The sequence below is a fragment of the Caretta caretta genome, chromosome 2 (assembly GCF_965140235.1).
Source record: "Caretta caretta isolate rCarCar2 chromosome 2, rCarCar1.hap1, whole genome shotgun sequence".
NCBI classification, from domain to species: Eukaryota; Metazoa; Chordata; order Testudines; family Cheloniidae; genus Caretta; species Caretta caretta.
The window spans coordinates 262188811-262260083 of record NC_134207.1 but is presented as its reverse complement, the minus strand read 5'-3'; the positions used below and the strand labels follow the sequence as shown (position 1 = coordinate 262260083).

Here is a 71273-nt window from a genome sequence, read left to right as displayed (position 1 = left end):
CTACCGGTGGGCGGGAGGCGCTGGGAGCGGGGTGGGGGAGCTGATGGGGGGCTGCTGACGTATTACTGGGGCTCTGTGGCAATGTGCATTGCTAAATTCTGGCTCCTTCTCAGGCTCAGGTTGGCCACCCCTGAGCTAACCTGTCTCACTGCCTGTGACCCTCAACTGCACTGCTCTTTTTAGCACGCTAGCTGTGATCGAATTACATCTTCCAGCTCCAAGTACAGAGGTACCCACATACACACCCCACCAGAGCCCTGCCCGCCTCCTCCAGCCAGAATTCCTACACTCAGGTGAACTCAATGGAGCTGGATGGGAAACTGTCTTCCCACCTCCGGAAACTTTGCATGATTTCAAAAATCTTTCCTGTTCTGCATCAGGATGAAATTGAGGTCTCATAAATTTTGTTTCACCAAAAAATAGAGAGAGACCCACTCACCTCATAACGGCTAGTAGCCCACTGGCCATGGCCATGAATCAGGGAAACCAGTGAGTTCAACTTGGGTCTCCTACACCCCAGGTGAAAACCCTGACCCCCCCCCCCCCCTCCCCATCCCAGGCTATATGCTTTTGCTTTTGATCATCAAAAGTTTAGTCAAAACCAGTAGGTTCCCGTAAAATTTCGATTTTGACAAACTGGCACTTTCTGACGTAAAACATTGCGATGAAAAAATTCCAACTAGTTCTAAACCTCTTGTCCTCTAGCCCTCCCACCCAGAGACTCCCCCACCAAACTCTCTTCTCTAATTCCCACCCCCACCCTGGCAGATCTCACTAGCCAAATTCAAAACTTATTTTACTCTGGATCCATAAATACTTACGTTAAATCTATTAAGGCCTAATATAAATGTGTGCAAAAAGGAGAAATTTGCATGTGATACTTCAAACATCAGTTTTATAAGAAGGTGGTGTATGAACCAATGAAGGCTGGGAGCCGCTGATCTAAAGCATTTCTTGTCTGGTGAGGATTAGGCAGCACTGCCCTCTCTTGGACTGAATTAGATTCACTCCAGGGTTTGTTAATTTCTCGTACTTTGGTAGTGGCTGGACTTGGGCCAGATCCAAAACCCATTGAAGTCAGTGGCCATCTTTCCATTGACTTCAATAGGCTTTGGACGGGACTCTCACAAATACATTTGTTACTGCTGAATAATAGTATTTCTGGAGTATCCACATGTCCAGCATGGTGGATGAACTCAGAGCATGGTCCAATATTTCAATGTGTTGGAGGACACCACAGACACCGCTCAGCTTAAGCTAATTACGAAACCGGAGAAGGGAGAAGGTAACAGCTAATTTAGACCCCATCATTTTGTATGTGTAGTTGGGATTATGTTTTCCAATGTGCATTACTGTGCATTTATCAACATTGAATTTTATCTGCCATTTTGTTGCCCAGTCACCCAGTTTTGTGAGATCCCTTTGTAACTCTTTTCAGTCTGCTTTGGATTTAACTATCTTGAGTAGCTTTGTATCATCTGCAAATTTTGCCACCTCACTCGTTATCCCTTTTTCCAGATCATTTATGAATATGTTGAACAGCACTGATTCAAGTACAGACCCCCTGGGGTACACTACTATTTACCTCTCTCCGTTCTGAAAACTGACCATTTATTCCTACCCTTTGTTTCCTATCTTTTAACCAGTTACTGATCCATGAGAGGACCTTCCCTCTTATCCTATGACAGCTTACTGTAAGAGCCTTTGGTGACGGACCTTGTCAAAGACTTTCTGAAGATCTATGTACACTCTATCCACTGGATTCCCCCTTGTCCACATGCTTGCTGACTGCCTCAAAGAATTCCAATAAATTGGTGAGGCATGATTTTCCCTTTGTAAAAACCACGTCGACTCTTCCCCAACAAATCGTGTTCATCTATGTGTCAAATAATTCTGTTCTTTACTATCATTTCAACCAATTTGCCCAGTACTGAAGTTAGGCTTACCAGCCTGTAATTGTTGGGATGGCCTCTGGTGTCAGATTTGCCAGTCATCTGGTACAGAAGCTGATTTAAATGGTAGGTTACATACCACAGGCTGCTACTCTGAAAGCATACCACAGTTAGTAGTTCTGTAGATTCACATCTGAGTTCCTTCAGAACACTTGGGTAAATACCGTCTGGTCCTGGTGATTTATTACTGTTTAATTTATGGTTTCAGGGTAGCAGCCGTGTTAGTCTGTATTCGCAAAAAGAAAAGGAGTACTTGTGGCACATTAGAGACTAACAAATTTATTTGAGCGTAAGCTTTCATGAGCATCCGATGAAGTGAGCTGTAGCTCACAAAAGCTTATGCTCAAATAAATTTGTTAGCCTCTAAGGTGCCAGAAGTCCTCCTTTTCTTTTTGTTTAATTTATCAATTTGTTCCCAAACCTCCTCTAATGAGACCTCAATCTGGGACAGTTCCTCAGATTGTCACCTAAAAGAATGGCTCAGATGTCAGAATCTCCCTCACATTCTCAGCCGTGAAGATCTATGCAAAGAATTTGTTTAGTTTCTCTGCAATGGCATTGTCTTCCTTGAGTGCCCCTTTAGCATCTTGATTGTCTAGTGGCCCCACTGGTTGTTTAGCAGGCTTCCTGCTTCTGATATACTTAAAAATTTTTTTGCTCTTACTATGGCTAGGCATCCTGCTATCAGTGTTGCCAATTCTCCTGGTTTCACCAGGAGTCTGTTATTTGGTGTGTTTCTTAAAGCCCCAGCTCCCAGAGTCTGGTGATTACATGAGAATCTCAGCTTTCATTTTTTTAAAAAGGACATTTCCAGTCATCACAGTGGTGGAGAAAAGCTTGAACCATGACCCAAGTATGACCTAAAGGCTCAAAAACCCAAAAGCAAATCAAAAGAACCTCAATGAATTTTTTAAGCCTCATGATTGTTAAACCAATCTTATGATTTTTGGGTGGCTGACTCACGATTATTGATGGTTTGGGGTTGGCAATACTGTGCTTTCAGATCTGCAGGGCACATCTGGGCTCCTGTGTTCTCATCTCCCAGCACGCACAGAGTTCTCGTTGACATCAATGGAAATCTTGCGCGTACTAGCAGAGCACAACACTGAGTCTGAGATCTCCCTATCTTAGGTACTCACCTGAGCCCCATTACTGTAGTACTGAAGCACCCCACAATCTCTAATGTGTTTGTCCTCACAACACCCCTGGCGTATAGGGAAGAACGTATCTCCTTTTTTTTCAGATGGGGAACTGAAGCCTCCAGAAACTAAGGGTCTATGTTCACTGCACAGTTAATCTGGCATCTGGGTCTGAGCATCCAGGTTAGCCTAGCCCAAGTCTGAGCATCCCCACTGCAAGCCCTACCTGCCTGTCCTGTGTCCTGGTTCTTCACTTGCCTGTGTATGTCTGGGGTCTTAGCCCATGATTCTTTGTTCTGGAGTGCTCCGGGATTCTGTCCCCGCCAGCTGTGTCAAGGAGAGCTAGTTTGTCCTTCAGAAGAAATTGTGGGAAGGGGATTGGAGGCCTATTAGCACTCAAGCGATTTGGCCTGTGTCCTTGCTGCAAAGAGGGCAGGTTCCAGCCTGAATTATAGCAAAGCTTGGGCTCCAACCCAAACCTTCAGCCGAGCCAGCTAGTCTGGGCTTAAAGCATCTCCCCACCTGGGTCAGAGTTTTTTCTCAGGGTGGGGGTGGGGGTGGGGGAGGATGTTGGACTAAAACCCAGATTAGCTGGATATTGAAGATATACCCTAGTGATACTCAGACTGAGGTTCCTGAGCGACAGGTAGCTCTTTAATGTGTCTTCAGCGGCTCTTTGCAGATCATGATATTAAAACATCGTGTGATTTAATTATTAACCAGTCTAAATTATTAACCAATCAGGATGCTATTACTATGTTATTAACCAATTGTAGTTGAGAAAATAATAACACTTGGTCGGTCATTTTGGTGTGAGAATAATGTTTAAATGTGAATATATAATACTATAGGACATGAAACAATGAATTCACACTTCTGTGGCTCTTTTGGGTAATGCTGATCGCTAATTTGGCTCCTGAACCCCTGAGGTCTGAGTATCACTGCCCTCAGGTTACATAGGAAGTCCATGGCAAAGCAGGGAGCTGGCCTGAATCTCCAGAGTAACAACCTAACCACTGCACCATCCTTCCTCTCATCCACTGTGTTCATATGAGTGCAGAGCTTTATTAGCAGGAATCGTTAGTACTTGCATTACAGTAGAACCTACAGGCCCACTTTTACCCTCACTTTGTCTAACAACAGTTCTGAGGCACAAGCCCATGCTCTGCCCCCCCCCATGCTAAAAGTAAACATCTATTTCATACTTTTAGAGATCCCAGATGAATGGTAATTCAGCCATAAATTGGCTGTGTTTAAGAAGATAACTATGTAAAGTATCACTGAGCCGTATGACTAGTTATGAATGCATAGCCAAAGAAATGCTAAAGGGTTAAAATGGACAAGTCCATGAGTAAAGTGAATGAGTGGGTAGGTGCCTTTCTGTTTAAAATGGACCCTCTCATTTGTAAAATTGTTGTTACATGAAGACACTTAATGATAGGAAAAAAAGGTGAGTTTGACTCTCAACCAAGAAAACAAATGTTTGCTGATAGGCTCTGAGGAGTAAGACCCAGCACACATTGTCTAATAGTTGGCATTGTACCCCTAAAAACAAAGTTTTGCAAGCACAAGCTTGTCAAATACCGTGTAATGGAATGCTAAGTTGTGTTATTCTGTTCAGACACTAGATGGCACTGTGGGTAAAATAGCTTAATTAACAAACTCAGCCATACTTAGGAGAGCATTAAATGTCTTGTCAGATGTCACTGGGAAAGTTATGATTTGCTGAATATAATTATCCTACTTGAGTGCAGGTATCATTGTTGTATCTGAAGTTATGAATATTGACTATGTATCTGTATTTCAAATGTGGTTACACCTGGGTGACACCCACTAGGCAAAAGCCTTCCAGACTAGACAGCTGGTTGTAAAGGGCCCATTCAGGGTAACAGGCCATTAGGGGAAACAACAGGCCTTGGGAGAAGCTTATTGCCCACCTGGGGAGCCTTCCTGAGAAGGCTCCAGACAGCCTATGGACAATGGTTGCTATGACTCAGCAAGTCTATGTGACCAGACCACATGACTCTGGACTCCATTTGGGGTACCTGTATTCTTCCACAGTGCTGGACTGGCAACTGTGTTTGAAGCAAAGGGTTCCAGCCATATGTTAAAGCTGTATAAGGTGGGGTGTGACATCATATAGGGGCTTCACTTCCCACAAAAGAGAACTACGGGAAACACCTGAGGAACAAAGACTGAACTGGGGGAAGTGCTGGTCCCAGGCTAAAAGGATTTCTAGCCTGTGTATGGAAACTTATGAACTGCTTGTGTCATCAGCCAGGGTGAGAATTTGCTAATTCATATCCAATCTTTCTAGTATTTTAGGCTTAGTTTGTGGTTTTGTTTATTTACTAAGTAATCTGCTTTGATCTGTTTGCTATCACTTATAATCCCTTAAAATCTATCTTTTGTAGTTCATAAACTTGTTTTTTGCTTCATCTAAACCAGTGTACCTTTAAGTGAAGTGTCTGGGGAAAAATCTCAACTTGGTTAATACACGCTTGTTGCATATCCTTCCCACATTGAGGGGAGGGCGAACACATTAATAAGCTTATTTTTTGTACAGATCCCTGGGCAGTGTAAAATAGTATAAGTCTGGGTTTATACTCCAGAGAGGGATACGAGCCTGGCGAGCTGGAAAATTGGCTATTGTTTCCTGTATGTCTCTGAGTGGCTTAGGTAAGCACTCAGATAACTTTGTTTGTGTGTGTGGCGCCATCTGCAGTCCTGTTGGGTGATAACAGGGCCTGGAAAGGGTGAATCTCCAACAGAGCAGGGTGAGCAGAGCCAACCCAAGTGGGTGAGTAGAGGGGTGCAGCGGTTCCAACGGCTCCCAGACTGCACCCCGGGGTGACAATCTGTCACACTCATGCGTTTGGTTTTCTGTGCACCCAAGATTTTGATATTGACAACATATAACTGCACTGAAGAAGCTGTCAGGAGAAGCTGGAGATTGTGGTAGCAGTAGGGGGTGTTTGTTGTGTTCATTTAGATGGAATAAGTGGGCCCAAGCAATTAAAGGTGTTAACATTACCCTGTGACTTTTCAACTTTAAACCAGGTTCTGGGTTTCTAGGACCATGGCAAACATACCATTCAGGTTTTTAACCTATTACTAAAGATTCAGAAAAAGAAAGAAAAACAGTTAAAGCATTTGAAATGCAAAGTATTAAGTCAGTAAGTAACAACATCCTTTGTTTCCTTTCCCTTTAGCTGCATAGTCTTTAGAAGGGAAAAACCCTGGTTTGAAAGTTTTTAGAAAGATGGTATTAAAGATGGCAATAACTTTCCTTTTGGGGGGAAAGAGCAAAACATTAGCTGAAATGGGCTGGAGCTGCTGCTGTTAAAATTTGATTCCGTTTCCTAAAAGACAAAACAGAACAAATACACAAGAGGGGAAAGAAAAGAACCACACAGAGAGGAAACGCAGCTTTTGCTTCTGGCATTGGCTTTTACTTGCAATGTTATTACTGAAAAACCACAGGCTCCGTACCCAGGCTTATCAACCGCTCTGGGTAGATCTACACAGCCCTCAGTAGCGAGCCTCCCAGCCCGGGCTGACAGGCTTGGGCTGGTGGGGTTTGCGCGAGTGTTCTGAAAAGAGCTGGGTAGACAGCGCTTTGAAGCTGCAGTTCGGCTGGAGCTTGGGGTCCCCTCTCCCCCGGCTTCAAAGCGGAGTTCCAGTCTGAGCCGCAACTTCAAAGTGTTGTCTCCACAACTATTTTGAGAGAGCTAGCACAAGCCCCGCACGCTGGAGTCTGCCGAGTCAGGCTGGGAGGCTTGCTCCAAAATGCTGTGTAGACATATCTTCTGAGACCTAGCAAACTTGTACCAGTGCTGGGCTGCTTAGAGCTCTGCTTTTAACGGCCTCATGGGTCATAGGCTTACAGCAGTCTTGCGCAACATATTGGCTGGCAAAGCCAGACTTTTATTATAAACCAGGAGACAAAAGGAGAGGGACAGAGAAGAAATGATAAGGTGGGGCAGGAAAAGGACACAGAATGCGGGGGGGATGAGGTGGATTTTGACAAAGTCCCAGATCCCAGGTGGTGTTTGGGATTCCAGTGATGCTGTCACCTGGGTCCCCCTCTCTGGTACAATCTACTCAGGACACCTCTCAGGATCAGGACAATGAAGCCCAGAGTGTGAAGGTGGATCCCATGGTCCTAGGAGATGGTGGGGATGACAGTCATCATGGTGCTTCCCTTCTTTCAGTCAGCAGTTGTTGCGTTCCTGTTCACCTCTGCCCAAAGGCTTTTCCTTTAAGGACCTTGTGATGGGGTGTGCACCGCATACCAGCAACGGTAGGGTTAACAATAGCCTGAGAGGCCAATTAGGTTTTGAGAGGGCATGCAGGGCTAATTAAGCATGAAGCCCTGCTGGGGAAGGGCTGTGATAGCACTATAAAGGCAGAAAGCTGAAAGCAGAAGGAGCTAATTGGGACAGACGGGAGTAAACACTGAAATAGCATGGATCCCAGTGCACACTGGGAGAGCAGGAAACAAGGGGTAGACAAACTAGAAAAAATTTGTATGAAATTTTAAAAAATGACAGGGCTCCCTCCAAGAGAGTGACCCAGCCATCCTGATAGTATCATGATCGTCTCGCTAGTAGGGGCTTTGTTTTATATAGACAACTACACCACACCATCCACACACACCCCACCCCCCAAAAAAGTGTTCCAATTTTTCACACTTGCTATCTGGTCACCCTACTCTTAATAAATAGGAGTTTAAAAACCTAATTAAAATGAATTAAGGGAGGTGGGGGAAGATTTCATAAAGTAAACCCTAGAATCAAAAATGCTGACATACTGCAAGAACCGGAGATACCGAGTGAAGGAGCTCTACTCCGAATGCTTACCGGACACTGAGACTTAACAGGTTTCAGAGTAGCAGCCATGTTAGTCTGTGTCCGGAAAAAGAACAGGAGGACTTGTGGCACCTTAGAGACTATCAAATTTATTTGAGCATAAGCTTTTGTGAGCTTCAGCTCACTTCATCAGATGCATTCAGTGGAAAATACAGTAGGGGGATTTCATATACACAGAGAACATGAAACAATGGGTGTTACCATGCACACTGTAACAAGAGTGATCAGGTAAGATGAGCTATTACCAGCAGGAGAGAAAAAAAAACCTTTTGTAGTGATAATCAAGGTGGGCCATTTCCAGCTGTTGACAAGAACGTGTGAGGAAGAGTAGGGGGGAAAAATAAACATGGGGAAATAGTTTTACTTTGTGTAATGACCCATCCACTCCCAGTCTTTATTCAAGCCTAAGTTAATTGTATCCAGTTTGCAAATTAATTCCAATTCAGCAGTCTCTCCTTGGAGTCTGTTTTTGAAGTTTTTTTGTTGTAATATTGCCACTTTTTGGTCTGTAATCGAGTGACCAGAGAGATTGAAGTGTTCTCCGACTGGTTTTTGAATGTTATAATTCTTGACGTCTGATTTGTCTCCATTTATTCTTTTATGTAGAGACTGTCCGGTTTGACCAATGTACATGGCAGAGGGGCATTGCTGGCACATGATGGCATATATCACATTGGTAGATGTGCAGGTGAACGAGCCTCTGATAGTGTGGCTGATGTGATTAGGCCCTATGATGGTGTCCCCTGAATAGATATGTGGACACAGTTGGCAACGGGCTTTGTTGCAAGGATAGGTTCCTGGGTTAGTGGTTCTGTTGTGTGGTTGCTGGTGAGTATTTGTTTCAGGTTGGGGGGCTGTCTGTAAGCAAGGACTGGCCTGTCTCCCAAGATTTGTGAGAGTGATGGGTCATCCTTCAGGATAGGTTGTAGATCCTTGATGATGTGTTGGAGAGGTTTTAGTTGGGGGCTGAAGGTGACGGCAAATGGGCCTCAGGGAATTCACTGACAAAACTCCTATTGACTTCAGTAGGGTCAGGATTTCAGCCGTGGTCTTTTTTTCCTGGTCCGAATGACATGACATGGTCCGAGACTGCAAAAAGGTACACCCCTGTCACATCAGAGGTCACTCACCAATCACTCCTGTTGCTACTATTAGAGTGCCATGTATTGCCCCCCAAAACTGAAAAAACTGCTTATGTCAGATTCACAGGCCCAAGCTCGGTGTGGTGGTGTTTCTGGTTAGTTAAGCTTCATGTCTCAGTTTAGAATATACTGTCTGTATGAAAAAAGAAAAGGAGTACTTGTGGCACCTTAGAGACTAACCAATGTATTTGAGCATAAGCTTTCGTGAGCTACAGCTCACTTCATCGGATGCATACTGTGGAAACTGCAGAAGACATTATATACAGAGACCGTGAAACAATACCTCCTCCCACCCCACTCTCCTGCTGGTAATAGCTTATCTAAAGTGATCACTCTCCTTACAATAAGAAAAGGAGTACTTGTGGCAGGTTTTCTCACCCTCCGCCCCCCCCCCCCCCCAGATTTGTGCTGGAAATAGCCCAACTTGATTATCATACTCATTGTAAGGAGAGTGATCACTTTAGATAAGCTATTACCAGCAGGAGAGTGGGGTGGGAGGAGGTATTGTTTCACGGTCTCTGTGTATATAATGTCTTCTGCAGTTTCCACAGTATGCATCCGATGAAGTGAGCTGTAGCTCACGAAAGCTTATGCTCAAATAAATTGGTTAGTCTCTAAGGTGCCACAAGTACTCCTTTTCTTTTTGCGAATACAGACTAACACGGCTGTTACTCTGAAACCTGTCTGTATGAAGATGCTCTGCAGTCAAATCTCTTAAAACTGAAATGTGAATTGCATCCATCTTCATGTTTAATGCCCACGGGCTGGATGATCTGTTGATCTCAAACTTTTGAACCACTAAATATTGTCGCAAGGCACCTCTCTTCTCTCGCCAGCCTTAGCGCTTCCTCCTCTGGAGGGCCTGGGGTAATCAGCCCCACTCAGGGAGGGTTTGCTTTCCCCCTTCTGTGCTCCCTTGGTCATATTTTCAGGGTAGGCCTGAGGGGTGATCCTCCACCAAACAAAAAGGAAACAGTCTCATAAACAAAAACCCAGGAGGGTACCTTTCGCTGCCCCCCTCGCTGGGACAAGGTGACATACTGCTGTTGCCCTGGGGCATCAGTCCTTCCCCTAGCAGGCACTCAGGTTTGGCTGTCTCTCCTATGGAAAGGGCACAGTCTCTCACCCTGGAGCTGCTTATTTCCCCTGCTGCCACTAGCCTGACAGCAACTGTGTCTTTTCTTTCTTTCTTTCTTTCTTATGTTCCCAGAGGAGGAGTTTTTAAAGGCCTTAGGCAACCCTTAATTGGATTCAGGTGTCCCTCGTTGGCCTGAGGTAACCCCTTCTCAGCTTGTAGGAAAAAGGGCCTTTAACATTCTATGGCTAATATATCGGCCTTCCGGGAGCCTCTGGCAGCCATCTGGCCTGACTTTGTCACAATACCTATATAAACAGACCCCAGTTAGTTAGCAGTTGCAGACATGTACGTCTGATGGTACACGTGTTGGCAGTTTCATTCTGTCCAGTCCATTAAAATTAAATAAACTTTTTATGTAACTGAATTTTTCCCATGGAACACACATAGCTTGGAGCTGCAGCTAATTAAGTACCAGTTTGATAATCTGGCTAAAAGTAGCCTTCACTATAATTCATTATGAGATTTTAACTTACTTTGCATGCTGATAATTGTGTAGACTTTTTCTTTTGCACTTTGTGGTAACTTAATGGCTTTGACTATTAATTTGAGTAACTAGATTATTGGCAATAAGAAGCAAGTTTAGAGAGCTAACAGGTTGCTGATTTTGTTTTCTTGTTAAATACATGTTGCAGGTGACTGCGGGGCTTTGAAAAGGCAGTTGAGAATCTGATAAATGGTGAATTGGCAGATTGCAGGAATCATAACTGTACATCACCTGGAAACAACAAGTCTTTACGATGTTTATAAAAACCAAAAATGTTTGATCATTTAAGCGATAAGAAAGGCAGCTTCTACTTGAACAGTGGCATAGAGTAATTAAAAAAATAAAAGCTGAAAAATACACGAAGGCTGATTAAACAGGTCGCTGAAGTTTCTGATGTGACATTTATGCCTGTTTCTAGATGTCAGACTTGTTTCTTTAGACATGGACACCAAAGTGCCTTCTGCACCCTGATAGATACATGAACAATGGGATGGATGGACAGCATACGTTTTCTTATTTGAAAAGGAAACACGCATTGAGAGGATTGAGTGGTAGACATTCACAAAACCCAAGGCCACAACCCATGGTGTGTTTGATATTCATTACGTGTTCATTAGAAAAAGGTTTGGGGGGGGGGGTTATGTCCTCAGGTTATGACCAACCAATGAGAGTTTGTTCTGATGATGTAATACTTCTGTCTAGTGTTTCACTCCTGTCTGATCGCTGGACAATCCACACGGGAGTTTTAGGAGCGGAGACCAGCTCACGCAATTCAGTTCTGCACTTATTTAAACTCAGTTCCTATTTCTAACTTGCCCTTGGACTCTAAATTATTATTGTTCCAACCATGATGATGGCAAACCAAAAGGCTGTTTTGAATGTAAGTCTCCAAACATGAAATGGCCAATAAGATGAGTCGCTGAAAGGAAAAGGACATTGAATGGTTTCAGGCTTTTTTGGAAAAGTCATCTTTAGTTAACGATCTATAGAATTTCCTCTCATCTTGAAGGGACCCCAAATGCTTCCAAATCTATATGCAGGATTTAGCACCACTGAAATTGCGTGAATTGGGAAGTGAAGCATCGCAACCAACCTGGCACATAACAGAGTGTGCAAAACCAGGGTGGGGAAATTTTGCCCAAGGAAACAGAGGCAAATGTTCCTCTTAAGCTACATTTTTAGGCACTTAGGTCCAGATCCTCAAAGATATTTAGGTACCTAACTTCCATTGAAATCAGGGAAACTTAGGAGCCTATTTACCTTTGAAAATCTGAGGTTTAAATGTCTATGTGACTTAGTTTCCCTTGCCTTTTTAAAATTAAAACCAATCTTTTAAACAGATTACTTTCTGGTAATCTTTAACAGCCTGCAGCAATTATATAAATGCTGCCCCATAGCTAAACAATGGCATTTACAACACATGTGATTTGCAGAATCATGAAGACTCAGTCCAAGTATATGGGAGAATATTCATTTTACAGGGAACAAGGATAGGCTACAGCCATGTCAGCCCTTTCATCTCAGTCTGTCTTATCTCTATCGTGCATTATTTTATTATCTTTGTACTCATCTGAGATAAAGCCAGTGAGGCAGCCAAAAATAAGTAAGTCCAGCTAGCAGCAAAGTTCACCAAAGCTAAAGGAACACTTTCAGATTAAAAATATTACCTCTAAAACCTTACTTGAGTTATTAGCAATTATTAAAACTGAAAACTTTTCCAAAATTTACTTCTCACCATGTATGCGGTTTACTTTATTCATTTCATTCACCTTGGACAACAGAAATACATGGGTCAGTTTCAGTCATTTTCACTTCCTGGTTCAAGTGCTGCTCCCCTCTTCATTGTTGCTCACTCTCCTGCTGTTTGGTATTTGGTATAAAGCTCCAGCTGCTGGAGTCATGTTAGTTCATGAGACTCTCAGCTTTCTTTCTTTTTTTTCTTTAGCAAATTTTTAGCCCTCGGGGTTTTAGCCTTGAAAAGTGTGACTCAGCTGTAAGCTGAAGGCTCAAACCAGATAGTGAAGAAAAGGAATCCACATTTATTATATTTTTTAAATCTCATAGTTTTTATACCCATCTTGTGACTTTGGGGGCATGATTCATAATTTTTGAACGTGTGGGGATGGCAATACTGGATATTACGGGATTGGGCATCTAGACAGACAGAAATGCGCTCGCACGTGGGTTGTAAACACTGCAGCGGAATGTTCCACTTCTTACAAAAATCTGGTCTGGGTTAAATTTTATCTCTAATTTAACAAACTTGTGTTTCTGTCAGGGTTTTACCAACTTACTCTTTTGCTAAAAGAAAACCAAATCTAATTTGGGGCCTAAACTAACATGACAGTGTACTGTACTATCATAACCTTTAATGTGTTTAGTAACAATGATTGGCTGGCGCAGGGGAATGGGAAAGTGATATGAGACTTTCACTGTTAAACTGCGGGTTTTACATCTTGATAAGATTAGCTGTGAAGTGAAGAAAAAGTGATCCTAGGGTGCCAGCTGTTCAATGCCTTTGTGTGAAACGAGACTGTGGTCTTAATCCATTGCCTAGCTGATATGTGTCCACATTATAAAACCTCCATCGTAACTGACATTAATTGCAGCCTCAGCAGAGACCAAGGACTGGGTGGATCTGAGGACTGAACTATCTCCTTCGCCTTAGATATGACCCCCTGAGGGTAGAGTTAAGGCAATGCGGCGGAAGCTTGCATCACTATGGACTTTGCTGTACCTCTTATGAGGATCAAGAGACTCCAGAGCTGATGTTCTAGCACCTTTCACCAGCATTCAATGCAGTTGAATCACTAAAAGTATATAGGTTTCAGAGTAACAGCCGTGTTAGTCTGTATTCGCAAAAAGAAAAGGAGTACTTGTGGCACCTTAGAGACTAACCAATTTATTTGAGCATGAGCTTTCGTGAGCTACAGCTCACTTCATCGGATGCATACCGTGGAAACTGCAGCAGACTTTATATATACACAGAGAATATGAAACAATACCTCCTCCCACCCCACTGTCCTGCACAGTGGGGTGGGAGGAGGTATTGTTTCATATTCTCTGTGTGTATATAAAGTCTGCTGCAGTTTCCACGGTATGCATCCGATGAAGTGAGCTGTAGCTCACGAAAGCTCATGCTCAAATAAATTGGTTAGTCTCTAAGGTGCCACAAGTACTCCTTTTCTTTTTTTAAAAGTATATACTAGGCTGTCAGCCTCACGTTCTACATACAGTCCCGCATATGGGAAATGAAAACCATTTTGCTTCTCTGGTAATGAGCAGAAAATAAATACAAAGCTAGCAAAAGCCCAGAGGGCCTGCATTTGTATATTAAAAAAAAAAAAAATTGAATGAAACAAATAAGTCAACAAACCAAAAATAATAACAGTTTTTCCTGTCCTGCTCTGGCTTTTGTATATTTCTGATGGAAATCGGCCTGCTTTTTAATTATTTCCAGCTGCGAAAATATTTCCAGTCAGCTCCTCTGGGATTGGCTCTGGGATCTGGGAGCCAAAAAGAATACATTGATGTTTGAATTCATGTAACCCCTAATGACTACTCCTCATTTTGCGGTAACAATCAGAGCCTGATCCTGCTGTTAATCACACAAGCAGTTCTATTGAGATCAATAGGCCTGTTTTCGTCAGTGAGGGAACTGACCTGGGTAAGGGGGCCAAGTCTGGCCCATCGGTGCACAGTATTTCTATAGGCTCTTTCACACACTCACTTGCAATTCACCTGCATGCTTGATTGTTTAACTGAGCTGTGTACAGCTCAATAACCAAACCACACCTAGGTTATATCAAGAGCCTCTTTTCCATAAAGAACATAAAACTTGCTACTCTGGGTTAGTTCACTGGGCCATAAAATCTAGTCCCCTGCCTTTGGTAGGGCTAATACCTAAAGCTCTCAGGGACTGCAGTTTGGGCACCTTCCAGACTTATCTCCCTAATATCTATCCCCTTGTTATCTAACTGCCAAATAAATGTATGATGTATAAGGATCTGGAGGGACTATGTTTTCTGTCTCCATTTCTCTGTGCTGCAGGGGTGTGTGCTTGATATATTCAGGGCTTTGTTTATTCTCTTAGTCAGCTTAAAGGCAGTGTTGCAGGGGAGAAGTTTCCTGAGGTGTGTCTTGCACTTTGATCTGAGCACAATCAGATTTGGGATGATACTGACCTGCAGCACGAGATGATTGAAATCTGGCTTTCTCCAGCTGTAGCATTTCTGTGCAGCATATTTATCCTGGCGGGTCAGGTGGTCTATCAAGGAGTTCCCACACCATTAAGACCCTGATATGTCATGTACCTGGCCAACTGTATAATGTTGTACACAGGGGTAAAATGTTCCTCCTGACTCCTGTGATGAGGCGTTTATGACCTGGAACCAGAAATCAGATAAGCCTGATTTTAACCTGCAGAACTACAAAATTATCCAGCCACAATGTGTGCCTCTCTGCTTCTTTAGCAGTACAATCCAGTCTCACATCACCTTGGGTGAAGAGGTATTTCCTTTTATTTGTTTTAATGTTAACACCCATTGATTCTGAGCGACCCCTCGTGTACTAGGATACAGTATGAGAAAAAAGGTTGGTCAATTTTCACTTGCCCCTTCATAAGCTTCAATATTTTAATCAAATTCCATTAATTCTTCCACTTTCCAGCCTCGGGCCCAGATCCTCCAAGGTACCAACACCTTGGAGAATCTGGGCCTAAATGATTATAGTTACAAGTATTTCGAAACCTCAGCCTCAGGTCTCCTGTCCCTGGGCTCAGGGCTGTTGGGAGAACGGAAATTACAGCAATCCTGGGTCTGCTCTCGCTTCTGCGGTGGGTGAAGCTGTAATTTAGGGTCCTGAGAAGCAGAGAACAGCCATAGTGCAGTTCTGTCTGGCTATGCCCCTGATACGCTTCTGGGCCCATTGCCTGTATGCCAGGGACTGGAAGCAAAGACAGAATGGAGCCTTTGTCCTAGCTCTATGCTAGCTGGAGAGGTTGCTCGCACAGCAGGTAGTCTCAGGGGGCTGTTACCATCCTCTTCAAGGCCCCTTCACATTGCCAGACAGGCATAACAGAGCCTTAGTTTGAGAATCAGGACCCTTGTTTTTTATCTCATGTACTGTTCCATGTTTTGCATGAGTTTGGTCTCACCTGATATACCAGGGTCCTCGGTGCCAGACAGGTTTCAGAGTAACAGCCGTGTTAGTCTGTATTCGCAAAAAGAAAAGGAGGACTTGTGGCACCTTAGAGACTAACCAATTTATTTGAGCATGAGCTTTCGTGAGCTACAGCTCACTTCATCGGATGCATACCGTGGAAACTGCAGAAGACATTATATACACAGAGACCATGAAACAATACCTCCTCCCACCCCACTGTCCTGCTGGTAATAGCTTATCTAAAGTGATCATCAAGTTGGGCCATTTCCAGCACAAATCCAGGTTTTCTCACCCTCCACCCCCCCACACACAAACTCACTCTCCTGCTCGTAATAGGTAATAGCCCATCCAAAGTGACAACTCTCTTCACAATGTGTATGATAATCAAGGTGGGCCATTTCCTGCACAAATCCAGGTTCTCTCACCCCCTCACCCCCCTCCAAAAACCACACACACAAACTCACTCTCCTGCTCGTAATAGCCCATCCAAAGTGACCACTCTCCCTACAATGTGCATGATAATCAAGGTGGGCCATTTCCAGCACAAATCAAGGTTTTCTCACCCCCCCCACCCCCATACACACACAAACTCACTCTCCTGCTGGTAATAGCTCATCCAAAGTGACCACTCTCCCTACAATGTGCATGGTAATCAAGGTGGGCCATTTCCAGCACAAATCCAGGCTTTCTCACCCCCCCTCCCTTCCCGGGGACACACACACACACACAAACTCACTCTCCTGCTGGCAATAGCTCATCCAAACTGACCACTCTCCAAGTTTAAATCCAAGTTTAACCAGAACGTCTGGGGGAGGGGGTTTGTAGGAAAAAACAAGGGGAAATAGGCTACCTTGCATAATGACTTAGCCACTCCCAGTCTCTATTTAAGCCTAAATTAATAGTATCCAATTTGCAAATGAATTCCAATTCAGCAGTTTCTCGCTGGAGTCTGGATTTGAAGTTTTTTTGTTTTAAGATAGCGACCTTCATGTCTGTGATTGCGTGACCAGAGAGACTGAAGTGTTCTCCGACTGGTTTATGAATGTTATAATTCTTGACATCTGATTTGTGTCCATTTATTCTTTTACGTAGAGACTGTCCAGTTTGACCAATGTACATGGCAGAGGGGCATTGCTGGCACATGATGGCATATATCACATTGGTGGATGTGCAGGTATACGAGCCTCTGATAGTGTGGCTGATGTGATTAGGCCCTGTGATGGTGTCCCCTGAATAGATATGTGGGCACAGTTGGCAACGGGCTTTGTTGCAAGGATAAGTTCCTGGGTTAGTGGTTCTGTTGTGTGGTATGTGGTTGTTGGTGAGTATTTGCTTCAGGTTGCGGGGCTGTCTGTAGGCAAGGACTGGCCTGTCTCTCACAAATCTTTGTGTGTGTGTGTGTGTGTGTCCCGGGGAAGGGAGGGGGGGTGAGAGAGCCTGGATTTGTGCTGGAAATGGCCCACCTTGATTACCATGCACATTGTAGGGAGAGTGGTCACTTTGGATGAGCTATTACCAGCAGGAGAGTGAGTTTGTGTGTGTGGTTTTTGGAGGGGGGTGAGGGAATGAGAGAACCTGGATTTGTGCAGGAAATGGCCCACCTTGATTATCATACACATTGTGAAGAGAGTTGTCACTTTGGATGGGCTATTACGAGCAGGAGAGTGAGTTTGTGTGTGTGGGGGGGGGGGGGGGGCGGAGGGTGAGAAAACCTGGATTTGTGCTGGAAATGGCCCAACCTGATGATCACTTTAGATAAGCTATTACCAGCAGGACAGTGGGGTGGGAGGAGGTATTGTTTCATGGTCTCTGTGTGTATATAATGTCTTCTGCAGTTTCCACGGTATGCATCCGATGAAGTGAGCTGTAGCTCACGAAAGCTCATGCTCAAATAAATTGGTTAGTCTCTAAGGTGCCAAAAGTACTCCTTTTCTTTTGTGTGTATGGGGGTGGGGGGGATGTGAGAAAACCTGGATTTGTGCTGGAAATGGCCCACCTTAATTATGCACATTGTAGGGAGAATGGTCACTTTGGATGAGCTATTACCAGCAGGATAGTGCGTTTGTGTGTGTGGTTTTTGGGAGGGGGGTGAGGGGGTGAGAGAACCTGGATTTGTGCAGGAAAGGTGCCACAAGTACTCCTTTTCTTTTTGCGAATACAGACTAACACGGCTGTTACTCTGAAACCTTTTCTTTTTGTCAGACAGTACATTCAGTGCTGTTCGATGAGGCATAGCGAGCAATGAAGCTTTTAGCTGTTGCCTGGGTGGACACACTGTACCGAAAGGAGCAGGAGGTTTCAGACTTGCCCCACGTAAATGCAGCATGCAAGTCGTCATCTAATGCGGGCAGCATTGTATTCCAGTTGTGACACTGTTTGCTGTAGGAAAGAGTAGTACGGTGATATGAATCAGTTTGGCAGAGAAGTTGCTATAGCTGTTTGCCAGGGGACTTCAGGTTTGGGTACTTGCCAGCTGATAAGCCACACAAGACTGGCTTCTCAGAAAAAAGGGAAGAAAAATCCTCCAGTGATTGGACATCGGCAGCAGCCCCAGCTCACGCAGATGAACTGGGTTTTGGGTGGAATGTTCTTGTTTGCAAAGGGACCAGAAGATTTTTATAGCAACACTCTCATCAGTGAGGCTGTGGGAAGAAACTTGCCGTTGCATCCCTTGATATATGACGTATCATTCTGTATAGGACTTGTGGGGAAAAAGAGAAGTTGCAACATCTCTGAATGTTCGGCCATTTCCAGTCCAGACATTTAGAGGGACCATCTACACCAGTGGTGCCCAACCTTTTTACACAGGAAGGCCACATAAACCTAAGTGCAACCTTCTGTAGGCCAAACAGATTCTACATATTTTAATAAGATTTCAAGTCATCAGTATTGATTTATATTTTAAGTTCAGCTGGTTTTGTATGTATTTAGATAAGTTGTTTCTATGTACAGTACTGTCTATTTACACACTTGTGTAAACTGAAATGATGTAAATGTAAGGGGACTGTTGCTCCCTTACTAACATTCAGTGGGGGTGTTTTGGTTGGCTAGCTCCCAGTACTAAAAGGGGAAGGGTCTATGGGAAACCAGGACCCGGAGACTGATAGTCCCCAGGAACAATGGGGAGAGGTCAATGCTCCAGGTCAGCCTGAATGACCTGGCTGGCAGGCTAATCACGGAGTCAGGAGGCCAGGGAGGTCCCGTCCTCGTCCTCCGTGTGAGCTGGATTTGCCTGGGTCAGACAGACAGAGTGGGGCCGAGCTGAGGAGAAAGCAGGGTCCCAAGCTAAGTTGGGGAGCAGAGCTGTGCCAGATCCAGAGGGACCAGAAAAGCAGCCCAGAGAGAGCAGACCCTGTCCTAGGAGCAGAGCTGCGGCAACCAGAGCCAGAGGGGCCAGGAAAGCAGCCCAGGAAGCAGGTCAGTGCTGGGAGCAGAGTCACAGAAGCAGCCTGCAGAGCAGACCTGTCCTGGGAGCAGAGCTGCATCAACCAGAGGCAGAGGGGCCAGAGAAGCAGCCCAGGGAGCTGGAGGCAGAGCAGCAGCAGTGCAGAGACAAGAGTGGTGCAGCTGGGGCTGGAGCAGTCCGGAGCTGGGTGCGGTGAGCAGCTGGGGAGAGCGAGGGGGACCCTGGGCAGCAGGCCCAGCACAGGGAGATGCCTCAGCCAAGAGGCTCTGCAGGCCAGGCTTGGATCGTAACCCCGACAGGGCGGGGGCGACATGGGGAAGAAGGGTCCTACCACTTAGAGCCTGAGAGCGTGTGGCCATCACCAAAGCAAGTGTCCAACCCACAGCATCCCTGCAGCACAGCCAGGGCCGGAGCAGGAGGCCTGGGACTTACAAGGAACAGACTGTGAACTGCCCTGACGTTCCAGAGACACTGTTTGTGATGTTCCCTGCCACCAAGCAGGTTGATGTGTTTCCTTTAACTTTTCCCATTATTCCTTATTATTTTTAAAATTAATTGTTGATTAAATAACTTGCATTTGCTTTAACTTGTATGTAATGGTCAGTGGGTCAGAGAAGTGCCCAGTGCAGAGAGAGTACCCCGGCGTGGGGACATCCTAGCCCTTGTCCTAGGTGACCACAGCAGGGTTGGGGGTCAAGCCCCCCAGGAGTCCTAGGCCCAGCCTTGTTGGGGTTACGAGGACTCTGCCAGACAGGAGAGTGGAAGGGGAGTCCTCAAGGGCAGGGAGGCCGCTGGGTAAAGGAAGTGGGAGCGAGGACTCCGATCCTTTCGCTAGCCCACTTCACCGGGGTGGTGCAGAAGCCAGGAAAGTTCCCCACAATAGCGGGACTGTTCCCCCGCTTACACATAGGCGCTGACACTGGGGCTACAGATGCTAACTTTCCAATGTGCAGGGGGGTGCTCACTGCTGAACCCCCTGCTCTGCCCCCACTCTACTCCTTCCCCCAAGTCCTCTACCCCTGAGCCTGCCATGCCCTCGCTCCTTCCCCTCCCGCACAGAGCCTCCTGCACATGCTAAACAGCTGATTGCGGCAGGCGCTGACTGGCGGGGTTGCCCGCGGGCAGGAGGCACTGGGGGTTCGAGGGCAAGAGCTGATGGGGGGGCTGCTGATGTATTACTGGGGCTCTTTGGCAATGTACATTGGTAAATCCTGGCTCCTTCTCAGGCTCAGGCTGGCCACCCCTGTTCTAACCAGGTTTAAATCGGCTTAGGCGAACTAGTTTTAAAATCAGCTAGAACAACTTGCCTGTACTTGAACCAGTCCTGGAACCTCCTTTCCCTTTAGCAATACAGGAAAGTCAGGGAGAAAAGCAACAGCCTATTTAAAGATCTGAATGGGCAATTAGGGGGTTGCTAACTTTCTAATAGCACAAAACCAACCACTGCCCCAAGGTTCTGCCCCTTCTCCGAGGCCCTGCCCCCGCTTTCTCCATCAATCCTCCCTCCCTCGCTCGCTCGCTCTTCCCTACCCCCCACCCACTTTCACCAGGCTGGGGGAGGAGGTTGGGGTGCAGGCTCCAGATGGGGCCAGAAATGAGTTGGTCAGGGTGTGGGAGAGGGCTCTGGACTGGGGTGCAGGGGGTGAAAGCTCTGGCTAGTGGTGCAGGCTCTGGGGTGGAGCCAGGAATGAGGGGTTTGGGGTGCAGGAAGGGGCTCTGGGCTGGGGTAGGTGTGCATGAGGGGGTTTGGGGCTCCAGGAGCGCTTACCACAGCTCCCAGGAAACGACTGCTAGGTCCCTGCAGTCCCTAGGTGGAGGAAAGGCTAGGGAGCGCACCTTCCCACCCAGGGTTAAAAATCCGTAAGTTAGAATGTTTCCCTTTCCCCGATATAGATAAGGCCTTAGAACTGGTGTTATCCTACAGGTACTGGGAAGACTTGTAAAAGTTTTGCAGGGGAACTAGCTGTTAAGTGGTTTTAAGGAGCCAGGATCGCTGATAGGATCATTGGCCACAGGGGCTCAAGAGCTGCCGAGAGACAAAGGGGACTGAACTGCATTAGTGCTGCCCCCCATCCACAGCTGGAACAATCTGGTTAGGAGTTGGATGAGCCAAAACGCAAGCAGTAAACAGTCTGGCTCTCCAATCAGCCATGCGGCCACGCCTTACGATTTTGGATGTTTTGCTTAAAGTCCCAGCTCCTGGATGCCTGTGATTGGGTCAGGGTGACATCTCTACTTCTGCTTTAAACAGACAGCTTCCATAGACCACTCAGCAGTGGAGAAAGGCTTGGGAAGGTTACGTGCCCTGCCACGGAAAGGCCCCAATGGCTGGTTTTCGCACCCAGGGGATTTTCTCAAGCCAGGCTCGTGCTTTGCGAATGACTGCGGTGGGCCGGGGCGCGCGCGCGGGCGGGCGCAGGCGCAGGCGCAGCCGGGCCCAGGGTCAGCGGAGTCACGATGGCTCAGCAGCACCGCCCCCTGCATTGCAGAGGAGCGAGCCCCTCCTTTGACCATATAAGGACCTGGCGTCACCAGCCTCTCATGTGATTGGCTGATAACGGGGGAGGCGGGGACGGATTTCCCACGCACCGGCATTGGGTCACGCGGGGGGGCGCCTCCGTTTCCCCGAGGCACGCTGGGAGCTGTAGTTTCGGGGGTGGAGGCCGTAGGCGGGTAACGCCCCAGCCGCGGTCCCCCCGCCCGCGCCGGGTGGGCTGAACGCTGTCCGCCAATAAGAGCAGGGGGGTGGCGCGCGCGCGCAGGCAGCAGAAGCCGGCCGGTCTCGGAGCGAGTGGCAGCGGCTGCGTAGCTCCCTCAGCGTTGGTGTCGTGTCGGGGCCGAGCGGGGAGTCGCGAGCGCGTGAGTGCGGGTCGCGGGCCCGAGGGGGAGGAGCGGGAGGCCTGGGGGGAGGGGTCTGAGGGGGGGGGGGGACCGCGGTGGGGGGGCTCCGCGTACTGACCCGGAGCTGGAGGGGGCCTGTGGTGGCCGCGGGGCTGGCGGGCGGGTTCGGGAAGCTGGAAGGACACGGGGGCGGAGCGGAGGGAGCTGGCCGGGGGGGGGGCTGGGATACGGGTAACGGGCGGGGGGGGGGGGGTGATGTAATGAGGAGGGGGCCGGGCTGCGCTAGGCCAGCGGTAACGTCGCCTCCGGGGGAGGGTGTCCCTGCCTGTCCGGGGGCGAAGGGTAAATCTCCTGGTGTAGTAACAAAGGGGGCCTGTGGGGGTCGCCCCCAGCAGGGCGCCTTGCCTTGGGCGGGTACCCGCTCCGGGGAGCTTGCCTGAGGGTAGAGGCACACCCCTCCCGCACCCCGCGAAGCGTTCCCGCTGAGTGAGGTGCTGAGGAGGGGGTTTGAGCCCTTCATGACCTGAAAATGCCCCGTGCCAAACAAGGGCTGCCTCGGGGTGCTCTCCTCAGCATGATTCCACTTCCTCCACCCCCCACGGGTCTTCTCTCTGAAAGCCTTTCCTGGGACCTCTGGTGGAGCTGAAGGTCATGGCGAAACAAATACGTTACCTTGCATTTGACTAAACACCCTGCTGTCCCCTCCCTGTGGGAGAACATGAGAGCATTTAGTTTTGACTTCCCCTTCCGCATTTACCGAGATGTCAGGTGCTGTTCTGCATCTTTTTATCGGTGCTGTAGGTCCCATTTTATAGCTAAGGGCATTCGAAATTGTTACTTCTCCACTAAGATGATTGTCATAGCTTCTCAATACTGACAATCAGATTAGACCTGGATATGTTCGTAAAGTGTTGTCCTTTCTCTCCTTGCCCACGATATGTATGATAAAGTGGTGTAAACTTGGTTGTGAAAATATAAATAAGCCAGTCTTTTCAAATTCAGGTGTATAAGTCTATATTTAAACGTGAATGGCATCAAAATTATTATTTGGCATATGCATATAGGTAGCTTGCTTTTTGAGTAAATCAGTGCTTTACAAATGACTTAAATACCATGGGGCATTTATTCTCATGAGAGTCCATTTACACTGCACTGTCTGAGATGGAAAGCTTTGTGAGGCACACTCTCTTTATGCCTTGCAGTGCTGAGCACATTGTTAGGAAAACTCAAACAATAAAAATACAGCCTAATCAGCCTGACTAGGAGGTCTGTAATAGTTACTGAACTGACCATCTAAAGTCAGCTTTTTTTCCAGCATTCCTGAATTACAGGAAGAATATAATTAATTCTCTGCTAGTGCCAAAGTCTGAAGAAGGAAGTAATCTATGGTGACATACACGCTTTTTTCTTTTTTTTAAATCCTTCCCTATCAATGCTTGCTGGAAATATTGAAATTGGGTCACTGGCAAGCCTTGATATCAGGTTTTCTTCATTTTTTTTTTGGTAGTCATCAGTCTGAACAGTGGTGGTCTACTCTTAGCAGCTGTTCCTTTTCGCCCCTTGGTCTTGATAGATAGAACATCTTTCAACTTGAACTTTTTAATTGTAGATGAAATAGTATTGCATGAGAAAAGTATTCATTGATTTGGGAATGATAATCCATTTATTTTTAAAAGGTTGACATGTCCCATATGCGAACTATGGTGTGTCCATCAAACAAACTCCTGCAGGTTTGATATCAATACTAGACCCAGTACCTACTCTCTTTAAATATTAGGCTTCTGGCTCTTCAGTAAAAATCTGAATTGAGATAGTTTAAACTTAAAGTAGAGTATACTGGAGGTGCATTTTTCCCTGCTTGTCAAATGTGCTGGCTGACCTTCTGTAGTGGCTTACTGATTTTCCTCACAAAATATGTCAGGGACTCTTCCCCTTCCCCTCCTCCCACTTAAAATCCAGTGCCAGCATGGATGAGTAGCCCCACAGAAATGAATCGATATGGTGGAGGACAGAAATTTTGCAAGGAAATGCTTCTGATCTAAGCTCTCACTGGCTTAGTTTGTGAAAAACCAGAATTGACTGTGCCTTTCATGAAGGTGCTGGGAACTCGATTCTTTGTGTGGAAAGTACGACAGGAAGCTTTTGCCTAATGGCTTTTTGATATGTCTGTTTGATATGGAATTACTACCAAAGCTTATTCTTGTATTGTAAAAGCCATGCCTACATTCTGAGGTTTTTATATTCATAAAATTGAATTTAGCTTGGTAGTATAGATAAACATTGTAGTAGTTAGTGTGGATAAAGCCATACACCATCTTATTAGTTCAGTTTTTTGACTTGTATCTTGTTTATAACTGAATATACAGTGGAAGTTACTGTCCTTTATATACTTGTGGTACATTCAAGGTCTTACTTCTACAGAACTCTCAAATGTGAAAAAACTCCTAAATTCTAAAGCAGATTTTCTTCTTCTCCGCAGTCAACATGACATCTAGTCAGAAATCCGTTCTTCCTAGCTATGAGACTGATAACAGCCAGGCATCAAAACTGATCAGAAAATCTAAAGAGTCACCCTTTGTACCTGTTGGTAAGTTTCAATTTCACAGTGCAATGATGCCGTGGAGTAAGACCAGTAAATCTGGGAAAATACATGGTTGCATAAGTGTTCATGTAATGGGCGGTGATTATAGTAAATGCAGTCACACACTACCAACAGGAAATTACTGTGAAATATTGCTTCCTCATTCGGTATAGTACTGTGATAATTTTGCCCTACCTCTTGTACCTATTATGGTGTTCTACCTGAATTAATACTCTTATCTGGTAGCTTTATCAAACACTGTAGACTTAAAATGTCTCTGTATTCCTTGTAATTCCCTCTGTCTTCCATTTAAAAGATAGTTGCTTACACACCCCTTATTTCAAATTTTGGGTAGTGGATCCTATACTTGGGGAAACATACCTTGCAGCAAGCCCAGAGGCCTGGCAGTAGAGGGCTGTCACAGTTCAGGGTAACTGCACCTGTATTCCCTCTCTGTGGCCCAGCAAGGGCACCCATTCTAGACTTCCGACTCTCATGGCCGTCACCTCTCTTGGATGGTGATATGAGTGTCTCCCTTCTGACCTGGATACTTCCAGGCTGAACAGTTCCCAGCCTTCACTGTTCCCAGCAAGACAGACTGCCTAAGCAGACCTGTTTGCTTTCTCTTCAGAGACTAATAGCAGTGTTAACTGCCCATTGTTTAGGTACCATACAGCTCTTTCTATGCAAGCTTATTTATTCTTAGGATAAAAGAATTAGAGAAAACATATTAAAAACAACAAAAGGACCTACACACATGCTCACTAGAGATCACCCCAGCTCCAACATGGACTCTGGCAGGTGGTTAGTCCTTCAAACCCCAAAATGGGATCTCTTCTATGGTCACAAGTTCACATCAGCCTCAGCTCAGAACTGTCACCCTCATGACTCTAAATCACTGCTTTATCCCGTCTGGACCTTTGAAGAGACCGTGTAGGTAATCAGCCAGGCAGTGGGCTTTTTTGCTCAAAGGAAGCTTCAAAAGGGGTGGGTCACTTCCATCCCCCTAGTCCCAAGTATTTCCTAGGAAATCTACTTCACACATTGTCCCCAAAAGTCCTTTGAAGTTCCTAATATTTCCCAGAGATTGCATTAATTATGTTCCTAGGGAAGCTACATAACCAATTGGATTTTTAATGCAATGGACTCTTAAAATACTTAATTCCATAAGGCTTTTCCAGGATGTCATATGTCACAGGGACTACATCTGGTCACTTCAGACTCTCCCAAATTAATAAGTGACTAGACTCTTTAAAAAAGTGTGAACTTGCCTCTTGCTAAACTGACAGTTGTAGGTGCTGAAGTCTTCTGGTTGAAGAAATGGACTTTCACATCAGACCAGTTCATTTATTAATGTTAAATAGGACTGGGCCCAGTACAGATATCTGGGGGACACCACTATTTACCTCTCTCCATTCTGAAAACTGAGCATTTATTCCTACCCTTTGTTTCCTATCTTTTAACCAGTTACCAATACATGAGAGAACCTTCCCTCTTATCCCATGACTGCTTATTTTACTTAAGTCTTTGGTGAGGGATCTTGTCAAAGGCTTTTTGAACATCTAAATAGAATCATAGAATATCAGAGTTGGAAGGGACCCCAGAAGGTCATCTAGTCCAACCCCCTGCTCAAAGCAGGGCCAATCCCCAATTTTTGCCTCAGATCCCTAAATGGCCCCCTCAAGGATTGAACTCACAACCCTGGGTTTAGCAGGCCAGTACTCAAACCACTGAGCTATCCCTCCCACACACTACATCCACTGGATCTCCTTTGTCCACATGCTTGTTGACTCCCTCAAAGAATTCTAGTAGATTGGTGAGGCAATTAAATGTGTCCTCTGTTGAGCTAATGCTCCAGTGCACAGGAGAAATAACATGACCTGTCCAATGCCAGTATTCAAGTGAATCCAGGGTCAAACTTGACAGATACAAACAATAACAATCTTCATTTGTGGGTGTCTAGACCAAGAAATCTAGTACTGCTATTAGTGCATGGATGCAGTTTGAACTTTGTTCAGAGTTGCATTTGAGAACTCCTGTTTGTTTTTGAACTACAGCTCTAAGAGCATTCCTCTGAAAAGAAGAGGCAGTTAATTTGCTCTTACGGAAGTTTCAGACCAGTATCAAATCAGCCCTGACGTCCATCAAGGCTGCTATCCCCAGCTGTCTATCTAGAACGAATGTTGTGCAATGATATGCCATGTCTTAGTTTTTTTAACTCAGTTCTCCAGTAATGGAATACCAAAACTCTGTTGGGGGTCCAGTCTGGGCTGGCTTCTGGGTCAGCCTAGACGTTACTTGGGTGGGAAAGGAATTGCCTATTAACTAATTCTACTGAACATAAGCTAACACTGTAGTTACTAGAAAAGGAGTACTTGTAGCACCTTAGAAACTAACCAATTTATTTGAGCATAAGCTTTCGTGAGCTACAGCTCACTTCATCGTAGCTCACGAAAGCTTATGCTCAAATAAATTGGTTAGCCTCTAAGGTGCCACAAGTACTCCTTTTCTTTTTGCGAATACAGACTAACACGGCTGTTACTCTGAAAACTGTAGTTACTGTTAGGTGTTAATGATGGGGCTAAAACACTTGTGTGTGGGGAGGAGGGGTTATAAATAGCTTTTGTTAAATTTTAAGTTGTTGACTTTTACTTTTAAAGCAAGTCTTATGAGTGAGGAATGTAAAATCATGTAATTACTAAACACTTGTTTACCCTGCCTTATAGGGATGGCAGGCTTGGTTGCAGTTGTAAGCTATGGACTGTACAAACTGAAGCACAGAGGCAATACAAAAATGTCTATTCATCTGATTCACATGCGTGTGGCAGCCCAGGGCTTTGTTGTTGGAGCAATGACTTGTGGTATGTATAAAACAGACAGCTGTTGTCGAGCCCTAGTTACCTCTTAATGATGGCAGACTTACTTTAAAAGTGTTCTTTACACTAAAGGATAAATACCTTGGACTAGCTTGTAAACCATTAACTGTTTCCAACTGCACTAGAAACTTGCAAACATAGTAAGTTCTTTTAGTGAGGCTGAGCTAGCAAACTGGTTTCTTGGCTCAGTATCATAAAATTAGTGTGCCTGGTATCTAGGTAACCATGTTTGAACACATCTCTCCAGTTTCTCCCTTGACTTTCTACACAACGCATGAAATTGTGTGTTCACGTTTGGGGCACTTAGCTGGATTTTTTTCCAAAGGTGCTAAGTCAATGAGGAAAACAAAGAATACAGTTGCCCCATGCATGTTGTGGATATTTTAAGGTGTTTCTGAACTCTTCTGCTTTCTCCAAAGTTATTTGACAATTATTAATTTTAACTTTCTTAAACTCATTTCTCCATGGGAAAGATCAGCAGTTGTCTACAGCTTGCATCTAAATTGAAGGTATAGCTAGACTATAAATCATACTAGCTTTGATACCATCAGTATGTAGAGAGATGTATGTGTGTTTGTGTCCTTCATTTTAACAAATGAATTGTGGCTATTACTGAAATTCTAGATGGGAAATGAGATTATAAAGAATACAGACACCCATATTTTCTTCTCATGCTAGTAGTCTTCCTGGCTGCAGACAGTTCTTGAAATAGTCTTCTACTTTAATAAAGGATGTATATTTAACTGTTTTGCCTGTGTTTGTATTTCAGGTGTGCTCTACTCAATGTATCGGGAATACCTGGCAAAACCCAAGGAGTTGAAAAAAGATGACTGAAATCTGTGTGCTTGGTGGTGGTCTATGTATCTTAGTTATAGACCTCACATTGAGGTGTCATTTTCTTTTTAATAATGAAAAAAGAGGGGTGGGGAATAAAAATAAAATAAAAAATTCAAGGATGTGGTTCTACAATACTGTACATGTCTCGTGCTTGGTATTGAACCTTTAGGTTACAAGTCTGAATCTAGCACAAGTTGGTGGTGACAATCTGCTGGCTCTCTTGGACTGAGACTACCATACCCACTAGCAACTTGTCTATTGTACAGCATAATGCCTCTCTTCCCTTTCCCACCCAGTCTCCCCACACACAACTGGTAATTGTAAATAGGCCTGGAGCCCAAACAACCTTCTTATATTGGAGAGGTGGTCCCTCCAGCTCATGGCTGAAGCACCTAGGCAAGTCTGTGTGGAGAAGGTTGTACGCATGCCTATGTTATCTCTGTCCTGTAGATAAAAGGACTTCAGTCTCCAAGGCTGTAATCTAGCACTTTCACTAGCACTGAACTCACTCAAAATAGTTCTTAAATTTGTATTTAAAAACATTTTGTTCTGACCTATTTTTAGTTTTATTTGAAGTACGAGCTGAGCATTCACTAGTGGATAAAACTATTTAAACATATTTATTACACAATACTAATAATCAAGGCCCAGAAGCCCTATTTTTAATACATTATGGATTGCAGCTTCTCAGATTATTGAATTTGGTAACTGCTCATTTATTTTTGCAGTATTAAGTGTATGATGTAACATTTTTAAATGACATTTTGAAAACTAAATCTGTACTTGAAGTGATGCATTTTAAGTATGTAATTAGAATGCCTGACTTAATTTGTGTGATATTGCTGTTTCAATGGAAGCTCTAAACTTCTTAGACCTTTGCCTTTATTATCCTTGGTGTGAGATCATATGGAGCGCTCTTCCATTAGTGATTTATGGTAACTTCATTAAAATCTAGCCTCATCGCCAAATATATTGATCAAGTGATACACGAATCTGTAAACTTCCACTTTCTTGAACTTGGTGGCATTCCATGGAGATAGCATGGTGTCTAATACAGTATTTGTAATAAATACAGTAAGCAACTCCAAGCTGTCTAATTTTTACTGTGCATGTAACATGGGGAGAGCTGAGGGGCATTGCTGGGTTCACACACAAGCAGTATGAGGGAATCCCCCTGATGCTGTGAAACTCAAATCTACCTTCAGGCTATCTGGCTGTCCTGTCCCCTGTATGGGAATGGTCGCTGTGGGAACTGTCTCCTACTCCAGGATGGGAGATGGCCTGCGAGCAGGCTGATGGGGTGGGCTCATGGTTCAGCCTGGCCCCTGGGGGGAGGGTTGAGGGGATATAGATTGCACCCTGTGGGGGGCTGGGATCCTGGGGGTGCTGTGTAGGGTGACCATATTTCCTCAAAAGGAAAATGGGACACCTTATGGGGCACTTGTCCAAGATGCTTGTCTGAGCCCTCCTCCCTACATGGGGCTGGTGCTGGTGTTGCTGGCTGCCGGAGACCCTGGGCGGGGCTGATGTTGGTGTTGCTTCTCACTCAAGCCCTGCCTGCCTACCTGTGTGAGGCTGGGGCTAGCATCGGTGCTTGCCTGAGCCGTGACTGCCTCCCTGTACAGGGCTGGCATCACCGCTTGCCTCCCTGTACCCCACTCTTTTGACAAAACGGCATTGTCCCATTTGTTCTTGCTAATTGATCAAGCTGGCAAGAGCAAAGGGGACAAAGGCCCACTTTTGCTAGAAAAGTCAGGATGGCCAGTACAGGGCTTAAAAAGTCCTGTCCCAGCCAAAACAGGATGTATGGTCGCCTTCATGCTGTGGGGTCTGCACTGGGTCTGGCAGGGGCACTGGGGCTTTGATGAGCTAGCTACAGGTCATATCACGGGATGTGTGTGTGTGGAAGGTGGAGCACTTCTCTCTGATGCCCTGGGGGCAGGAGTTGGACTTATCCTGTACCTTTGGGGCAGGAGAGGGTGACTAGCCAAGGCCCTTGCAGTGGCAGGGTCTGGTCTCAACCAAAGTCTATAGACTGATGGTTGGGGGTGCTGGGATGAGGGTGGCACCAAACTGAACCCCTTGGTAGAGGGTAGCATTGAGCTGTGCCTGAAGGATGTGTGGAGGAACTGAGCCTGGGTCCTGGTGAGGGGTTGTCAGTGGCACTGATGCTTAATTGTAATATAGAATACCAGTGTAATGCAGTATGTCCACAAATAGATGTATCTGTGTGTGTGTGGCCATGCACATATCTATGGATATTTATATACATACTGGCCTCTTTAGCCATTTTCTGATGCTGCAGCCTGACACACACACAAACTACCCTTTCCTCACAATATGAAACTATTTTAGCAGGGCGATGTATCTGTGGCCCTGAGGAATTGCATAACAAAATGTGGGATAGGGCCAGATTTACTGTGTGGATTAATAGAACTATCTACCAAATTCTAGTCCATATGTCAGGCAGGTATAGCATGAAGATCTGCTTAGGGTACATATATTGTTAATTGTGCAGGATGAGACTGCTGCCAGGGGATGGTTTGTTTATCATTCAAAAGAGGGGGACTTTGTTTTCCTGATTTCAAAACAGGAGTTATCACCTCAGTATGTAAATTATCCCATACAACATGTTAAGGGTATTGGAAGGGAAAGTATCACCCTTAGTTCACTTAAAAGGGCCTACATGTTTACTGTATGTAAATTGGAAAAAAGTATTACCACATGTAGAAAATTATTCAAAAGGAAGATCTGGTGAAACATATGGTCATGCCTTATTTGGTACATGGAATTGTTTATGGAATGTGGCAAAATAAGGCCCACTGAAAACTCCATAATAGGAGAATTGGTATGGCATAATTTGGAATACGAAGATGTAGGGGGATATAAGGCCTGTGTTCAGACCACACTTCCAACTAAACTTGGACCTTGATGTTATGCTTTTAGTGTATTGTTTGAAATCACGGTTCAGGAACCCAAAATTGACCAAAGTCCCAACAATATCCAGCCCGGGATGAGGGATGTCCCATCCTGAATTCAGGACGACTAGTGGCTCACTACCATCCCTTTCCCCAGAGTTCTGGTTAACATAGTTTAATTCATGCACATCCCAGTGGTGTTAAACCTGATTGTTGGCACATGGGAGAATCTGAGTATTGTAAACATACCAAGGTTGCATCTTTCTTTTCAGTGCTCCTTGTGGATAAGATAACAGCTTATCAGCAATGAGTACAGGATCTTGCCAACTTAGGGGTACACTCAGAACACATTAAGATAAGGAGTACTTGTGGCACCTTAGAGACTAACAAATTTATTTGAGCATAAGCTTTCGTGAGCTACAGCTCACTTCATCGGATGCATCAGAACACATTGTACACCCATATGCAAAAACATGGTCTTGATTCCTTGGGAATTTGGATCTGTAACAGGATTGTTTGGAACAGGAATGTCAATTTGGAATCGGGGGGATGTCCATTCAACAGGTCACCTTGAAGATGACATCTACTGAGAGCATCTCAACGTATCCTCCCTGGTGGTTTTCCATCCAGAAACTCAAACTTGGAAAATCCTATGGATGGTCTGTTGCTCTGAAAAAGGGTGTCAGTTCATTTGCAGCAGGTGTGATGTGTTTGAGATAGATGCAGTTTTATGTGGAATGGAGTATGCGTACCAACAACAGAATAGATCAGCGACTTGCTCACTCTGACTGACCAAGTGGAAGGCACCAACAGAGAAAGTGGCCTGTGGTGGACAGGGACAGTATCATGTAGTTACTAACTACCAAAAATCTAATCATGGGTGATTGGAGCATCCAGTCACAAATCCAAACTTTTGTTTTGTTCCACCCCAACATGTCCTTACAGGGTATGTAGCACTTTCTCCAGTCCCTGTATTCGAAAACCAGTTATTCTTTCTAGTCCCGACTATCAGGATCTAGCTATGCAGAGTTCACCAACTTTTCATGCATCTATCTCACCCATTGATTTAAAATTAAAACACCTTATGGAAAGGAAAGGTACAGGTTTAATAGAAACAGAGAGTTCAGTCGATGAAGCAGCACAGGTTAATGAAGTGATGGGCGTATGACATAACTCTTTAGATTACTTTTTGAAAACTAAACCTGAACTTGAAGTGAAACATTTTGGTACGTAATTACAGTCAGTGCCTAAATTAATGTGGGTGATACTGTTGTTTCAATGACAGGTTTCAGAGTAGCAGCCGTGTTAGTCTGTATTCCCAAAAAGAAAAGGAGGACTAGTGGCACCTTAGAGACTAACCAATTTATTTCAGCGTAAGCTTTTGTGAGCTACAGCTCGCTTCGTCGGAGCTGTAGCTCACGAGGAGCTGTACCTCACGAAAGCTTATGCTCAAATAAATTGGTTAGTCTCCAAGGTGCCACTCGTCCTCCTTTTCTTGTTGTTTCAGTGGAAGCTCTAAGGCAACTCCCATCTTTTCCTATGCCGTGTAAGGTATTCATACCTCCCTACTGTATGTTCACTCCATGCCTCCGATGAAGTGGGTTTTAGCCCACAAAAGCTTATGCCCAAAAGAATGTGTTCGTCTCTAAAGTGCCACAAGGCCTCTCTCCTTGTTTTTGCTGATACAGACTCGCACTTGCTACCCCTCTGACACCTGCTTCGATCTTGGCCTCTATTAATCTTGGTACCAGACCACAGGGAGCTCTCTTCCCCGAGCGATTCAGGGGAACTTCATCGCAATCGGGTCTCACACGAAAGCCCAAGGGATCGAGCAAGGGACGCAGGAAGCGGGAGATGGAACTGGCCGGCACCGCTGTGCACAGAGAGCGATCAGCCGGCCGGGCCACGCGGCCCCGCCAGCCGGCCCCGCGCCCACGGCGCACAAGGCACGTGCACGGCGGCCCCGCCCCCGCCGGCTCCCACCCAAGCGGCGTCGCTTCAGGAAAGGCCCCGGATGTCGTAACACTCCGAGCCGCCCTCCTCTGCTTTCCGGCCGCCCCGTCTCCGCGGGGATGGTTGCCGGGGCAACCGCCCCGCGTCCTCCTCCTCCTGGCGGGGCGGCTCGGCGAGCGGGCTCTCGGGTTGGGCTGGTGGCGCTGCCCGGCCCCCCGGGCGGGGCGGGGGCTGAGGGGACGCGGATCGCGGGAGCTCCAGGGGAGTCGCAGCCCGGGAGGTGGGTGCGGGGCGCCGCGGGACCAGCGACCCCGAACTGGGGCTGGCAGGGGGGCCCCTGGGCTTCGGGTGGAGCTGGGTCCAGGCCGTGCCCCGGGGGGGCGGGGCCGGGGCCGGGGGGGTGTCTCTCCTCCGTGTGCCCATGGGGACGACTCTCTTTCTGGCCCTAGGGGGAGGAGTGGCTCCAGGCCAGGCCTCTGGGGCGGGGGGGTACTCCCCCCTATGCCTATGGGGGGGGGGCAAGGACTTCTCTCTGTGCCCCTGGGGGGAGGGGTGGCTCCAGGCCAGGCCTCTGGGGCGGGGGGGTACTCCCCCCTATGCCTATGGGGGGGGGCAAGGACTTCTCTCTGTGCCCCTGGGTGGAGGGGTGGCTCCAGGCCAGGCCTCTGGGGCGGGGGGGTACTCCCCCCTATGCCTATGGGGGGGGCAAGGACTTCTCTCTGTGCCCCTGGGTGGAGGGGTGGCTCCAGGCCAGGCCTCTGGGGTGGGGAGGATACTCCCCCCTATGCCTGTGGGAGGGGGTGAGGACTTCTTTCTGTGCCCCTGGGTGGAGGGGTGGCTCCAGGCCAGGCCTCTGGGGTGGGGAGGATACTCCCCCCTGTGCCTATGGAGGGGGTGAGGACTTCTCTCTGTGCCCCTGGGGGGAGGGGGGGGCTCCAGGCCAGGCCTCTGTGGCGAGGGAGGGGGAGTACTCCTCTCTATGCCCATGGGGCGAGGACTTCTCCCTCTGCCCCTGCGGGGAAGGGTTGGCACTGTCTTGTGCGCTGGGGGTGTCCCCAGCCAGTGCCTTCGCAGTGGCAGGAGCTGGCTTCAGCCTATACACCTGGGTTGAGGGCGGGTGGTGCTAAGCTAGGACACCGATGCTGAATTGTAATGTAGGATGCCTGTGTAATGCAATATGGCCACAAATAATTGCTATACCTCTGTGCGTTTGCCCCCTGAACCCCTGCATATGTCTGTGGAGATTTACATTATATATGTACTGGACTCTTTAGCTGCTTGCAATGATGCAACATGACACACAGTAACTGAACTACAAACACACCATCGTCTTTCGAGAAGAATGGTTGCCATTCATGTATTCAGATGTGTGTTTATATGCTCGTATATATAATATATGTATGTATAATATATGAAATAATTTTTCATCACTGTAGATGTTTTCTTACCTTGGGGTTGTTGTTTTTTTAAGAACGTGTCTGAATTATTTTTTCTTTTAAAGAACACTCTTGGAACATGTCTAGCATTGGTAGACCGTCCTGGAGATTTAAATCTGCTACCCGCAGACAACAGCAGTACAGCCTTCCCCACACTGCCCTATTTAGTGCCTCAATCCTATTTTGATCAGACTGTCTGGAGGGAAAGTGTACTTGTTCTACATGCTTGTGAAATCCTCAACCTTTTTGTCAAGAAGGATGCACAATAGCTGACTGTCAGGGGGTTGTATCACAGTTCTGGTCATGCTTCCCCTGCTGGACACTCAGCCGTTTGTCATAAAGGGATCCAAACACTGAATCCCACGTGCCTTTAGCTTGCTGGAGCTGGACAGAATTTAGGTACTGTTTCTGACTTTGGGTCTCTAGACATGCACTCCTGCTGTAGACCTCACATCTGACACCGCTCTTGGCAGGGGGGACCCTGCAGCCCAATTGCCTGAGTTCTGAAACTAGTGCTGTCTCCCCCAAGCCTTCCCAGCAGCACTTCTGTGTTCCCCAGAATTCCACTGAAGGTGTGAACCTTCTGGTTTACATTTTACCTCTTCAGCGGCCCGTGACAATGAACACCAACAGACACCCAGACTCTGCACAGGATTCTTAAACATCGTTCTTTACTTAGCACAAGCAACGTAAAGATCTTTTCAAAATAATGAACACAGGTGTATGTTTCCCTGCCTCAGTTTCGTACCCCTCTGGAGAGCTCTTTGGGCTTAAGCAGAGCACTCTGGGAAGTCTGAAATCCTTCCCTCCACCTCATGGTTTCTCTCCAGAAACATAGAGCCTGAATAAGTCAGCTAATTTTTTTCTGATCCTTTGCTGGTCTTGCAGTTAAACTGGACCCCCACTATGAAAGCATTCCTCCTGTCTTTTCCTTTCTCCTGTGTGTGTGTCTCTGTGTCTCAAGTTTATATGTCTTACCTACATCTTGTTTCTTTGTTCTTCTGCTGAGGATTTTCCGCTCCTGCTTCTCTGCTCAAGCAGCCTCCTTAGCATACCCATTGTGCGGTAAGAGCACAGGCATGAAGGTTAATGACTCTGCATTGTCCCTGCTCTGGTGGGGGACCTATCAGCAAATGGTGGGTTCCACATTCACACAGAGGTGTATTCCATGATATAACAATAACTTCACAACATTAACCGGAATTCATAAGTTGTACATAAACAGATTCCCCAAATTGTCACAGGTTGCAAGGAATGACATTTGTTAGGAACTTGAGTGAGATTATTATAGACCGAACAATTTGTACAGCACCTAGCACAATGGAGCCACAATCACGTTTGGGTCTGGTGAGCTCTACTTTAATGGGGTGAGAGAAGGCAGTTCAGTTTCCATGGCCTGATTCAGTTCATAGCCCTGCTGATACTGCTGAAAAAGGGGATGGGTGGGGGCACTGGACTGAGGCCACCAAACTCATTTAATTCACACAAACCACTGACCTTGGAGTGGAAGGTTTTCTAATTACCAAATCCCTTAATCGTTACTTCTGGTTAATTCTTCATTAAAACAGTACTAAAGGCTTCATTCAAGAAAAATGGAATATTCTCTAAGACAGCGGTTCTCAAAGCCGGTCCGACGCTTGTTCAGAGAAAGTCACTGGCGCGCCGGACCGGTTTGTTTACCTGCCGCGTCCACAGGTTCGGCCGATCGCGGCTCCCACTGGCCGCGGTTCACCCCTCCAGGCCAATGGGGGCTGCTGGAAGCTGTGGCCAGCACATTCCTTGGCCCATGCCACTTCCCACAGCCCCCATTGGCCTGGAGCGGCGAACCACGGCCAGTGGGAGCCGCGATTGGCCGAACCTGCGGACGCGGCAGGTAAACAAACCGGTCCCGCGCGCCAGGGGCTTTCCCTGAACAAGCGGCGGGCCAGCTTTGAGAACTACTGCTCTAAGATAAATATATTTGTATAAATTACTTTTTGGAGGCCATGACTTTAAAAGTTATTATCTTTTATGTATGTTGTACCAAAAGCATTGTAAATACTTGAAGACACTCTCCTTGCCCAGGGAACTTACATTCTAGATTCATGTCAAACACAGAGAGGGCGGTGGAATGCAGCAGAAGGCAGTGATCACAAATTGCCAAAATTTAGCAAGGTTCAGAAAGGGATTGGACATTTTTATGGATAACAGGAATATCCAGAGTTATAATAGTTCATGCTAAAAGATTTTGGAAGCGATACTAACCCACACGCTGCAGGCTTTAAGTAAATCTCTACCTTTTGGGAATTAGGAGGAAACCTAACGTGCAACAAGATTATCCCACATCTGCCTAATGTGAGGTTTCTTTCACCTTCCTCTTGAAGCATCTGGTACTGGCAACTGTGAGAGACCGGAGATTGGACTAGAAAGACCACAAGTCTGATCCAGTCTGGCAATTCCTATGTTCCTATTAATCAGTAAAGTATAGCATATATCTTGTTAGTACTGTGGTTTTTATTTGGATTGTCTTTTAAAATGATTATTTAATTCATTGTTTTTTAAACTTCAAGTATGGGGGAAGACTACCTGTGGTCTGGTTTGTAAACCACTACCAGAGGGGAAGATTGGTTTGTGGCATCTATGACAGAGCAGAGGAGAGAGTGGGAAAGGATACAAAGAAGCCAGTTAGATGGGAGGCTAGTTTTGAAAAGGTTCTCATTCTGTAATCTTCTGCTCTGACTTTTTTCTTGTTTTGTTTTTAGCAAACCATGGACTCTGACAAAGGAGTGAATGAAAATTTAAAAATCCAGTTTAAGGCTTTACAGGAGCAACAGCAGAGGAGGCTACAAAATCTTATGGAGAAAAAGAAAGAAAAGCACATTCAGAAAGACAGCAGCAACAACCCAAAGGAGACTTTTGGAGTCCAGGATGATTTAAATCTGTTTAAAGTAGATGGACAACTATCAAATGAAGAGATCAGCAAAAGGTAAAGGTACAATTCACATTGTTAGAAAGGATACAGAACTATACTTAGCACCTCGTCCTACAAACTCCCACTGACGTTAATATGTAAAATCACTACTGACATCATGGATTGGCAATCTATCTGTAGGGCTATCAAGTCTTCATCAGTGTAGTATTTGAGTACCTCATAATCTTCAATGTATTTATCCTCATAACACCCCAGTGAGGGAGGGAGGTGCTGTCTGTAATGCTTATAGACCAGGTGCCAACTCATGCCAAGGCCCAGGGCCTCACTGATGCTTTTCATTAGCTCTCCACAGCTCATCTCTACTACACTGTGACCTACTCCCTCCTTTTTGCTTTAGTTTATTCTCAAATCTAACTAATAAAGCGATATGATACGATGGAGATGTTTCTCAGAGGAAAGTCTGTTTATATGCAGGTTTCAGAGTAGCAGCCGTGTTAGTCTGTATTCGCAAAAAGAACAGGAGGACTTGTGGCACCTTAGAGACTAACAAATTTATTTGAGCATAAGCTTTCGTGAACTACAGCTCACTTCATCGGATGCATTCAATGGAAAATACAGTGGGGAGATTTATATACATAGAGAACATGAAACAGTGGGTGTTACCATACACACTGTAACAAGAGTGATCACTTAAGGTGAGCTATTACCAGCAGGAGAGTGGGGAGGGAGAGGGAACGACCTTTTGTAGTGTTAATCAAAGTGGGCCATTTCCAGCAGTTGACAAGAACGTCTGAGGAACGGTGAGGGATGGAATAAACATGGGGAAATAGTTTTACTTTATGTAATGACCCATCCACTCCCAGTCTGTATTCAAGCCTAAGTTAATTGTATCCAGTTTGCAAACTAATTCCAATTCAGCAGTCTCTCGTTGGAGTCTGTTTCTGAAGTTTTTTTGTTGAAGAATTGCAACTTTTAGGTCTGTAATCGAGTGACCAAAGAAGTGTTCTCCAGCTGGATTGTGAATGTTATAATTCTTGACGTCTGATTTGTCTCCATTTATTCTTTTACGTAGAGACTGTCCAGTTTGACCAATGTACATGACAGAGGGGCATTGCTGGCACATGATGGCATATATCACATTGGTGGATGTGCAGGTGAACGAGCCTCTGATAGTGTGGCTGATGTGATTAGGCCCTATGATGGTGTCCCCTGAATAGATATGTGGACACAGTTGGCAACGGGCTTTGTTGCAAGGATAGGTTCCCGAGTTAGTGGTTCTGTTGTGTGGTGTGTGGTTGCTGGTGAGTATTTGCTTCAGGTTGGGGGGCTGTCTGTAAGCAAGGACTGGCCTGTCTCCCAAGATCTGTGAGAGTGATGGGTCGTCCTTCAGGATAGGTTGTAGATCCTTGATGATGCGTTGGAGAGGTTTTAGTTGGGGGCTGAAGGTGATGGCTAGTGGCGTTCTGTTATTTTCTTTGTTGGGCCTGTCCTGTAGTAGGTGACTTCTGGATACTCTTCTGGCTCTGTCAATCTGTTTCTTCACTTCAGCAGGTGGGTATTGTAGTTGTAAGGATGCTTGATAGAGATCTTGTAGGTATTTGTCTCTGTCTGAGGGGTTGGAGCAAATGCAGTTGTATCGTAGAGCTTGGCTGTAGACTATGGATCGTGTGGTGTGGTCTGGATGAAAGCTGGAGGCATGTAGGTAGGAATAGCGGTCAGTAGGTTTCCGGTACAGGGCGGTGTTTATGTGACCATCGCTTATTAGCACCGCAGTGTCCAGGAAGTGGATCTCTTGTGTGGATTGGTCCAGGCTGAGGTTGATGGTGGGATGGAAATTGTTGAAATCATGGTGGAATTCCTCAAGGGCTTCTTTTCCATGGGTCCAGATGATGAAGATGTCATCATCCCACCATTCCTCAGATGTTCTTGTCAACTGCTGGAAATTGCCCACCTTGATTATCACTACAAAAGGTTCTCCACCCCCCTCCCTCCCGCCTGCTCTCCTGCTGGTAATATCTCACCTTAAGTGATCACTCTCCTTACAGTGTGTATGGTAACACCCATTGTTTCATGTTCTCGATGTATATAAAACTCCACACTGTATTTTCCACTGAATGCATCCGATGAAGTGAGCTGTAGCTCACGAAAGCTTATGTTCAAATAAATTTGTTAGTCTCTAAGGTGCCACAAGTCCTCCTTTTCTTTTTGTTTATATGCTGTTAGGAGTTTAATCCTCCTCTGGCGAAACTAATTTTGGTCAAATTTTGGAAAACAGCTCTGAAGAAAACCTATGTGGAAAGTTGGAAATGGAGGGTTAGATTTTGAAACTTTATTCCTGATTAACTTCATAACTGTTTAAAAATGTATTTGTGCACAAGTTTATGTCCAGCAAAAAACGGTACTGTTTTACTGTATGAGTCTCTATGGAATTGGATAGAAACCTGGGAATGACGTATTTTTTCACCTCTCTGAGTGGATTGCGGCATTGTTTGCTCTTCTTCTTTTTGAATATTGCAGAAGGCTTTGAATTCCCTTTAATCTGGGGGTTTACACCAGGAATATACCACTTAATTATGAGTGTTTTGAAGCTTTCCTTAAATTGGTTCTGCTTATTATATTTATACAGGGAATATGTACCTAAAACCAGAAATTGATTTGGGCAGAGAAAACGCATCTTTTTTTGCACAGGCATGATTTGGTCTCCATTCAGAAACTGACATTTATGGGGACCCTTTAAGAAAGGCAAGGAAGGATGGTCCAGTGGCTAGTGCACTAGTCTGGGCTCTGGGAGACCCTTGTTCAATTCCTACTCTTCTGCCAACATCTTGTGTGATTTTGGGAAGTCACTTAGATTCTCTGTGGCTCTTGGTTAAATAGGGATAATAGCGCTGCCCTTCCTCATAGGGGTGCTGTGAGGATAACTACATTAAAGATTGAGAGGTGCTCAGGTACTGCGGGGATGGGAGCCATCTAAGTACCTAAGATCTTAAGTTCCATTGTATGCAGTGTAGTTGGAGCCATGTCAGTCCCAGGATATTAGAGAGACAAGGTGGTTAGGGTAATATCTTTATTGGACCAACTTCTGTTGGTGAGAGAGACAAGCTTTCAAGCCATACAGAGCTCTTCTTCAGGTGTGGGAAAGGAACTCCCAGCATCACAGTAAATGCAACAGGTGGAGCAGATTGTTTAGCATAATATTGTAAGGGACCACTCTAGGTAGAGTGGCCTGTGAACATCTCTGCAGTTATAGGACAAAGTTAACTCAATAACTTAGTCAGGAGTCCTACCAGAGCTAACTTTCTTGTGGTATTTCCACTCCTTGTCCCAGACAAAGACCAGAAGCACTGAAGTTAACTGAATTTATTGACTCTCAAAACTTAATTTACTTACCCCTAGTGAACATAGCTCATTAGGTATGGTTTTATGTGTAATCAAACTTATTATTAATTTTATTATTCTGAGCATATATTTGAAGCTGGTATCTGCCATAATTGCTGATTTGTTTTCTAGGTTGCTTGAGGATGAAAACGAGCAGCTTCAGGATCAGCTTCGAGAGGTTGTAGATGAAAATGGCAGGCTGTACAAACTGGTGAAGGAGAGAGATTTTGAAATCCGGCAGCTTCGAAAGAAAATAGAGGAGGAGAGATTAGCCCTGAAAGGTAAACGGAACAGATGTATAGACTCACTTCTGCAGCAAGACAGGCCATCTTGTAGGAACTTGTTGCTTGATGCTCATAACAATAGCTGGTAACAGGACTGTGGTAATAGTTTAGTTCATAACAATGATTTCATATGTCATCTCTTCACTTCCTACATGGTACTGCTCCCAATACTCTGCACCTTCATCCCTTCCACGTAGCACTACCCAGCCTGCAGGAGTGACTATGGATTTTCAGCATTCACATCTTCCATTGATTTCATTTGGAGTTGCAGGTTCTCAGCCTTTTGAAAATCATGCCCTGTGGTGTTAGGGCTATAGTAATTCCCCTGCACTGATGCTGTATGAGAGAGTGAGGGAAACTGAGGGCTCTGGGTCTGGTGAATTAGTTAGGCCTTTTTAAAAGAGACTAATTGCCTGAGAGGATTTGGAGCTGTCCCTAACTCCCAGCTATATCACAGAGGTGTGTTACAAGGGACCCTCTTTCTTCTGATTGCTATTATATTTTAGGGTTTCTCAACAATCATGTGAGAGTGCTTAGAGGCTTTTCTTCTTCCTGAATATCAGAAATTATTGGGGAATGGTGGTATCAAATTTAGGCTGCACGTCACTTTTCTTCCACTCTCTGGCTGATTCCTGCAACTGAAATGGCAGCCAGGGAGAGCGAGCCCAGTAACTTCAGGCCAGAACATCTTTAAAATGAGGAGAAAGCAGATCAAAAAGTGGCGTGTGTGTAGTCACGGCTGATGAGGAGCATCTCTGCAGCACTCTGTGCTTTTATTCATGTGAGGAAAAAACGCTCTTTGTGCTGCATGTGTATTGTTCTTTTCCCCTGGCTGAATCCTTTTAGGGCCATACTGGGCCTCTTCCACTAGCTGCCAGTGGCCTTTCACTGTCGCCTCCACAGGCCTCTTCAGTGTGCTGCCTTGGGCCTTTTTTCACTGACTACTGTGGGCCTCTCCTTTTGGCTACCAAAAGCATCTTCCTTCAGCTACCACAGGCCTTCATGTTGGCTACAGCAGGCTTCTTGTCACAGGGAACTTATGTGTGCCTGTTCCAGGTACAGTGAGACATAGTGGAATTGCTGGTGGGGATTAGAGGTTGTGCTCCTAAACTTTGTCTTTGATGTCACTGCCATTGAATCATTATTCTGATACTCTTGAATTTCATTCTCATGTGCTTGTAGAGGAGGAGTTAGAACCTTCTCCAAAGATGTAAAGCAACTATATCACCATTAGTGAAACCACTCAGGTGCTTTTAGCATCATCACTCAAAGTGTCTAATTCTTCTCCTGTTAAAGTCTCACCATTTCTATTAATGCTTTTATCTCTTTTTCTAAAGAAAAGTTTGGGCTTGCTAAATGCTCCTCTTTCAGTCATATTGTAATTACATGCTCCGGTTGTCATTTTTCCCCTTAATAAACTCCAGCTAAGGATGCAGTAAATTCAGATCTCTCACCTGAGATGGGAGTTGTGGGTGTTGTCCAGAGGAATGGGCACCTGGACCTCTGGGTTTTAGTGCTGGATTTGCCACTGATGCACTATGTGGTCTTAAACAAGTCATTCAACCTCTGTATCCTCATCTGTAAAATGGGGGTAATGATATTTCCTATGTCAGAGGGAAGGATATTCTAAGAATTATAAGTCTCCCCACTGTATTTTCCACTGAATGCGTCCGATGAAGTGAGCTGTAGCTCACGAAAGCTTATGCTCAAATAAATTTGTTAGTCTCTAAGGTGCCACAAGTCCTTCTTTTCTTTTTGCGGATACAGACTAATGCTGCTGCTACTCTGAAACTTAAGAATTAATGTCTGTAAAAGAGCTTTGAGATTCTTAGATGAAAGGTGCTCTAAAAAGGCAAAATATTATTCTTTATTTATTGTATCTTACAGGAGGCACATCTGAGACATAAATGAACCTCAGTTCCACACAGATCTGTTAATTGTTTATTACTGACATCAAAAATGATGAATTCTGGAAGTCAAATTTTAGAAACTTTATTCATGTTGAAGAAACAAATGCCACAGACTCTTAAATTCCTCCTCTGTTATTTTGTGTTGCATTCCTCATTTTGCATCTCTGCCCTGTTTAAATGCTTGTATCACACACACTTGGGGCCCTGGCTAGGTGGACAGCTATGATTAAAACTGCATAAAACTTAAATGGTACTGGGTGTTTAACAATTTAGACATGCAGTCCTAGCTTCTTCCACCAGGCGTCATTGTTGCCCAGAGTAGCTGCGATGACCAAAATAGGAAAGGAGAATAACTGCAATAAGCACGACTGAATGACGCATACCTTATACGTTCATGCTTTCTTATTCCTTGCATTTTATATTTAATAACCAAAAGACAGTATGTCTAATGGTTAGAGCTAGAAACTGGGAGCCAGGACTCCTGAATTCTGTTTCTGCTCCTGCAGCTGACACATAGGTTAGCTTTGGGCAAGTCACTCTGGGCCAGATTTTTAAGGTATTTAAGTGCCTAACACCCATTGATTTAAATGGGAATTAGGTACCTAAATGCCTTTAAAAATCTGGCCTCTGTATCTCAATTTTCCATATCTGTAATATGGAGATAATGATCATCACCCATCTCTCAGAGGTATAAAGCACTTTAAGCCTCTTGTATGAAAATGCTATTTATTTGTTTTTATTATAATAATTATCACTAATTGTTAATTATTATGAAGAGGAGGAGGAGGAGTAATAGTTCCCGGAGATGGGAGGAAGTATTATACCAGATCAAAAGAGCAAGAATGATGCAGACACATTTTTCTTTGCAAGGATTTTCAATAGTAACACATATGGGGTCACATTCTCCCCTGACCCACACTCTGTGTAATCCATTTTAAGTAAATTGAGTTGTACGAGGCATAACATTTTCGTAAGAGATTTAGAATTAATTGGGGTTCCATACATTGCATCAGAATTCATGTGGTATGAGATACCGAGGATCCTTACAGACATTGGCAAACAGGTCATCACAAAGCTTGAAACGCTGAGGGGACAGATCAGCAGAACTATGGGGGTTTGGCAGCTAATGGCAGTAGCCCAGCAAAATCTTCATATACCTGCAGAAGAGTTACTGCTCAGGGTTTTTACTTCCTGTGTATTATTGTAGAGATAGAGATATTCTTGTACATGTTTTTAATTATTATTGTACTTGTACATAGTACCTTTTCATCACTTAAATTACATGACAGTCTGAATGGTATGCAAAGATTACTTTATCTACAACTCTGGGAGAATGTAGCATCTGTTTGACAGTGTACAGTAACATTGTGGAACTATTAAGAACCCATGTGAAAGTACAAGGTGTTTTTTAATAGGAACCGTGTAATTACCCATTTGGCATGTAGCCAGGACTCTAACCCTTTAGAACAGTGAAGGGATCGAGCAAAACTGGTACCTTTGGTTCAGCAGCTACTCCAGTGCTAAGCTGCCAGTGCAAACTGAGCATTGGTATTTTCACCACCATGTCACGAAAACCTACTCAAAACAGGCTCTCACAATACCGTGAGCAAACTAGCTGAGCCTTGTCTATACTAGTGCTTACGCCATTGCTACTCCTAGAGCAGCTGCATTCTTGCTGGCATTTGTCGAAATGTGGGTTATAGCTTAGCATGGACAAGGCATTCATGACCACAAGTGGAAAGGGCCTCTGCTTTATGTCTCATGCCAAAGTAGGTACCTCCAGGAACATAGTGCCTCCAGCACCATGATAAGATATTGGGTGAGCACTAACTGAGGGCTGGGTGGCATAAGTTGGATCATGAATGCCTCTCTCTCTCCCTTGCTATGCACTCTCTCTTTAACCATGCAGTTGTGCTTAGTACAGATCTAAATGAAGGAGGTTTGGTCATAAAAATACAGTATGCTCTTGGTAGAGAAGAAAAACATTAGTTAATCTGGATCCTGCAGCTAAGATTTTTCCTTCATTTTATGTATTTCTCTTTTTTTTCTTCAGGGATGTCTGGTTTAGCAGGGGATGTTGCAGCTACTAAAATCGTTGAACTGTCCAAAAAGAATCGTGAGCTAACTGCTGAGACAGAGAGTGAAAAAGCCAAAGTGAAACAGCTGAATAACAAAGTCAAAGAGCTTGAAAAAGAAGTACGGTCTCTTCTGTTGTCATGGTAGAGCTTCGAAATCAGGCCAGTAGCTTTCTGAGGGCAATGTCAGCTTGAGAAACTGGTTTTGATTCTTGTTGCTACTGGTCGGCTTGTTACAGCATCAGTTCTTGCCATGGGTTCTTTTCATCCCTGCCCTTGGAAGGACAGATGGGTTCATTCTTTTAGCAGTTTCCATCCTTTCTGGAAGGATGGGAATGAGGTATAATGAGCCAGAGATTCATGAAATGCCAGTTAGAAATCTGAAAATGCAGGTGCTTGTCCAAAGGGTAATCACAGCAATCTTCTAGTTATGCCTTCTGGGGTGGCTCTTTTTTGGTAGGAATTATTTCTCCGCATCTTGGAGAATGAGGCCACAGACCTGTAGAACTGTCCCAGCTAATCCAAAAGGAGCCCTAACTTTCCTGAAGCTCAGTCATGGGGTATTACACAGTAGGATTTTTCCCCTTTAAAATACCTATGGAGTCATAGGGTTAAGTAAAATAATTTCTTTTATTCAATTTTGCATGATTTTCATATGAAATGGGTGAATTGGAATTCAAAAGTCTACATTTTATTGAGCAAACCGATTTTAGACGTGAGCATCTGTCAGGGTTCCCTCCCCACTCTGAACTCTGGGGTACAGATGTGGGGACCCGCCTGAAAGACCCCCTAAGCTTATTTCTATCAGCTTAGGTTAAAAACTTCCCCAAGGCACAAATCCTTCCTTGTCCTTGGATGGGTACTGCTGCCACCACCAAATGAGCTAGACAAAGATTCAGGAAAAGGATCACTTGGAGTTCCTGTTTCCCCAAAATATCCCCCCAAACTCCTTCACCCCGTTTCCTGGGGAGGCTTGAGAATCATATACCAACCAAATAGGTAAACCAGGTGAGCACAGACCAGACTCTTGCGTTTTTAGGACACTAAAAACCAATCAGATTCTTAAAAACAGAACTTTATTATAAAGAAAAAAGTAAAAGAAGCACCTCTGTAAAATCAGGATGAAAGGTAATTTTACAGGGTAATAACATTTAAAACACAGAGGATTCCGCTCTAGGCAAAACTTTAAAGTTACAAAAAAACAAGAATAAACCTCCTTCTTAGCTTAGGGAAAATTCACAAGCTAAAACAAAAGATAATCTAATGCATTTCCTTGCTTTACTTACAATTTTTGTAATCTAGATGCTCATTTTAAGTAGGGTTTTAGGAGGGGGTGTTTTTTCTGCCCTGGTCTCTCTCTGTCCCGGAGAGAACAACAAAGAAAACACAAACAAAAAACCTCCTCCCATAGATTTGAAAGGATCTTCTTCCTTCATTGGTCTTTTTGGTCAGGTGCCAACCAGTTTATTTGAGCTTCTTAACCCCTTACAGGTAAAGGAGGGATTTTATGCTACCCTTAGCTGTATGTTTATGACAGCATCATAATAGGATGTTCTGATCCCATGCATTGATCTCTATTAGACTTGATCTGCATTTAAGTACATAGATACCTGCTTTATGTACCTAACTCCTGAATGTGAGCATCCTCGGTGCCCACATTTGACGACTGATCCCACCATTGCAAGTCAGCAGCTGGTTGCGGTTCTTTCTTTTAGTAAAATAGCACAGCTTCTCTCAGGGAACATTTAATTATGTGTTTTTGAAATATGTATTTATGTGGCTACCTGGAAAGTTTAATGGAAGATGAAGACATTTTTGCTGGAGTAATTAAAAGCTACACATGCTTTTGAAGTCACTGTTATTCTTCAGCGTAATCTTCCTTGGAGTTATGCTCTGGTCACTGTATGCATTCTGTAATGTGTGCATGTGTTTCAGCTACAAACAGCCCTCGGAAAAATCCAGTCTCTTGGTGGCAATGACTCAGGAATCAAGCAATCGATGTTGAGAACGATGGAAGGAAACTCGGTATGAATTAAGAAAAGGAGTACTTGTGGCACCTTAGAGACTAACAAATTTATTTGAGCATAAGCTTTCATGAGCTATGTTTTTTATAGAAAAATTCAAAATGACAACTAATAATTTGTTCCTTTCTGTTGTACAGTCTCTTTCATCATGATGAAATCATCTATCCTTGCCACTGGTATTATAATCTGTCCTAATTGCTGTATGTTCAAACTCAGTGAGTGAGTTTGAGTGGGTGGTTATAGTGTTGGAAAAGAAAAAGTTTTGTGACCTGGTCAACTGATCTTTCCTTTCTCCCTGCTGCATCTTTACAGGGCCTCCGATTAAACAAGGGTTATAGTACATGTCAGCTTCAGAGCTCACCAAGCAAACCATGATCTACCACATACCATCGTAATTGGGGGGGAGGGGGGGTTTACAGGAGAATTGATAATTATTTCCATAGATAAAAGAAACAATAATTGTTAATTTTTAAGAGGTCCCTGCCAAGTTCTGTCAGAGTTGCATTGTGGTTTGTTTTTATTTTCTTTCAATAACACAACTCAGTTAAGGGGTTATTCCACAGCTTGGGAGCCTAGTGGAAGGATGGTAGAAGAGGCATTGGAGAGGCAGGATGACCCAGAGGCTAAAACACAGGACTTGGAGTCAGGCAGATCTAGGCTGTATTCCAGGCTCTGCCACAGACTGACTGTGGGATCCAGGGCAAACCACTGAACACTCAGTTTCCCCATCTGTAAAAGGGGTATAATAACAGTTACTTGTTTCACGTCAATGTTGAGGGTTAATTCATTATTGTTTGCAGAAGCACTTTTGAGGATTCACAAGATGCACAGAGTATCATTATTATTAGAGGAAGCACAATCCACTGCTACACAGGCAAGGCAAACGGGCTGATTAGGACTTGGAGTCCAGTGGAGATATTGCACTCAGTCTGTGATGAAGGGTGTCCCTCTGTCTCCTCAAGACAGATGGGTTTGATCAGGAGCTATTTGCAGACTGAGACCTCCTTTGCTGAAAGGTCACTATATCTCTCAGAATGTACATGTACATTGCTATTCTGTATCAACCCATTCTGAGACATGTCTGAGCTTTCCTCTTGGTCATGTATTGTCCTTTCTGGTAGTCAGTTCTGTTTTCTATAGTGGATTCCATCCTTATCAAACACATTTTCCTTCTCTCAAAGCCTGAAAGTCCAGAGTTGAAAGCTTTGCAAGAAAAATTAACTGCAGCCAACTTTAAAGCAATGGAGTATCGCAATCAGCTCCAAACCACAAAACAGGAACTAAAGATGATGCAAAAGGTACTAGTCCACATCTTGTAATGTACATAGTGATCTGGGCCTGGTTTCTGTAAGGGAGACCGTTTGTTTGTTAAATCAAGAATGGTGGTTTGTTTTCTCTTGGTTTTGATTAGTCTCCTTGATGCACCAGGAAGGAAGGCACAAGAGCGGTGATAACACTGGTTGGATTCTAAAGTGGAGAACACTGAGCTACATGTAATTCCTGATCTAACAATGCCACCATCACTTTCCAATATTTCTATTGATGGTACAGTTCTGAATCTTGTACGACATTTATGCCCTGATTCAACAAAACAGTTAAACTTGTGATTAACGCTAAGCATGTGCCTAAGCGCATCTCTGTTTCGCAAAGCATTTAATCACATACTTAGCTTTAAGCATAGGCTTAAATCTTATTCAAGTCAATGGGATTTAAATCCATGCTTATAGTTGCTGAACTGGGGCTTCAAAGCAATTTATTCCTTCCTGATTCACTGTGGCCCCTTAGTGCATTATTCTGCACTGTTCCCACATGATACTTCCTTGTTAATAATGGTTACTAAAGGGATTTTTATCTGTTAATACTGGTGGCCATGTAGTACAATTTGAACGCCCCCTCCACATATATATAGTATTGATTCACCTTTCACTGTAAGGACAGTTCAGACATTTTATTGAGTGGTTCCTTTCTAAAGAAAGAAGAATATCCAACCTTTAAATATTGAATTGTATTTAAATACCCATTTCAGCAAGAATTTGTTGGTACTTTGGTTCCCAGTGAAGCCATTAATATTAGCCAAAATCTGGTCACAAACAGTTCTCTGTTGTAGTATTGATCTGACAGAACTTGCTTCATATGGGCTGAATATGAGTTACAGGCACCAAAGGGATACAATAAGTATGTATATAAATTCAGTATTTTGTGTTTGCTAGGAGAAGGGCCACATTTATATACACACACACACATATAGCCCAGTCTCTCTGTTAATATTCATGGCTTATTCACAGCTTTTAGCAAGTGAAGTTGGTGAAGATGTGAACATTCAGAATCTCTTGACCATCTCTGGCAGTTGGCGTGGACGGGCCCAGCAAATACTTGTTCTGCAAGGCAAGGTAAGTTACTACTCTGGGTCTTTTTCTTAATCTATATGTAAAGTTATCTTTTTGGTGTTTAGAGCTGAGTGCAAACTTGCAAACACATACTGGGCCTCCATGTTTGTTGAAATTATGACATTTTGAACATGGACATATTGTATAGTGCAGTCCTGCAAAATCCCACCCTGTTCGTTCACCTGTGGTGAGTATTTTTTTTTCTTCTGATGAGCAAGTAAATATCACTAGCTGTCTTGTTATCAATAAGTCACAATCAATGCTAGGCAAGTAGTGCAGTCACAAAAAGAAGGCTAATGTCATTCTAGAGTAACAGGTGAGGTAATTGTCCTGGTCCAGTCAGCACTGGTAATGCCTCAGCTGTAGTACTGTGTCCAGTTCTAGTTGCCACATTTAGGGAAGAAATGGACAAATTGGAGAGAGTCCAGAGGAGAGCAACAACAATGATCAAAGGTTTAAAAAACTTGACCTATGAGGAAAGGTTAAAAAAAACTGGGGATGTTTAGTTTTGAGAAAAGAAGACTGAAGGGAGACCTGATAACAGTCTTCAGCCACGTTAAATGCTGTTATAAAGAGGAAGGCAATCAATTGTTCTCCACATCATTGGAGATGTTAAGAACAGGTTAGGTCGTGCCTCGGTGCAGGCAGCTGGACTGGATGACCTCTCAAAGTCTCTTCCTACCTTACATTTCGTGATTCTAAATTTTGTATTTGGCTGGTAAGTTTTCATGATAGTGTTACAAGCATGGTATGATGTTATGATCATATAAGGCGTAAAATCACGCCTTAAAGCAAAGCGATGTGAAAACTTGACATGTATTTTGGGGGGTTGGAGAAGGTTGGTTTGTTTAGAAAATACATTTTTTTAAAAGTTTGATTTCTGCCTTTTAAAAAGTCTTGCAGCATCTAGTGCTGTGTAAGTCAGGTGCTGGAGCACTGTCCATAACCATGGGCTATATTGTTGTGACTGAGTAAGGGAGAGAATGAAGAAGAAAGATTGCTAGTCCCTAATTTATTTAATTCTTAATTTGTAGCAGTTGCAGGAGCATCACTTGCTTGCAGCATGTGGCCAAGTATACAGAAATTATTTAATGCAAATAAATGGCCAGTCATTTAGTGCTCAGATAAACAGGCATTAAAATAAACAGCTCTACAATATATTGAAATCTGGGGTTTGAGTTTTGGGTTGTTTTTTTTAAACACACCCACCCTAGGAAATTTTGTGTTACATTAATTAAACTGGTTTCAGAGTAACAGCCGTGTTAGTCTGTATTCGCAAAAAGAAAAGGAGGACTTGTGGCTGTTACTCTGAAACCTGTCATTATGCAAGGCACTGCATTTAGCCGTATGGAGTGGAAATCTATCAACTGCAAAATTGGTTAGTCTTTATGGTGCCACAAGTACTCCTTTTCTTTTTATTAATTAAACTATTTCAAACTTCAGCTCCATTGGTATTGGGAATCCTGCACTTACAATGAGGATCCTGGTCCAAGATGCTTAGCAATGAACCTTCTAGTGACATCTTTAACTCTCCATTACTTCTGAGGGGCTTCATCCACCTTACTGCCACTTGGGAAATGGAGACAAGCTGCTGACACAGGACATAAGGCTTCTCTCTGATTGTTTTCTTGTGTGCTGTCACTCCACTGCAGTTAGGTGCATGCAGCTGAACAGGGACTTTTCACTTTCATTGGCTAAAACGGTAAATTCCAGCTTTTCTTTGGCCAAAATGGGTCTTCCCTCCTGAAGACATACCTTCCTGTGTCTAGTTGTGCCCACCTGCCTGGTGTAGACATCTATGAACGGGAATTTGAAAGAGTGGGCCCTGCTGCTGTGCCAGTTAACTGTGATTTGTAATGTCAATAACTATATGACATGACTCTCCACTCTGGACCAGATCCAACCTTTGGCATCTTTGACATCAATCGAAGCAATGCATACACAGCCAAAGCCGGAGTTAGGTCCTGAGTGTACTTTCACATTCTCCCCTAGGTTCGAGAGCTGGAGAATCAGTTGGGTCAGAGCAAGAGCAGAGCATCAGTGAATAATGTTGATGAGGAAATGCTGGCCCTTACAGATCCACAGAAGCTGTCAGCCCAAGAGAAAAACCTGTTACGGATTCGCAGCTTGGAAAAAGAAAAGAAAGAAGCCTTGCAGGTAAGGCACGGGGAGTTGTGATAGATTTGCATAGAATACGTAATATGTAAGAACTCTGCCTCCCTTTGTGTAGGTGCACTAGAGAAGGGATAGGGCACTGTCACACCCACCCGGGGCTAAATATAAGTAGGGTCTCAGTGCCCAGGAGTTAGAGAAGTGGCTAGCACTGCTGAATGCTCTAGTGGCCCCAGCGGGTGTGGGGGATGCATAGGGCCATGGCAGCAAGATGTGCAGAGAGGCATGGGCTACATACAGTACAAAGGTTCAGCAAGTGCACTTCTCTATAGACTCTCCCCACCACCAGTTGTTAGAATGCCTCCAGCTACCAGCACTGAGGCTGAGAACCTCCTTCTCCCCTCCCCACCACAGTTCAGCCTTGTAGCTGGCGTAACTGAGCACCTAGGTGTACATATGCCTCTCACTCTTGACAATGAGGATAAAATTGGCATTCTGCTGCCCACAATTACATACCCCATGGGCCAGATTCTGCTCTTACCCCATTGTAAATCTGGAATAACTCCATTGTTGTCTTCCTGTCTCAGGCACCATTCACAATAGTTGCTCAGAGTGGAACTTCATAGTTCTAAAGCCAGAAGGGACGACTGTGGTCGTCTAGTTTGGCCTCCTGTATAACACAGGCCAGAGAACTTCCCCAAAAGAATTCCTAGAGCAGATCTTAAAGAAAAGCATCCTATCTAAAATTGTAAAAATTGTAAGTGATGGAGAATCCATCACGGCCCTTGATAAATTGTTCCAATGGTTAACTGCTCTCACCATTAAATATTTACACCTTATTTCCAGTCTGAATTTGTCTAGCTTCAACTTCCAGCCATTTGGATCATGTTACACCTTTCTCTCCTAGATTGAAGAGTCCATTATTAAATATTTGTTCCCCATGTAGGTACTTATAGACTGTAATTAAGTCAATCCTTAGCCTTCTCTTTGTTGAGCTAACTAGATTGAGCTCTTTGAGTCTGTCACTATAAGGCACGTTTTCTAATGCTTTAATCATTCTTGTGGCTCTTATCTGAATCCTCTCCAATTTATCAATTATCTTCTTGAATTGTGGCCACTAGAACTGGACCATGGTATTTCAGAAGCGGTTGCACCACTGCCAAATATAGAGGTAAAATAGCCTCTCTACTCCTACTTGAGATTCCCCTGTTTATGCATCCCCAGATGGCATTAGCTCTTTTGGCCACAGTGTGACACTGGGAGCTCATGTTCAGCTGATTATCCACCATGACCCCTATGTTTTTCAGAATCACTGCTTCCCAGGATAGATCCCCCATCCTGTAAGCATGGCCTACTTCCTTTGTTCCCAGAGGTATACATTTACATTTAGCTCTGTTAAAACACATAGTGTTTGCTTGCGCCCAGTTTACCAGTCTGGGGTTCCTCCAGATTTCCACTGGTCTTACTGAGATTGGAATCTGGCTCAGTGTCGCCAGTGTGTTTGTAATATATAATTGTATGTATTTATATTTTGATGCTCTTTATTCTTCAGAGGAGGATGTTAATCAACAGTGTAGTCACTTCAGTTACGGGGCAAATGGCAGATCAGGAACACAATGCTTCAGGTTTTGTTACAAAATTATAATTTGCTTCATTGCAAAAACTGAATCTGCTTAAATCCAAACAGTGCCAGTGAGCAAGTGATGAGTGAAACATGCAATAACAATATATCTATATGTCTATTTACACAGAGGTGAGTCACTTTTCGACTGCCAAGCCAGTGCGCAGCTCTGGATTCTAAAGGACTGTGTCTGCTTCCCTGTGCTCCCTTAACTGAGAAGATGCATGTAGACTATGATATGATTGATCTCTTCTGTCATTTCACATTATTTGTTTACATAATTGCAGAAACTCAGTGGGGAACATAACGCTCTCCAGAAAGATCATGAGGATGTGAAAAAAAAACTAGATGCATCAAAAGCCAGGAACAAAGTGCTGTCCAATGAGGTGAAAGCTCTGAAAGGACAAATCTTAACACTGCTGGAGAAAGGAAAGCACGACGATGAGCTCATAGATGCCTTACTGGTACAGTCTGACTACTGCAATCCCACCCTGGCATTCCGGAATTAGTGCTCTAGCTATAAATAGCGATAGTGAAGACATACTACAACACAGTGACCAAAATATACACTTACGATAGTTAGAGGCCTGTAAAATCCATGGCGCAATCCTAGGTTTAAGAATGATCCAAAACTTCTGCATTTTATATTGAATTGTCTTCAGACACTGGTAAAGATTTAGAATTGGCACAAAGGAAAGGGTGACACATTTGGAGGTGGCTATGGGCTGCATGTTTCATAAGAACTGTCCAGCAGAATTGTAATAAAAGGTGGAGACAGGATTGTCTAGTGGGTGGAAAAAGGGACTGGGAATCAAGACTCTTTAGATTCTATTCCCAGCTCTGCTGTTGACTCACCGTGTGATCCTGGGCATTTCATCAACGTTTGTCAGGAATGCTTACTAATTTTGGGCGCTTCAATTATTTGTTGCCCAACTGGAGACACACAAAGCCTGATTCACAGAGGTGCTGAGCCACCTACAATTCCCACTGACTTTCAGTTGGAGTTGTAAGTGCTCAGGACCTCTGAAATAAAGGCCTAGGCTGGCAGTCCGAATCAGAGGACACTGAAAGTTTTTCTCCAGGTCACACAGTGGGAATGGAATCTAGAGAGTCCCAGCTCTGTGTGTCAGTTTTTCAACCTGCAAAATAGGGATAACAATAATACAGTAACTCCTCACTTAACGTCATCCCAGTTAATGTTTCATTGTTATGTTGCTGATCAATTAGAGAATATGCTCTTTTAAAGTTGCAGTATGCTCCCTTATAATGTTGTTTGGCAGCCACCTGGTTTGTCCACTGCTTGCAGGAAGAGCAGCCCATTGGAGCTGGCTGGTGGGGGCTTGGAACCCGGGTGGGCAGGCAGCCCACCATCAGCTCCCCTACGTTCCCTGTGCGGCAGCCGCCCTGCAGGCTATCAGTTGCCAGGCAGTTCAGCTGTCCCTCCCCCCACTGCCGTGTGCTGCTCCTGCCCTCTGCCTTGGAGCTGCTCTGGGAGCCTCCTGCTCGCTGTGCAGGGGCAAGGGAAGAGGGGTGCTAATAGATTCATAGATATTTAGGTCAGAAGGGACCATTATGATCATCTAGTCTGACCTCCTGCACAACGCAGGCCACAGAATTTCACCCACCACTCCTGCGAAAAACCTCTCACCTATGTCTGAGCTATTGAAGTCCTCAAATTGTGGTTTAAAGACTTCCAGGAGCAGAGAATCTTCCAGCAATTGACCCATGCCCCATGCTACAGAGGAAGGCGAAAAACCTCCAGGGCCTCTTCCAATCTGCCCTGGAGGAAAATTCCTTCCCAACCCCAAATATGGCGATCAGCTAAACCCTGAGCATATGGGCAAGATTCACCAGCCAGATACTACAGAAAATTCTTTCCTGGTAACTCAGATCCCACCCCATCTAATATTCCATCACAGGCCATTGGGCCTATTTACCATGAATATTCAACTACCAAAATCATGTATCCCCCTCCCCACCTATCCTTTACCCCATCTCCACAGAGTGGGGGGACACGACAGGGCTCAGGACGGAGGGAGCTTCTTGGCAGCAACTGCTGTCTCAACTTGCTGATCTACTTAAAAAGGCAGTGTACTTAGAGTTGGGTCAGCGTACTTAAAGGGGCAATGCGCATCTCTCTCACACATGATGTGTGTTTGTCTTTCTCTGCCATGCTGTCTCCCCTCCCTCCATTCGTGCTGCCTTGCAGAGTGTGAGGCTACATTAACAACGTGTTAACCCTTGAGGGCTCAGCCGAGTGCTAGTTCATCATTTAGCAGAAAGGCATCTCCTGGGAAATATCCCACCCTCTTCCACCCTCTGACTTCACCACCTCAACCAAGCTTCACAATCATCATTGCTGTGTACAGTATTAAATCATTTGTTTAAAAAGTATATGTGTGTATGTATATATATATATGTAATATAGTCTTTTGTCTGGCAAAAAAAATTTCCCTGGAACCTACCCCCCCCCCATTTACATTAATTCCTATGGGGAAATTGGATTCGCTTAACATCATTTCACTTAAAGTAGCATTTTTCAGGAACATAACTACAATGTTAAGCGAGGAGTGACTGTATATTCTTTGCCCAGGCCCCACCCCTTTTTAGTATGATCATGAAGGAGTATGCATTATTATCACTCATTGTGTAGAACTCTGCCAAACACTTAACCTTACTTGTACCTACATGTACAGGCTCCATTCACACTTGCACATCAGCCATGCACACTCTTCCATGCACTGTGCGTGCAGGGCTTTACAAGATCGAGACCTCTGAGTACTGAATTATCTCGCTCTGCAGCATGTTGCTCTGCATTATGCAAAATGTGAAATCCTCGCAGTGGACAGATGCTGAAAGTACTTGACAGGCAAGCTGGTCCGAAAGCACTATTAGAGTAGGAGCTGAGAATGTGGTGGACCAAATTTATCCCTGAAGTAACATTATTCACTTTAATGGACTTACACCAGGGATGAGTTTGTCATGGTATTTTAGTACTACAAGATATGGATTCTGGCCATGTATTGCACTACTGATACCAAAATATGTGTCTTACGTGGGAATAGATTTAGACGGGAAATACCATTTTATGCATGTTTAATGTTCACTATATACAAAAAAGAACATACCACGTGTCATTTCTGCTTCACCAGAACGAGCAGAAGCAAATGCATGAGATCTTAAAGCACCTGAGCCTGCAGGATGAGAAGAACAAGGAGTCCCAGCAGAGTCTAGGCCAGCATTTGAACAGCGAGGCTCAGAAACAGAGCAGTCTCATAGGGCAGCTCCAACAGATGGTGGCTGAACGAGAAGCCAAGATTAAAGAGCTAGAGGAGGAGATGGGACTGCTCACACTTCAGGTAAACCTAGCAAAAGATATTAACTATAACAGCAACTCCATGAGGGAATTTTGTTCCCATTTCTAAAAATGCTCCTTTCCCCACTTAATCTGAGATTTCTGCTAGTTCAGAATACCAGCACTCAGCTGTTTCAATAGCTTCCACCGGCGCCAGGGGTGATCTATCAGGGAGACTTCCTCTGAGTTTCCTCCACACCTGTGTGGCATTTCTTCAAAGCTTTTGGGAGGTGGAGGTGGCGTAAATGTAAGTCACATCCAAGCTTTGCAATGTGATCGTCAAAGCTGAGTTACAGAAAAGAAAAGCCACATGTAAATACTATAAAACCTGTGGCACAAACTAGCCAAAGTCTGGAAAACTCAAAACGTAGAGTCATATTGGCTGTTAAATTGCAGTTGTAAAGAAAGTAAAAAAGCTGCGTTGGTGTGAGATAAGGAGCAGTTAGTCCTCTCGTGTGACTACTAGTCTCTGGATTATTTTGCCAGCAGACTAATATAATGAAAGTTTCATAGCCTTCCTGGGCTATTGCATTCATCTGTTTTGGGATGCCTTGCAATCTTGGATGGTCTAGTGGTTAGGGCACTAACCTAGGTTTTCAGACATCTGGGTTCAATTCCCTGCTCCACCAAATACTTCCTGAGGGACCTTGGGCAAGCTACGTAGCCTCTTTGTTCCCCATCTGTAAAATGGAGACATTTTAATAGGCTTATTTTACACTGGCTTATTTTACATCGGTGTTAGGATGATAATTACATTAAAGAGTGTGAGGTGCTCAGAAACTGCAGTCATGGGAGCCGTATAAGTACCGGAGAGAGAGAACTTGGAGCAGAATACATATTAATTTTGTGGACCCAGATTATGGTTTGATATGAAACTGGAGTTTCAATTGATTCACTTAAAATTTGGGGGGGGGGAAGGGGGTTGTTCAAACCTGAACCTCAAAGTGGAACTCCTGGGGTAGAAACTTCCCCCGATGGACAGGAACCAAAGGTTCCCATGAAACCTTGTAAACCAAAAACTTGTATCAGCAACGTATCAGCTCTGGGTCCAGTTCTGGTCTGCTGCATTCATTAGCTGAGCCAAACCTGCACAAAGCATGATTGGCTTTCTATTTTGCTTCAGCAGCATCAGAAGAAAGAGACCACTGAGGAGGGCAGTTCAGATGTTGCAGATACACCATCTTCAGAGCACTTAGAAGACCAGAGTTTTACTCTAATCAAACCACCAGCATCAGCAGGCGATCATGTTGGAAGGATTGGGTCTGCTTGGTAAAAAAAACTTAATTTAAGTCTTTAAAACAGATATGAATTATTCAAAAGAATACTGCAGCTTCAAGACGACTGTGGCAGCTCATTTGCATTATAAGGGAATCTCTTAATCATGTTATCACTTAGACATTTGTCCTGGGACACAGAAAGATCCACTTATCCACCGATATTATGCATTTGGCATGTTTATAGTACAGCTCATTCTCTCTCTGACTCAGATAATATTCCCATGGTTGGGTTAAGTGCCTTTGGTTTTGTGACTGAGAGAAACAGGGCAGCTAATGGGCAGGCTTCTGTAGGTGGCCTTGAAAATTAATATGAAACTCTGTTTTACATAAGCTATAAATCAGTTGTGTATTGTATAAATCAATAAAGCTGCTTTGGGTAGGATTTCATCACAGAAATTAGAAGGATTTAAGACATCCAGTAACCTGTTTTTCTTGAGTACCCACCAACGAACCCTACCTAAGGAGCTTTCTTTTTGTTTACCATGGTCATTCTGCAACAAATACAGGGTCTGAGTCTCATTTACGCTTGGGCTGCTTTACAGCACTCTGGCAGTGTGTCAAGGTGCAATACAAATGCGAGTAAATTATGTTAGCAACCACTTAAAGGTTCCTGTGCGCTGCTAGTGTGGTACAAAGTGGCCTTTGTGCAACTGAGACTCAGGCCACCAGGGTTTTCGTAAAATATCCTTGCTCGTGCACCTGTTGTAGTTGAAGCAAATAGACTGCTGAGGTTAAATAAAACTGTGAACAATTTTTGCTTTGGATAGATTTGGGTCTGATCCTGCTTCCTTTGATGTCAATGGTAGGTTTCTGCATTGACTTTAATGGAAGCAGGATCACAATCTTTGTGTGTGTGTTGTGAGCATATTGCTTTGTACTGGCTTGTAGCTTAGAAAAGACATAAAGATCCTTCTGCAGCTAAAGCACTTCCCCTCACACTGTTGGTACGGCCCTGATTTGGGAGCCGTGGTTTATTGTGGAGTGGAAGTGTCTCCAGAGGTATGGCCCCTATGATTTTGATTCTCTCACTTGTAACTCCCCAAAACAAGTTTTCGTGCTTTTAGGTGTCAAACCTGTATATTATCTGTATATTATCCAAATTGCTTCAACTCTTTCTTCACAGGAGGAAGGCCACCAGTAAAATTAGGCTAAGTAAGCTTCCTGACTTTGATAAGCACTTTATAAAAGCACCCAGGTGCAATGCATTAACTTTAGCCTAACACATAGCTATGTAAAGAAAATACTTATATACCCAGGTGTGCACTGAACAAGGCCAAACCCTGCAAGAGCTGTTGTTAGCTAATGGGCACTGCTCGCTCCCTTACTATTAATATTTTGATGCACGATCCTTTCCATTTATTTAAAAAAAATTGAAAGTGGATCTTCTTTTACTTACAGAAAAGATCAAATGAAAAATGCTATAAAGAGGGGATACAGACAACCCTAGGGAATTCCAAACCTGAAATACTTCATTTGTGCTCAGAGCACTGTTGTCATTACCAGCCTTACCTAGTCTTGAAAAGGATTAACCAGCTGTCACCCTTGAGAGATTTGTGCTTGTTCTGTAGCACTGTAGCTTACTTTACTCCTGTTGGCGGCGGCCCCAAGCAGGGGAGACATGATCACATGCACATAAGCTTGCATCTGATGAAGTGAGCTGTAGCTCACGAAAGTTTATGCTCAGATAAATTGGTTAGTCTCTAAGGTGCCACAAGTACTCCTTTTCTTTTTGTGAATACAGACAAACACGGCTGCTACTCTGAAACATAAGCTGATCTGACATTCTGTCCAGTAGAGGGCAGTGATGAACACACACATTGTAGGACCACAGACTGTACCAGACCTAGGACTTTATTATGTAGAGCAGGGGTTCTCAAACTTTATTACACGGCTGACGTAGAGTTGTTTGTTTTCTTCCTCATAGCACTGTGTCTAAGATGGGACACACACTTGTAGAATCTTCAGCTACAAAGCCTTCGCCTCCAAGTAACAGTGTTGCATCTGGGAGGTACGTTTACAGTCTTTTGTATAGGTATGAGGAGAATTTCATTGGCATCCACCAGACAGAGACCAGTATACTCTTAGCCCTGTCTGCATCAGCTAATGACCCTACACCTAGTGAGGGGCCCTGATCTTTGTAGCAGAAATGCTCCTCTCTAGTTGATCACATCACAGTGTTTTGGCTCAGGCTAGCTCTTGTTTGTGTTCTCTTAGTTTCTGAAAATAAATGCTGGGTTTCTATCCCACCTCCCAGTGCTCGCAGTACAGGCATCTGCCCTAGACATTCCTGTGTATGTCAATGGGAGGGAAGCGCTCGATGGGGTACCTGGGATATCTGCCTGGCTTCTTGCATCAGATTGCAGGCAAAAGAATGTAAATCCCCTGCACTAATGTTTGAAGCCTTTCTGTTGGGGAAAATCATTGCCAACCGAAATGCTGTTATTTAATAGATGATTGTAGGTATGCCCAGTGCTTTGCAGAATACAAGAACAGTCTTACTACAATGGGTTGTAGCACTTGGACGGGAGCAGGTGTTGGTGAGTAGATCAGCGTTGGAAGGTTTAACAAAAGACCTGTGGTTTTGAGGGAGAGATCTGAAGTTGGAGAAAAAAGCTTAGCCAGTGAGGGGTGAGAGGCCCTTCTAAGTGAAGTCCCACAACTGTTTTATTTCTCCATAGTGCAGGCTGGGTGGTGGTTGGAGTCGGTGGGCTCAGAGATTGGTGGCACCTCTGTTTTGTACCCTGGCTACTAGGCTTAGTCCCCAGGCTCGTAGGCATTTGGTACATTTTTCAAGCCTGTCTTTGTTTCAGTTGCTTTCAATCATGGGAAATAAATTGATCCCTAAAGTTTTTGCTGTTTCTTAGGATTGCTGACACCGAGAGCTCAGATCTGAAAGTGTTGCAAACACAGATCACAGAGTACAAGGCTCTTTGCCATGCTGCTGAGGTGGAAAGAGACAGGCTTACAGAACTAGTCACTGTCCTGCAGAAAAGGTAGCAGCTGATTTTGATATTTCCCTTTGTGATATTATTATATCTAGTGGTTAAGAAATCCTTAGACCTACAGGCATTTGAAACGCTCTGTAGTATGTAACCCAGCATGCCATCAGATATAGTTGGTGTGATATTTTGTTTTTAGTGGGTACTTTTTGCTTTGCTCACCATATAATGAATTACTTCCTTTTCGTCCTGTTGGAATGAAGGGCAGAAAAAAACAGAGACATCATCAAGCTTGTTAGGCCCAGAATTTGGTGTATTGGTGTGTCTGCAGTACTATGCATGCAGTAATATTACAGTACTTAGCAGCAGCAAATGCTCTAGTTTCAATTCTAGTCCAACTTCCATTCCAAACCCTTTGTTTTTCACATGCTCATAACTTGCTCGGTAATTCTCCTTTCCAGCTGATATTTCCCATGCGTCGCTTCAATGTAATGGCGACTCTCTTTTTTTTTTTTTTTCTGGAAGTTTTAGTAAAACCCATTAATCTAATTGAGTTATAAGAGGGTGAAGTAAACATACCCTTTGCTCTTTAGAAACATTCAAGATGCATTTTTTTTTTGCACAGGAATAAAATCCAGAAGTTTTGACTCCCAGTCCTATGCTCTAAATCCTAAACTCTCTCTAGTCTACACACTAAATTTTTGTCTGCTTTGTAGTGCAGTAAGTTTGTTTGCTTTCTTTACTTATTTTACATTGAATATTGTGTGTTATTCCACTTGCCTATATTTTGGTGTGTGCACTCCACTGTAGACAGCTATATATACAATTTCAAACTTTAAAAAAGTAGGTATCACTCACTGTTTCTTTACAGGCCGAGCCTGCAAACACACACAGGCAACTGTACTCACGCATGCAGTCCCAATGACTTCAAGGGACTGCTTGAGTAGGTAAGGATAAACGTGTAAGTGTTTGCAGGATTAGGCTCAAATTAACATGAAATAATGACCAAAACCGCCAGAGTCAATGAAATTCACAGCTAATGGTGATGTGTACCATATAATGGTCACTGCAATTCCACAATCCTCACACATTATCATGGGCTCTCCCAAGACTTATTGCAAAAGTCTCACAAAATTCACTTACAAGACCTCTGGATAATATTATATTGTTCCATTAATATTTTTACCATTAATGTATAGAAAAATGATTAACTCCCACTTCCCCCTGACACACTTGGGGGATAGGTTGCCTAAACTCAAGTAATGTAGATAAGGTTAAGGTCAAGAAAGAGCAATGGAAGTGGTTAGGTAAGTGGGACTTGATGAGAGACTGCACAGATTGCCATGATTTAGGACTCCATTGTGCGAACACTTAACCACTGAACATGGTACTTTCTGAAGTCAATGAAACTATACTCAATAGTAAATATTTGCAGGATTGAACCCTGATTTCATAAAAGAGAACAGCTTGGGGGGACTTGATTTGAGTTATTCATATTGGTGGAAGCTCTTGCAAAAATGGATCAGTCCCTCACTGTCACCCCTTCTGTCTAATATGAGAGCTAGGGCACACTCGATTAAATGAAAGGGCAGTGAATTTAGAAGCACTAAAAAGATATACTATTTTATGCAGTATGTCAGCAGCCTGTGGAGATTCACTGCTACAAGAGGTCAGAGTCTGTCCTACTCTGGATGGATTGCTAAAGGAACTGTATAATTTTATGCTTATTATAACACTTTTAGCTACGCAAGCTAAGGGAGTAATAAAAATAACCAAATCTATTGTTTCAAGAAGTAAGCAGCGATCACCCCCAGAGGTCAAGAAGGAAATTGCTCTTCCTTTGTATAGCACTGTACAATAGGTGAGGTTCATTATAGTTTTGACAACTTTCCATGAATCATTTGGTATCAGCCGCAACCCTAGGTAGGATGCACCATTGGTCTGATGCAGTTTGGCAGCTCCTGTGGTCCTGTGTGAGATTTTCTGATTAATCGCTTAAGATGCTGCATGGGATAACTATGAAATAAAGACGTGTTCCCACTGAATGACCTTCAACAGCTCAGCACTGCATGCTGCCCATTAACTGCTGTGTAAAGTCTCATGGTGTCTCATTGCCTTCAGGCCCATGCACACTTTTTTCCAAAGTATTTTCGAGTGGCTGAGGTAATAGAAGGCAACATCCAGGAGCGGGTGGGCAAGGTGCTGTGGCCTGCAGCATGCAGGAGTCAGACTAGATGATCGTGATGGTCCCTTCTGACCTTGAAGTCTATGAGTTTCTCTTCCTTTCAAGGAGATGCTTGTGGAAATGTTTGCTATTTACATAGGAGACCAACTACAAGTAAATGTCAGATAATGCTGTTAGACCATTTTTACGACTTTGCTTCTATGCTAGTCCAATGCATTAAAAATAGAAGCAGTTTGTTACTTACATAATTATTGGTCTGCCCTCAACAACTTGTAACATCAGTGGTTATTTGTATGGGAAGCTTACAGTGGTGTCCATTGTTGAGGGACCTGGGCAACTTCCATCAACAAAACAATTCTTTATAAAATATAATTGAACCCCATGCTCAACCTAAAACCTAAACACTTGTTTTGAACATCAGGGTGGTCGAAAGCAGCGATAAAGTTTTGGAAGCTGAGAAGAAGCTTCAAGAAGAGCGACGTCGATCAGTCATTTTGGAGCAGCGTCTTGAAAAAATGAAAATGGATGCAGGGAAGAATGCAAACACCCAGAAACCCCTCCCGAGGAACAAAGCAGGTGAGGAGCGGCATGGTATCAGGAATGCTAGGGAGTGTCTGTCATCTAGTCCACTTCCACATTTGGTAGCCAGGAAATGTGAATAACATCTAGAACGCCGAGCTTGTGCAGACTTATATGTGTGCTTAACTTCACACACTCAGTTCTGCTGAAGCCAGTGGAACTACTAACGAAGAAATTCCAGCCCCACTTGGGGAGTTTCCCATTGACTTCAGTGGGGCCAGGATTTCACCACACTGTGCAAGCCTTTGCAGGATAAGGGCCACCAATTCTAACGCTGTATTCTCTCTGCTGTTTCGCGTGAAAGGTTCAGCTGAAGGTTAAATTGAGAACAGAATTAAATGATACATCCCAATGTAAGGCCTGTCAGTGTCTATGAAAAACTATTGCTGGTCTTTAAGTAATTAGATTCTGTGTCATTTATTACCACTAAAACATGATAATCTGCTGCTATAAATATGAAAGCCTCACTAACATAGTTAAAGAAGAAAAGTTCATTGTGGATTGTAAAATTTTTATTTCCTTGATTAGATCCTTTTATTACTTATGGGCTATAATCCTATAAAATATCTAAAAACAATAAAACTGTATATATTCTTATGGAAACTTTAACAATAGTTTCCCTTTTTGTATATACTTTAAATATATAGAGGATGTTACCAGGGATCAGAACTTCTCTTTGGTAAGGAACTCATCTCCTTCTTGCTAACTGGTTCAGAGTAGCAGACATGTTAGTCTGTATTCACAAAAAGAAAAGGAGTACTTGTGGCATCTTAGAGACTAACAAATTTATTTGAGCATAAGCTTTCGTGAGCTACAGCTCACTTCATCGGATGCATTCATTTTCCACTGAATGCATCCGATGAAGTGAGCTGTAGCTCACGAAAGCTTATGCTCAGATAAATTTGTTAGTCTCTACGGTGCCCCAAGTACTCCTTTTCTTTTTGGTTCATTATGTTCTCTATACATTGTCCATCTCTCTCCTCTCCCTACACACACTTACTTTTGCTCTTTAGGCCTGGAGTAGTTTGCTTGGTTTTGATGGAAGGGAGAGATTCTATTGCGGCCACAGCACACTTCTCTGCAGTTCATCTGATCTAGGTGTGGTGTACTTGGTCATGTCCATATTTAACTGAGAAAGCTCTAAGGAATGTCTATACGATGCAGGGAGTGGTGTTGGTTATTCACTGGATGTCCCTCTGAGTCCATGTCCCCATAAACTATTAGAGTGCATTTTGGTGCCGAAGGGGCTATCTTTTGGAGGAGATGTAAAACAGAGGTCCTGACCGCTTGTGCCCTTAGATGTATTGCTGTATGCTACCCACTTAAATTTCCCCTGGAGTCACAAATAGAGATGGTTTTCTGCACTTCCTGTCCTAAGCCATTTTATCCAGTTATTGTGCTACGTTAACAGTTCTGTGCTTCACCCCAGAGCTGTCGGCATTTCATAGTTGGATGAAGCACAGCCTGTGCATATCAGTTTGTAAGACACTTTGGGATGAAAGTTTCTGTGCATATTAAAAGTTAGCTCATTATCACTGTATACTTCGGGACCAAATCAGCATTTTGTTTAAATAAAGACTCATATCATAGCTATTAAATGACAGGAATTGGTACATAAAGGTATTGAAATCAATGGGAACAGGGACCCTAAAAATACCTTTGAGGCTCTGGGCCTAAACATAACCTGAATGGATTGCAACCCTATTCACCAAAGTCTGTTGGGTTTTTCTTTTGTTTTGTTTTTTCAAATTGTTCTCAGGCCCTCCTAGTGATTTAAACAAACTCTGGAGTTTATACAAGCAGCAAATTGACAAATCTTAAAAATACCCCTTTAGCAGAGAACTTAGTTTCTCCTAATGGTGTTTCTGCCAGATAATTCAGGAAAACCAACTGCATAAAGGAGAGACTACAGTACCCATTAATGTTCCCTTTCCTTATTCAAAGTGCTAAATTGGGAAGAGCTGATCTAATTGCAAATGTTAATGCTTTTATTCTCTCGCAGGCAGAGAATGTAGGTACTAGTGCTAGCAGAGCATTGTTGGTATAATACGAAAGCAACACATTTGTTTGTCTCTAAAATTGCTCCTGTTTTTGTTTTTGTTTTCCTTGTTCAAAGAAAAAAAATGGAGAGCAGTTTGCTGAGTAAAATCCAGTGGGGGTATAGGTAATGACTGTAGTGTTTGCTGATCAGTTCTGAGATAAGATAGCAAGACAAAGGCATCTTCTCCACTCTGAAGTTTTTCTCATGTAGTTTACTTCCCTCCCCACTCACCAATTGCTGCATTTCCAAAAGGAAGGATCAAGACCTAGCACCTTTCAGAATTGCTTTGGCAATTAGTTTCCCTGTCTATTTTAATTGTTGGGAACGTTCATGTTCATACAGGCGCCAGTTCAGGAAAGCATGTAACTTTAAGCACATGCTTAAGTACTTTCCTGAACTGACGCCATAATTGCTTTCATTGTGAAGATCCCAAAGTGCTTTATGAATAACCACAGATATTAATTTCTCTCGGATATTTAGAGAGCACCAGTCACTATAGTACGGAGTGAAATACAGTTTCAAGATAAGCTTAAAAAATAGTCACATTCCGTTCACACCTCCCAGGGGTTTGGCCACTTGCACATTATTTTATATAGAATCATTTTATTCTTCCCTCGCTCAACTCACCACTAATCATGTTTACAATTTCACTGAAAGGAGATTACAGAAATCTACCCTATGTATTTACATTAAATGAATGCATGTACTCAGACTGACCAAACCCCTCCTATTATTTATCCGCCATCTCCTGAGTTCTACTGTAAAGCCGTGTGCTGTTGACTGCAAAGAATTGCCTTTGTCCTGTAACGGAACTCCATGCTGTGATTAAATTTACAGGTCAGTCTGCTAATAGCTCCCGACATGCCTTGACTGCAAGCGATAGGAAAGATCTCACTGCAGCACAACTCTCAGAGGTGCCACTAAAATCTCAGATAGAAGAACTGACTACAAGGTATGGCTTTTCTTTTCGTATTCTTTGTCACTTTCAACTTCTTTGACATGGGGCTAAGATTAGCCCATCCTCATGTAGATTAAACCAACCCCACTTTTAGGGTCATGATTCTCTGGGCCACATCCTCAGTTGGTGTAAATCAGCTCCAGTGGGAGCTTCTCTGATATACCCTGTGCTTTTGTCTTTGTTGGCGGGAATCTGACAGCAGCATAAGAACGGCCATGCTGGGTCAGACCAATGGTCCATCTAGCCCTGCGTCCTCTCTTCTGACAGTGGCCTGGGCCAGATGCTTCAGAGGAAATGAACAGAGCAGGGAAATTATCGAGTAATCCATCTCCTGTCATCCACTCCCATCTTAAAATCTCTTAATAATTATACCAACACAGCTTCATGAATGCTAAGTATACATAAACCACTAAGAAGAAAGGAGCCTTTTATTACCCATCGATCTGATGAATGTTAATGGGAGTTGGATGTTTGTCAGTGGCAAAATAGTTCTCAGCGATATCAGGGTAAAGAATCCCGACTTCAGACTATCCCCCTTTGTATCAAGGGGATGGGAAACAAATGCTTAAAAGCCTGATATTTCCCACTCCTGTTGTAAGATTCCCAGTGAGCATGTGTTTCTGACTTGCGGCTGATGCACAGCTCCCATTTGCTCCAGCACGCCGCAGTGGGAATGAAAATTTCCCCTTTGCATTCACATAGGCTTGTGATCCAGCTGGATGAGAATGAAGCCTTGAAGACTGCCCTGGAGAGCACTGTGAACATGAAAGAGGAAGACTTCAAACTGTACCAAGAGACAATGGGCCAGGTGAAGGAGATCTTCCTACAAGCTTTGAGGCAGCAGAAGCAAGAGAAGAACTAAAGCAAGACATTCAAAATACTTTTGGAGTGCAGCAGAGGAGATTCCAACAGTAGCTCCAGTGATTTGAAATGCAGCCGGGGCGTCATTATGTAGCTATTCTCCCAGATTGTTTTATTTCCTTAGCACTTGCAGGAGAGGGTGAGAAATAGAGTTGAACCTTATATTGCAAAGGACTGAAAGTTTGTATTTCAGCAAATTCCTGGTGGTAAGAGTCAACAAGAAATGGGTTCTCATAACCTTTTAATACTGTCCAGGCAATTGTTGCACACTATGGCGCTCCAATGCTGCAGTCTTAATATGGGCAAAACGCCCATGAGTTGCAGTGGGAGTTCGTTGAATCAGGCCCCGTATCTGAATGCTGCTCTCTTTATCTGTAAATATAGGACATTTTTCACCATATTAAGTTCATCCTTAAGTTCTGCTTTATGAAACCAGGGGGGCTAAAGCTAAGTGTCTGTAATTAATTTAAGTGGCCAGAAGTAGCACACTGATATTTATCTGTCTAAGGTGGATTTTTTTTAATAGCACTCTTCACTGTGGTACCCATGCGCTGAACAGGTAGGTTAGCTCTGCTTGCCAGCATCTGCAATGAACTTGGTATGGAATTTTGCTCTTTGCCTGTCCTAGGCTCTGAGTGCTCTGTTTGTGTCGGCTGTGGCAGGATTGCTTCTGCAGGTAAGTGGGGCTTGCAGGTTACTCCCAAGATCAGCCCGGTTTGCTTCAGACTAATGGCTGCTAGCTCTGGGCCTCAGCTGAAGACAGCATATTGCCTGCTCTCACACATTTGTCATGCAGTTTAGCTCTTGGTCTGTCTTGGAATCAACAGCAGCAAAGACACTGAAAAAAACCCAACCACACTGGTAGTGTCCCCCAACTAAAGTGACTAGGAGTTTTGATCTGAAAATACTAGTGTCTCTGTCCGGTATCCTTGTAGCCTGGCACTTTAGTCAGCAAGACAAGTGACATCAGCTGCAAGCCAATTAGGCATCAACAGGCAGCCTGCCAGCCGGAAGAGATTGCCAGCAAAGGCATAGCATAGGAACTGGGTAAGTAAGTGGCTTTTGGATAGAGTTGCTCTGTTTCTTAACGTTCAAAGCCTTTTTTAAAAGCATCTTCTCTTCCCTTGCCCATTAGCTTGCACCTCTCGTTCTGATTAATTGTGTTTCATTCCACGGGCGTGAAGGTTCTCCGACACTATCCAGAACAGTAGGTGAAAAAGAGGATTCACCATCATGCATTTCAGAAGCAGGCTACAGACTCACTTCTTCATCCTTGGATCAGGTTCTGAGCTGGAGTAACAAGAGAAGGCAATGGAGTTATTCCAGTTTTAGTGAGATCAGAGTCTAGCCGCTGGTCTCCAGATCTTTTGGCTGGCATCAAAAACTCGCCCCTGAGAGAATTCTCCAGAGTTCCCTAAAGGTTGCTGACCCTAATAAGAGGGCTAATTTTGTTGGGGGAGAATCCAATTTTTCCCCAACTCAAAGACCTAGAAAGGACATTCCAAGAAGAAAAAATACAGGTTCTTATCAGTGTTCCGAGAGCACGTATTGTTGATTTTAAATATCTTGGACCAGATCCTCTGGTGGTGTAAGTCAGTGTAGCTTCCTTGAAGCCACCAGAGCTATGCCAGTTTATACCTGATTATACCCATGAGGCTAAAAGTCAAATTTCCAGACATGAACACCAAAAATGTCCAGCTGCAGGTACAATGTCTCTTTTACTGGTGCAATGTGCATGGCCTTTTATAAACATTTGGGCATGATCAGTCTAATTTTTCTAGAGCAAAGTGCATGGTAGCATCTGATACACAGTGAACCATCAGTGAGAGAATTAAATCCCTCCGTTTTTAAAAAGGAACCCACTTTGAACATGGGTGGCCTTTACCCTGACCAAAGCAAATGGCTTCTGGGGCCCGAGAAGCCCATAGAAGCTCTGCATTTTGTGAGCTGGCTTTATCTCTCTCTTGGGCAGCAGGAATAGAATGGGTAGCAAAAACGCTCGGGCAGATTCATTCTACCAATGGAATCTAAGAAAGAGGCAGTTTGTGGCCTACATTCTCCCCCTTGTGACAGCTTGTGGTGTTGCAAATCATGGAGCCAGCTGTGACTCCTAAAAACAACAACACATATGATCTACCATATCCAAATGTCACGAAAGGTCTGGACAGCTGATGACATTATTAGGTTCTGCCATAAACACGGGGGACATAGCCCTTTTGGTTAATGGTATTTTGAACAGCTGAGGTCTGGATAATGAAGGCTGAATCGTATTGTACCAAACCCCCATTAGACTGCTATGGATATGTACATTTCCACTCTGGCGATGATTATGTAGCATTGGGGGGAGGAGAAGTCATTCCTGCTCACACTCTGCTATTTTGGCAATCTGCAGCAGTGGGGAAAGAAACCCAGAAAGTTTGCTGAGTTGCAGCAAGAGCTCTTCAGATGCAGAAACCTTGCCATGAGGCTGGGTGCTAAATTTAAGCCTGCACCTTGCTTCTAGCGACTCTGAGCCTGATTCTGCTCTCGCTTACACTGAGATGTAAATCAGGAGTAACTTCCACAGAAGTCAGCATGTAAAAGCAGTGCACGCAAGAGGCAAGTTGGCTCCTTTTCTGGTTTGTGTTCCTCAGAGTTTGTCCCCTTTCCTTGTGCTTTGATAGCAGGGCTCACACCAGAACTGCCGTGAAGCTCGCCCAAGTTACGTACGGAGTTGTGGAATGGCTCAGAGGGCTGCAGGATTCCAGAGATGGTTTGATCTGAAAGCGATGTGCTTTTGTAAGCCTATTCAGTGAACACACAGCCTAATGTTTTATTATTTAAACCTCTTCTTTGAAATATGACACCTTTCATTTAGCGCATTTGTGTCCCTTTTGTGAACATGTGGATACGTTATGGGGAGAAGGGGTTTTGCATATTTGCATTTTTTTCAAATAGTTTGGTTTTTTTTAATAAAGAGTACCCCAACACGCCTTAAAGAAAAAGTCAGATCCAAGGTAAAATAGTGGGTGTAACTCACTCATCAGTAATTCTTCTCTGTTGGGGAACCTTGTGAATTTGCTGCATCACATTAGAGAGAAGTGCGGTCTTAGCAGAGGGCTGGAAGCCAGGACCTCCTGATGTCTAAGCCCTGCTCTGAATTAGATTCCCTTTACGGCCTCTGGCAAATGACTCCTGCTTTGGATCCCTCATCTATAGCTATATGCTATCTATAGCACACACACAAGTGTTGCCCGGATTGACTCGCATTTGCACATTGCTCTGAAGCTGTAGGACTTGACGGCCTGTTGCCCTGCACCTTGTGCCATCATTCATGCCGGTGCACAGTGAGCGTAAAGCACTATCAAATCACTGAGGTGCTTACTTTGCACTGATGTAAGCGATGACACCAGGTGCAGGCAATAGAGAAATGAGCCACTGAGGTTCTATGTAAGTGCTTATGTCGCAGGATTCCCAGTGCTTCCTTACTATATGATATAGCTGGCAGTTTAGACCCTGATCCTCCCCAGCAGCTCTGAGCTATTTGTTCCCTCAGGTTTGTTCTCCCTTACCTCAACAAACAACTGCTGTAAATCAGCTCACTAAAAGAATAAGTCCACACTAGGGAAAAGGGTGTATTCCCAGAGTTTAGGGCCAGAA

At 44.2% G+C, this 71273-nt stretch overlaps 2 protein-coding genes across 4 annotated transcripts; both read left to right on the top strand.

Annotated features, from left to right (window-relative positions):
* Positions 1–22009: 22009 nt before the first annotated feature.
* HIGD1A (HIG1 hypoxia inducible domain family member 1A) lies at positions 22010–29518 on the top strand. Of its 2 annotated transcripts, none has more exons than XM_048837407.2 (4): positions 22010–22146; positions 24616–24723; positions 27444–27578; positions 28363–29518. In XM_048837407.2, the coding sequence occupies exons 2-4, from the start codon at positions 24621–24623 to the stop codon at positions 28425–28427; spliced, it is 303 nt and encodes a 100-aa protein (XP_048693364.1). In that variant the 5' UTR covers positions 22010–22146; positions 24616–24620; the 3' UTR covers positions 28428–29518. The 2 variants fall into 2 exon arrangements, with proteins under 2 accessions (XP_048693364.1, XP_048693363.1); XM_048837406.2 differs by having other exon boundaries at positions 22013–22154.
* Positions 29519–33403: 3885 nt separating this feature from the next.
* On the top strand, positions 33404–70495 carry CCDC13 (coiled-coil domain containing 13). 2 transcript variants are annotated; one of them, XM_048837408.2, is made up of 16 exons: positions 33404–33581; positions 37479–37702; positions 41159–41307; positions 45274–45416; positions 47231–47320; positions 48501–48617; positions 49605–49709; positions 51699–51863; positions 53727–53903; positions 56592–56798; positions 57918–58063; positions 59996–60079; positions 60936–61064; positions 63617–63771; positions 66653–66767; positions 67476–70495. In XM_048837408.2, the coding sequence occupies exons 2-16, from the start codon at positions 37485–37487 to the stop codon at positions 67633–67635; spliced, it is 2160 nt and encodes a 719-aa protein (XP_048693365.1). In that variant the 5' UTR covers positions 33404–33581; positions 37479–37484; the 3' UTR covers positions 67636–70495. The 2 variants fall into 2 exon arrangements, with proteins under 2 accessions (XP_048693365.1, XP_048693367.1); XM_048837410.2 differs by having other exon boundaries at positions 33405–33581; positions 57921–58063.
* The last annotated feature ends 778 nt before the right edge of the window (positions 70496–71273 follow it).

Excerpts from the sequence above, each read along its gene's own strand:
- HIGD1A (XM_048837407.2), top strand. The coding sequence starts at position 24,621 with ATGACATCTAGTCAGAAATCCGTTCTTCCTAGCTATGAGACTGATAAC. Across the intron at positions 24,724-27,443 it reads GTCACCCTTTGTACCTGTTG|GGATGGCAGGCTTGGTTGCA; the intron begins GTAAGTTTCAAT and ends CCTGCCTTATAG. Across the intron at positions 27,579-28,362 it reads TGTTGGAGCAATGACTTGTG|GTGTGCTCTACTCAATGTAT; the intron begins GTATGTATAAAA and ends TTTGTATTTCAG.
- CCDC13 (XM_048837408.2), top strand. The coding sequence starts at position 37,485 with ATGGACTCTGACAAAGGAGTGAATGAAAATTTAAAAATCCAGTTTAAG. Across the intron at positions 47,321-48,500 it reads GAACGATGGAAGGAAACTCG|CCTGAAAGTCCAGAGTTGAA; the intron begins GTATGAATTAAG and ends CTTCTCTCAAAG. Across the intron at positions 61,065-63,616 it reads GTCACTGTCCTGCAGAAAAG|GGTGGTCGAAAGCAGCGATA; the intron begins GTAGCAGCTGAT and ends TTTGAACATCAG.